Source organism: Lithobates pipiens, unplaced genomic scaffold (genome assembly GCF_037356315.1).
Source record: "Lithobates pipiens isolate NorthernLeopardFrog02 unplaced genomic scaffold, aLitPip1_a1.2 Scaffold_13, whole genome shotgun sequence".
NCBI lineage: Eukaryota > Metazoa > Chordata > Amphibia > Anura > Ranidae > Lithobates > Lithobates pipiens.
The window spans coordinates 317636732-317708820 of NW_027507718.1; positions in this window are offsets into that span (position 1 = coordinate 317636732).

The window sequence follows — 72089 nt, forward strand, 5'->3', positions numbered from 1 at the left end:
TCTAAAGTGCTAATTTTAAAGGGTAATATGCAAGTTACTGTCCTAAAAAGTGTTGGGGACCTGGGTCCTGCCCCAGGGGACATGGATCAATGCAAAAAAAAGTTTTAAAAACGGACGTTTTTTCAGGAGCAGTGATTTTAATAATGATTGAAATGAAACAATAAAAGTGTAATATTCCTTTAAATTTCGTAGCTGGGGGGTATCTATAGTATGCCTGTGAAGGGGCGCATGTTTCTGGTGTTTAGAACTGTCCCTGCACAAAGTGTCATTTGTGCAGGAAAAAAAGTATTTTATTTAAATGGTTTTTATTATGATTTTGCAAGAAAAAGAAAACAGAACAATAGCAAGTACACGCCCACACCAGGCAGTAATGTATATAAAAAAAAAACACATCAGTCATATTGACAATATATAATCAAGTATCCAAGGTATAACATACATATGTAAGGCACTTTACAAAAGTCTCCACTTCAAATCTATCACATGCGTGAATAGTATGCCTCATACAATATACTACTCTCCAGCCCAGACATGTACAATACTACTAATAACCATCTTATACGAAGGTTAATCTGAAAGGAAATAAAAAAGGAAAAAGAGTGATAGAGAAAAGAATAGAATAAAAAGAACAAAAGAAGAAGAGAATCGAGGGTATCGAGGGACGACCTAGCTTATATTTGACCATTACATAGCCCTATTCCTAATGGAGGCATTCCATGCAGACCAATTATTTAATCGCAGCTCCTGAAGTTGAACTGTTTCTGGTATCCCACGGATTCTAATATTATTGCGCCTTGAGCGGTCCTCGAGGTCCGCTAATTTCGCTTTAATGGCCGCCATGTCCTCTTCTCTATCATTGTGTGCATCCACAAGCTCATTAAAGGTTTGGGCAAATTCCCCCATTTCCGTTTCAACATGGGACACTCTGCTAGTTAGTGTATGCATCTCAGATTTAAACTGCTGAGTGATAGCCAGTATATCTGCATGCAAGGTTGACCTTAGTGAAACTAACATGTCCTTTAAAGTAGTGTCCAGAACAGGTTGATTTAATGTGGGAAATTCAGTAATAGAGTCCTGTATCATCCATGGAAGAATTAAGAGCACTCACCTCCCCTGTGTCACTCAAATGCTCCTCTGTTCTTTGCTTACTTGTCGCTGGGCTGGTAGATGCAGAGGAGGAGGCAGAGTGTGATGCCTGTAGCGCTGCTTGTGGAGCGCCATGATCTGTGTCGAGCCTTCCATTCCCGCTGTGTCTGCTGGCCTCGTGCGCCGCCGCCATCTTGGATAGGCCTCTGTCGTGGCTGGACAAAGAAATCCAGCATTTTGCCCGGTTTTGTAAGACCTTTTCTTTTCCGTGATGGCATCAGGGAGGTTGCCTGCAGGTACTGGCAAAAATTTTGGCCGAAAACGAGGGCTGGAGACGCTATTATTCATTATTCTTATATTATTATATTATTATATTATTATTATATGGATATACACTTTGTGCAGGGACAGTTCTAAGCGCGGGAAACATGCGCCCCTTCACAGGCATACTATAGACACCCCCCAGCTACGAAATTTAAAGGAATATTACACTTTTATTGTTTCACTTTAATCATTATTAAAATCACTGCTCCTGAAAAAACGGCAGTTTTTAAAACTTTTTTTTGTATTGATCCATGTCCCCTGGGGCAGGACCCGGGTCCCCAAACACTTTTTAGGACAGTAACCTGCATATTATCCTTTAAAATTAGCACTTTAGATTTCTCCTATAGACTTGTATAGGGTGTTCCGGCTTTTCGAATTTGCCACGGACAGCCCAAATTGTTCACTGTTCGCTGAACAGGCGAACAGGCAATGTTCGAGTCGAACATGAGTTCGACTCGAACTCGAAGCTCATCCTTACCAGTGAAGGTACTTTACCAAAAGAAAGACAAAGGTGGTCACCATGGGAAGGGTGGTCAAAATCCGCAGATTTTCTGAAATAATCTTAAACCATATCTTAATATACTTTAACTGTGTTTTCAATTTGCTGTTGTAGTATTTATGGATGTATTGTAGCTAAAGGTAATTGAAGATACTCAACTTTTGCGACATCACCCTCCCCCGAGACACAGTTGAGCACCCATTGGGGTGTCTAGGGGAGGCAAACATTTATACAATATCATATATACCAACTAATTTTGCCTTTCTTTTCATGAACCATATTAATGCTCTCTTATTTAGTATATGAATTGTGCGTTTATAGGAAAGTTATTATTTTTTATGGGATATATTATGTTTACTTATATTTCGATATATATTGTACAATGTGTATCTTATATGCATTATCTTAAATCCAATAACAATTGATTGATCAAAAAAAAAATAATTATAAATGATATTTTCAAATTTTATAGGTAAATTTACTTTTAGATGATGTGGTGAGTTAACATTCCATCATATTAAATTTAAAAACAGAAAAAAGAAAGAAAGCATCAAAAAAGGAAACTGTGCTTGCTGAGTTCCTGCTTGGGTATCACACCAATCACAAGGAAAATTAGAACCGTGTGGCTATGCCTATTCCAGAGAGCCAATTCTCAGCCCCTACTAAACCCCACACAGGGTTACTACTCAAAAACACTTTTACTGCTAATTAATTAAGTGTGTCTAAAAAGCCCACTCTTCTTTCTATTTTTGCCAGCTCCTATCTCTCCATAATGACTCACCTGTAGATGATATCCTGCTCATCAGTCCTGCCTACTTAAGCTGTCAGATGATCTCTGCCTTCACCTTGGTCATATCTCTAGAGACGCTCTCCTATGTTCCTCCTATGTTGCTTGGCTGACATTCCTTCTGGCTCAAGATCCTGCTTGCTGTTCTACTATGCTCATCTCTGGCTCCCTGATTTTTGGCTTGTATGACTATCCGTTACGGTTCATGAACTCTGGCTATGTTTGACTACGTTTACTCGGTTTACCTTTTTTGATTATTATTAAACAAGTGAAATTCAACTGTACTTCTGTCTCAGTCTGATTCATAGTTTCTGGCAGTTACCTGTTTTAATATCCAAGCTGGTATAATTAGGCCAGGTGATACTAATTGGAGAGTGTGGAGAGGTATTTGGAGGATTTTGGTGGCGAGTTGAGACAATTTAGTGAAATGTAGTCATTTCCATTGACTGAGGCTTGGATAGAGTAGTGAATATAGTTAGAGCGAGGTATGGTAAATTGGTGTTGGTGCTATATAACCAATGTTTAAGGTTGTTACCTGGTGTCATGCTGTTTTCAATGTTTCCCCTGGATTTATAATTTTGACAATTTACAAAATGGAAGCCATATGTAAGATTAACTGCTTACCTAGTGGCAATTAAAATTATTTGTTACAAGATTACAATGATGTGAGATGTGTTACGATTTTTGAACAACATACTAATCTGTAATAATTTAAACTTCAGACCAATATCCAAGTTTGCTAATTATCTGGTCTCATCTTGCTGTGGCACATCTTTGTTGCATTGCTGCAACCCTTGAACTTCTTTGTACACATTTCTTATTATTCTTGAGTAAGTCCTTTTCTTGGTCAAACCTTATTGTGTGCATGGATTGCTGTAACTCAGTTCTGTTCACTACTTTTATATACTATTACATCCAAAATAACCTTCATACAGTGAAATGTTAATGAATACCTTAAGGTCGAATAGCGTTGTGCTATTTGTAAAATAATTTTTACTTTTATTAACTATAAAATATATTGATTTATTTTACTATAAATTACAGCTTTTCATGTTTATGCTTCATAAAACTAAAAAAAAATGTAGAAATATCATGTGTCTTTCTCTGACCTTATAATATTTCTTAAAATCCCACTGTATGGTAGTCAATATGTATATGAGTATAATAATTTTCCAGATCATAATATTGTAGATATGTTCTGGTAAAATCTCCATTTGAATTGTTTTCTATTTAGATCCATGCAGCACAGTTTGAGTCAAATATGTACCTTTATGACATCTTACTTTATAATTTTTACTTTTTATTTGATCAGATGTTATACATTTTCACATGTATAGTAGCAGTCCTTAGTACCTTCATTGTGCAAGAGCAGCAGTTGAGATTTGTTGCCCAAACATTACCCTTTACCCAAGGCTTTGCATCAGCACATTCTTGGCTCAGAAATGATTTCTTTGTGCTGTACTATGGCACCCAGGAATGGCCACAGTGGAGCATTGATGTAGTACTAGCCTGAATAAAGTATCATGTAAAACATAAAGAGGATCTTCAGTCTAAAGAAACAAATAAATGAAATAAAATAAAAGTCAGCAGCTATAAATACTGTAGCTGCTGACTTGTAATAAAAGGACATTTACATTCAATCTGGACACTGGAAACTTAACTTTCTTTTGGTAGTTGCCCATATACTGCTAGCATCCAGATCTGTTATAACCAGATATTGGAAAAAAATATAAGGCCACCAACTTATCCAAGGTGGTTGCATCCATTAGCCTTACTTTTGAGTATCAAAAAAGTATTTCACTGCGTGGCAATATCATAGGCAAGTTTGAGAGATCTTGGCAACCGTGGTTATCTTGGATTGAGGCCTACATTTCTATATTTTGTTAATGGTATTGCTATTGCTTTTATCAAGCTTAATATATTTGTTTGACCACAAGCTATAAGATTCTTCTAGTCTGTTGTTGTGTAGTTGTTTCTGATGTACTGTATGCACTACTCTACATAATGCGTTTCTTAAAGTTGGTACCTGGTACACTGTATATCACTTTGTATCTATGCACAAACCCAAATAAAAATGAATTGTTAAAAATAAATAAATTAATTGAATAATTAAAGGGCACTTATTTGTTTAGGGATCTAGCCTCCTTACCTAGGCTGGTTCTTTCCCAGTCTTTGAATCACTGGCGCTGGCATGTTCATTGTGAGTCAGCTGTGATTCCTTGTGACTTCACAGCCTGCTTCCAACTGAACATGCATGAGTTGCACTGTGCCTTGTGAGTGATCCCACTACCTCCTAGAACCTGTGATGTGTCCCAAGAAGTTGCGGGGGAGAGGAGAGAGAACTTCTTGTGGAATCACCTAGGTAATTTCAGAGGAACCCCTGCTCCCCCCAAAAATAACACAGTGCCATTAATGTGTGTGCGGGGGGGGGGGGATTCTTAAAAGCAGAACATCCTGTTCAGGGTGAGGTTCTGCTTTAAGGTATTTCTCTGTATCTTCAGAAGCCTGCGAATTGAACAGCAGGCTTGAAAGACCTGGTAATTTCATACTTGAAGTTGATTTTGTCTAATGAGGCAAGAGTGACTGACATTCTGCTGAAACTGCCACTTAAGCAAGTATAACCTTTTTGACTCCATTGATTATACAATATTAACTTTTCACTTTAAACTAATCTTAGCTTGCAGGCTCAAAGAAAATTTAAATTAATATTTGTATTTGAATTAATAGGTAATACATATATTATTTCTGAACAAACATCAAAACAACATAGAACAGGTAGATACAAAATATCTTATTTGCATCCATGTATTAACTAATGATATACTTTAATTCATTTTGAGAAATGAAAACTTTGAAAACTATAAACGATCATATTCCCCCAGTCTTATGATGTATTCACAACCAGTAGAAGCCCTTATTAAGAAAACATTTTGGAATACTGAGGGCTTTTCTTCTCTTATTAGTGAATATAGTTATCAAAAGAAAGTAACCTTAAAAGAACTAGAAGGGATTTGAGCTGTCAAAAATAAAGTAGACAAGAATTGAAAAGTCTAGAAAGTAGGGCAGGTGCCTTCCTAATATGGTTAGAAAATACAATGCATTAAAAGAAAGTTTAAAAATGGATTAACTCATATTCTAGAGAATCCATTGAGGGCAGTACCCCTATAACAAAATAAAACGGGATTGGCTGTCTACTCAAACAGTATAATAGGCTTGGCAGAAAAGGGAAATATTATTCATGCTATTGGTAAACAGGATTGAAAGCTCCCATGGTGGAGAGTGGCATAAAGGATAAATCAAAAGGCAGACAAGAGTTGTTAGGTGAGCTAAGAGATAGAGGTGTAAAAAAAAAAAAAGACAAGCATATACACAAAATACACTGATCATGTGGGCATTAGAACTAGAACAAGTTCAATACACAAAACTACTAAGGCCAGCCGTGGGTGTTTCAAATCTTGGCCAGTGAAGCAGAAATCGGCCGAGATTCGAATCTTTAATGGGCAGGTTGAGTGTACCAAGTTGATCAATCAACTTGGGTACAACGAGCCTGTCGGATTCTATTGCAAATATCATAAGCGGCAGATATAGTCCCTAGCAGTGGCAGTGCGTCCATAAGGGTGCACAGGCACCGCCCCCTCTCTTCTGCCACCCCCTCTAGCAATAGATTCATGCATCTATGGCCGCCACTGCCACTCCCTATTCAGGCGTACAGCCCCTTTTCGGGTGTCGGGCGACTGAATTACAGCAGTGGGGGGTTGTTATTGAAGCACCTGATTAGAGCCATAGGTTCTAATAGGCGTCATAAAAAGGGTAACCTGCGAGCACCATGCTGGGTGCTCACAGGTCACTCAGCTGTGTTAGAAAGGCAAATGAATATTCATTTTCCTAACACTAAACCGCCTCTCCACCAATCAGGTGCTTGGATCTGTTACTCATCACTTGATTGGCTGAAGAGACAGGCACTGTGATTGGACGCATATCAGGCACCCAATCACAGCAGAGGACAGGAACAGAGGAAGGCAGAAGACATTGAGGAGCATCAAGGAGCTGACCCACTGAGACAGTGGGCAGGGGGCACACTGGCAGCATTTTATATGGCACAGTGGGAGCATTTGATATGGCACAGTGCGAGCATTTAATAGGGCACAGTGGGAGCATTTGATGGGGCACACTGGCAGAATTTGATGGCACAGTGGGAGCATTTGATGGGAACAGTGGTGGCAATTGATGGGCACAGTGGCTGCGTTTGATGGTACAGTGGCAACAATTAATTAGCAAAGTGGCTGTGTTTGATGGCACAGTGGCTGTGTTTGAAGGTACAGTGGCAGCAATTGATGGGTACAGTGGCTGCATTTCATGGCACAGTGGCTGTGTTTGATGGTACATTGACGGCAATTGATGGGCACAGTGGCTGTGGTTGATGGCACAGTGGCTGCGATTGATGGTACAGTGAGGCTGAAAATGATGGGTTTTTTTTCAGTTTGTTTGCGCCCCCCCAAAAAAGAATTTGAGCACCAGCTGCCACTGGCCCCTAGCAATAATCCCTGTCTCCTGCCAGACAATGGCACAGCAGGAGCGATTCCCGCATCAACACTATCTGTGTTGATGGGGGAATCGAGTGAAATTCTCTCCATGGAAGACCAACCTAATGCCTCGTATACACGATTGGATTTTCCACCAACAGAACTATGGAATTTTGTCCGAAGAGCGTTGGCTCAAACTTGTCTTGCATACACATGGCCAAACAAATGTTGTCAACTGCGAGCCAATAAAAAGGAAGTTCACTAGTCATGCGCTACCCTTTGGGCTCCTTCTGCTAATCTCATGTTAGTATAAGTTTGGTGAGTGTCAATTTGCGCTTTTCAGCCTCATGCTTGTTAGTTAGTTTCTGTTTTTCAAGTTGTGCTTGTCTGTTCATTTCTGTTTTTCAGTGCATGCTTGTCAGTTTGTTTCTGTTTTTCGGTGCGTTCTTTTTGGTTTGCTTCTGATTTTCAGTGTGTGCTTGTCAGTTTGTTTCTGATTTTTAGGTCACGCTTGTCAGGTTCTTTCTGATTTTCAGTGCGTTCTTGTCAGTTCGTTTCTGAATGGCCATTTGTCTATTGTGGTGTTCTCGTCAGAGAGATCGTGTTATTATTGGTATTGGAGTTATTGCTTTGACCCAAGTCCAGTCCAGGAACAGGGGGAGGAGGAGTTCTTGGACCAAGAATTGGTTGCTTAATCGTGACCAATTCTGTCATATAAAACAAAAAGCGTGGTAATACAGCGCTGTCTAGTGATCTCTCAAAAATTAAATGTGTAGTGAAAAATATTTAAATTAACAATTAAATTAACAAACAGTTCCTGCTGCAGCTTAATGTGACCCAAACTGCCAGAGAAGTCCATCAAAAATATCTTGAGTACTTTGTGGGTAGAGTGGCAGATGCTTTACAGCAAAATTTGGTTGATGTTGAATAAAATTTTGTTTTTCATTTGAATTATGTTTGTTTGTTATCCGTCTCCTAGATTTTCAAATGGCCTTTCAAATTTGACCATTTTTTTCAATAGTGCAAACGTAACTTATTTGCTCCAGTCTCTTCTTCAGCTAACTATTATGTTGTGCTGTGGGTCTGCTACACACACACACAATGTTATTGCTGTTAATATATGTAATGCATTAATGATAAAAAATATTTGGTCTTTTCAACTCCTTGAATTAATTGCTTGGAGTCCCTAAAATTGCCTGAGTTTGACACATTTTACAGCACATTGTCACTGTAACTACATCAACTTAACAAATACACGGGTATTGAGCATTGAAATAAGAAGCCACACATTGTTGAGTATAAAACATTTTACTCCAAGCACATTCACATGTGTGTTATAAACGTTTTTTTAAACAAACCAACATCTTGGTGTATAACATGAATATTTGACAGTATTTAGCCTTTTTTATGGCTAAACAGGCATGTTTAAAAACATAACATACACATCCACAACTCAGGAACTTACAAAGTTCGACTTTACTAAAGTGAAGGCCATATGAGACAATAGTATTTCATAACAAAGTATTTTAACACCTAAATCAGTGGACACAATTCCAACATCTGGACACTTGAATGGTGATGATAATAGCCACTTAAAATGCCAGATATGGAGGTGTGCAATGGATCAGTTTTAGGGTTTTAATATACTTTGTAAATAGCACCCTATACATTTATAGTCAGTGGTAGTTGTATCCTCTGCATTATGCCCTGATAAAACAACATTTAATTACAGTGCAGGTCAGTGTGATAATCACTATGATTGCATCAGCTAGCACTTATGTACAAGTTTCATATAAAAATACAATTTTTAACATATGTAAAACAAGTGACCTAATGGACAATTCTGAGTGAGATTCTTTTTGAACCAAAGATGTGGGCTTTATTTTTTGATTGTGCATTGTACTACAGCAGAATTAAAAAGCATACTATATAAAAATATACTATGCATATACAATATACTAAATCTAGTATTGACAAGATATCTTCTCTATTAAAGAAGAGGATATGTAGAGGTGGTTGTCCATATAAAAATGGCAGGGGTGTAGGAATTATATTATTATATATTAAATTACTATATATATATATATATATATATATATATATATATATATATATATACACACACACACACACTGTATATAGTTTAGCTAGATCTCACTGCAGACTGTTCCTGGTGTACTGTTGCTAATATACTTCAGGCAGGCAGGCAGGCGAAACATTTATGGTAGATAGCTGCAGTGTATTGTGTGTGTATATATACATCCCGGCTTTTTATATATATATATATATATATATATATATATATATATATATATATATATATATATATACTGTACCAGGCCACATGCCCTCAACATTGGGAGGATGCTTTGGGGGTCTGTGACCCCTCAAAGCACCTTGTCCCCATGTTGATGTGGAGAAGGGCCTCATCCCCACAACCCTGAGCGGTGGTTGTGGGGGTCTGCGGGCGGGGGGCTTATCAGAATCTGGAAGCCCCTTTAACAAGGGGACCCCCAGATCCCGGCCCCCCCCTGTTTGAAATGGTAAGGGGGTACAAAAGTACCCCTACCATTTCACAAAGAAAGTGTAAAAATGGTTAAATAAGACAAACACACTTTTGAAAAATACCTTTATTAAAAATAAAAAAAAGATTCCAGCGGTGCTAATCCACTCTTGCTATCCAGCGACGGATCTCCGGGGTCCAGCGATGGATGATCATATCCAGTGACGGGGGATATATAATAAACATTATGGTCAGGCAGCCGTGTACCTGATCTGCGGTGTCCCGGCGGGCAGCGGTCATTCCAGTATTCAAAAGCCACGCCTCCTCCTCGTCTGTGATAGGCGGCACTCAATTTCCCAGCATTCAGTGTTCCGCCTATCACGGACATCCGCTCATCCTCATAACACAGACGAGGATGAGAGGATACAATAAAAACAACACAGAATGCTGGCGCTTGGTAATCAAATGTCTAATAGCATAATTCAATATAATTGATAATTAGATGGATCAATGACCAAAAACTAATACTAAAGTCCATATCTAAAATTATATTTAAAAAAATACTTGGATTATATGGCTGGTCCGATTACAGTTTCTTGCTGGATGAATGAATGGATGGATGAATGGTGGATATGCAAGATCACAGAAGGCAGCTCCTCTCCAGAGTGAAGTCAGCTCCTGAGCGTAGAAAGAGAAAATATAAAACATAGAGGAGCGCCACTTCAGTAAAAAAGCTTTTATTTAATTCCAGAAACGTATAAAATCACTTACATGTTAGGGTCATGGAGTTACACATGAATGAGCGGCTGTTCCCACAAGCAAGTGTCCCAGAGTCCAAGCAGCTCTAACAGGATCCACAGAACACTGGGGGGGGGAGCTCATCTATGTAATGCGCTCGGCAGAAATGCGGACCAGCTCATGAGAGCAGCGTGTGACGTCGGCAGGGGACACAATGCGTTTCTGAACATGCGCAAAGTTCATAACAGACATGCGTGCTCCTTTCTCAAGTGATAGAAGGGAAGCACTAAACATGGCATTTAAATAGAGCTCTTCAGTAAATGACATAATTAACCTAATGATGTCTGCTAAAAAGCATAAACTAAGGATAACAACATCATTAAGGAATACTTTCCACTACATTAAAAATATATATATAAATAAAAATAATAATGAAAAAATATAAAATATATAAACAGAAGAAATAATAAATAAATAACCAATAACCTGCCAGGATATAAATGTCAATTGCTAATAGACAAAAAAAAAACAAAAAAAAAAAAAACAACTAACCACCTGTGAAATATAGAACAATACTGGTTTGTAATTGATGGAGGATAACTATTAAAAAATAAAATAAAAAAATTAAATTAAATAATTAAACAATAAATAAATAATATATATATATATGTATACCATTAAGTGTGCCAGAAAACATTTAAAATATCTATTGGGCTTATATCTATGCACAAAAGAATGTGCTCAAATATGAATGCATGTGAGTCCAAACTGAACACACCTATGAATACACATGAGTCTTACTAAACTCACATAAACATTAACAAGGTAATAAAAATAAAATAAAACAACCTATGTAAAGAATAAAAAGAATGATATCCTTAGTATCAAGAAATTCCACGGACTTAAAGGATGGTATGCATCTCAATTTCCTCATTGAGGCCATTAGTTTCACGCTCACACAATTTTGAAAAGCGTTCTGCTTTGGACACCCCACCAGGTATAGATTCAATAACCCAGACCTGGGGGCCCATCGTGGACTGGTCGTGAAACTCCAAAAAGGGCCAAGGCACACTGTGTCTGTCGGAGCCCAATTCAATAAGTCGACGGTGCTTACCAAAGCATTGTCTAAGTGGACATATTGTACAGCCTACATATAACATTTTACTTGGACAAGTCAGGCCATAAACAGCATAGTTACTGGAACAATTATGGAATTGATTGGCTTCATACGTTACTCCTTTATGAGTGAAGTTTTTTTGGTCATGATTACCAAAATCACAGGTCTTACAGAGAGATTTATTACACTTGTACATCCCTACGAGTGGAATCAGGCAGAGGGGGTTAGGATCACATTTACACTCCAGCTTGCTGGGTGCTATCTTATTTTTAAGAGTAGGCACCCTCCTATATGTGACCTTAGGTCTGTTGCTGAAGGTGGAACTCAAATGGGGGTCCTGTTTTAAAATGCTCCAATGTTTTCCAAGGATATGTTCCATTTTTTTATACTATCTATGGAACCCTGTAATAAAAGCGTACAACAGGTTCTTCCAGAGGTTTAGCAACCTTAGGTTTTTTTTCCAGGAAGAAAAGTGTTGTATGCCTGTTCCACCAAATATGGGGGATAACCCTTCTCGATGAACTTCTCTTTAAGGAGAGAACTCTGGGATATATAATCACAATCTCTAGTACAATTCCGTCTAAGCCTGCAGAAATTTAATTTGGGGATGTTATTCACCCACAAGAGGTGATGGCAGCTATCATAATGTAAATATGAATTGCCTGCAGTCGGTTTAGTGTAGTTACAAGCAAAGATATTATTACCTTCATGGTTGAGCTCAAGATCTCCTTATTCCACACTGCAGAAAAAGAGAGACCCAGATCATTTGTATTGCAGTACGTGACAAACTCGTCCACCTGGGATGAGCTACCATCCCAGATGATGATGATATCATCAATATATTGACCATAAAACATTTTATATTGAGGATGAGAGGATGTCCGTGATAGGCTGAACACCGACTGCTGTGAAATTGAGTGTTCCGCCTATCACAAACATGGAGGCACGGCTTTTGAACACTGCAATGTCCGCCATCTGTCTGCATGACACGCTGATCAGGTAGGCAGACGGCGGCTTGCGGTTAGTGTGTTAGTGGTGGTTATGGTTAGGGGTAGTGTTAGTTAGTGGTGGTAGTGTTATGGTGCCAACTTACCAAGTCATTGCAAGTCATATAGCCCAAGTCAAAGTCAAGTCGCAAGTCAGTAGTGACAAGTCAAAGTCAAGTTGAGTCATTTATTGAATTCAGTCAAGCAATTCACAAGTCCTCAAACAGGTGACTCAAGTCTGACTTAAGTCAAGTCATGTGACTCAAGTCCACCACCTCCCCTTTCCTGAGGAAAGTCTCAGCCAAGAGCTCAGCAGCCAGACTGAATCCCACGTTCCTCTCCACCACCCTCCAACTAAAAGTGCCAGGAAGTCTAGAAACTTGGATGATGCCATGTGTGCTATTAGCTCAGGCATGCTACATGTGGTATTAGCATGGCCCCTGATGCCCAGGAGGCTTTTGGTTGCATGACGGGAAACAAGCTAAATTATATGGAGGAGGACCAATGCAGCATGTGCGAAGAGATGATTCTTCAGCTCCTCAAAAAGGGGTGGAGGAGCAAAATCACCACGAAAATGCACATATGTGAAATCGACCATAATCCTCCACCACCTCCACCAACACCACAGCCACCCCTCCCACCACAGCAGCATGGCAGACTATGGCCAATGCAGCCACAACACCCCCAACAAGGCCACTGGGCTGGGAATTATCAGAAGTATCATTTATAACTTTCTTTTTGTTTAATTTGAGTTAATCATATTTTTATTTGGTGCAGAGAATGCATATTTTTGTTAATTTGGTTTATTTGTGTGGAAGGAAGCATTGAGAGTGATGGCCTGGGTTTGGTCTGGTCTGGCAAAAAACGCAGGCCTTTGTAAGACCACAGCCCCGGGACATATATGTCATCTGCTGCTGCTCCCGATCTCTCGGAGTCTAAGACCATATTGTGCTCCCTATTAAATGGACTCTTCAGGTTACCAATTTTGAACTTCACGTAATTTATGTCTGCCCTGGGGTACAAACGCTTCACCAATTTCAACTGTTTCTCCATCGTTGCCTTCCTCTTGATTTTATATGACCTTGTGCTCCCTATTGACTAAAAATGTATTTGATTGACAAATACTTGGCTATGTGTTTTACTTAAAAAAGGACAGTTTGTGAGTAGGCATTTACATTTAAAAAATTCAAATTAACAGGGGACACCAACATGGTTGTATCTTTGAGCTTCAAAAATACAAGATAATAATGGTCTTGTGGTTGACCCAAAAAAAAAAATTATTCTGGAGATCACTAGAAAAAAAAAGAAGGAAATATGTTTGTCAGAGCTCTGTGAATATCACCAACAAAGCAGCTTCATTATTATACCATTATAAAGAAGAGAATGCGCTGCATTGAGAGATTTCATAATATTCCGCATCACAAATGTGATATCTCCATTACAAACGCTAGTTTACAAGCATGCGTGTTTGTACTTTGGACTTTTGTTCGTTGAACTTGTGTACACACAATCAGAAAATCCAACAACATACATTTGTTGAAAACCTGCTAGCCAACATTTGTTGGTGGAAAGTCCTACAACAATTGTCCAATGGGGCCTACACACAGTCGGATTTACCGTCAACAGCCTGACATCGAACATTTCCTATTGGAAAATCTGATCATGTGTACGAGGCTTATGAGTTGCATGGAGGACAAAACCTTTGGGTAACAATTCAGAAGTATGACGGAATAAAAAAATAACCTTTTGTATAGGGGTTCCCATTGAAGACCAGATATGAAATAAACTACCCCCAAAGGAACCCACACTACATGCAAGGAAAACAGAGGATTAAATGAATAAATCAATTATTTCATACATTTTGAAGAAAAAAGTAAAACCATAGTATGTGTGTGTGTATGTATGTATGTGAGTTAGGGACCTTAAATTGCTCTGTGAGGGCAGGGACTGATGTGAATGTACAATATATCTATATGTAAAGGGCTGCATAAATTGTTGGTGCTATATAAATGCCTGTAATAAATAAATAAACGTATGTTGCAGTGGTTTGTATCATGGTATGCAAACCACAAGAAAGTGAGTGGTGAGGTGAAAGATTTACTCTGCTAACAAGGGATGATACCTAAATATGTTACCTTAGACATTTAAAATGGTAATCTTATGGTGGATCATGCGTGGCACAAAACTGGATGGAAGCTAGACACCAGAGCTTCGAGGGAAGCGGAGACTTAAACCTATTCCCCAGGGCCAAAGAGCACCTAATCACAGCAGTTTACACAGCAGTACCGCTGAGGGAGAAGCCAATGCATGCTGAACCCCAGGAGCAGAAACTAAAATACAGTGCAGCGGTCCCTGACAAATTATCTGCTCCGTGTATGGGAACAAACAGCAATGACCAAAGATGGCACCCAGCAGACACAGGTCCATGAGGTTTCCCCAGCTCCAGCAGCTTCACAGCCTACGATTCCGGACCACAGTGATTACACTCCCCACCTCACTAAAGCCGACCTGGAGGATAGTCTCTCCACAATGTATGATAGACTGGCCCATAAGCTCCAAGTGGAGCTACATAGATTTACCAGCACCCTGACACAGGAGATAGCCATACTAGGAGGCTGCACTGACATGCTAGAAATGAAGCATGATGAGCTTCATCTAGCATACAGTATGTGGCTCTGTGTAAAGATCACGAGGCACTCTCAGATACTGACCTCCAGCTGCAAACCCACCTCGAGGACTTAAACAACCGTAACAGAAGAAATAATATCAGAGTGCAGGGGGTCCCAGTGATGGTGGTAGATCTGCCTGCTGTGGTGAAGGCCATATTCCACTCACTGCTACCAGAACACACAGACAAGGCCTTTACCTGCGATAGAATCCACAGGGCCCTTTGGCCTCAACACCCCGAGACTTCCCTCTACCCCCCCTGATTGACTCCGATCTGGGCCACCCCATCACCCCAGAGAGAAAGGAGAAATCAGCGTAGATCCAGGGATATGGAGCCTTGATCCACGACCGCAGAGGAAGTCCATCTACCAGTGGACATTTGTTCCCCGCAGATTAAAAGCAGCTACATGCACCCCATACAACTTTTGGAAGTCAGGCATCCTAGCTCAGTCTCTGCTCGCCCGCCTGTTTGACCCCCTTACTGACAGCAGCTTCTGGTACCACCGCTTCCCCCTTCTTATTTTAGAAATAACTTGACTACTTTGACTACCTTGACTACTGCAACTCTCTCCTTAATGGCCTACCGTTAAGCAGGCTATCCCCCTTCAGTCTATTATGAATGCTGCTGCTAGACTAATACACCTCACTAATCGATCCGTGACTGCCGCCCCTCTCTGCCAATCCCTCCACTGGCTTCCCCTATCCCACCGTGTAAAATTCAAAATGCTAACCATAACATACAAAGCCATCCACAACATTGCCCCCATCTACATCACCAACCTCATCTGCAGATATCGCCAAAATTGTCCCCTCCGTTCCTCCCAGGACCTCCTGCTTTCTAGCTCCCTTGTTACCTCCTCTCATGCTCGCCTTCATGACTTCTCCAGAGTCTCTCCCATCCTCTGGAACTCCCTGCTCCAGTCTGTCCAATCAGCCCCTACCCTGTCCACCTTTAGGAGATCCCTGAAAACTCATTTATTCAGGGAAGCCTATCCCACACCCACCTGACCCACCCCCATCAAATCATTCTCTGCAGCTATTACCTTTTGTACCACCACCCCCTCCCTTTAGAATGTAATCTCTATGGGCAGGGCCCTCCTGTACCTTTTTGTATTGTACTGTAATTGTGTTGTCCCCCCCCCCCCCCCCCATACATTGTAAAGCACTGCGTAAACTGTTGGCGCTATATAAATCATGTATAATAATAATAATAATAATAGGGAGATCCCAAAGAACTACTCTTCCTGACACACAGACTGTCAGAGAGGCCCATTGGGAGATGAAGCACTGACTGAGTATTGGACTGCAAGGTCCTCAGAAGGCAGTCATTGTGGCAGGATGGACCTCACCCCCCTGGCCCCACACAGTTTTTTTGTTATATGTTTACATGTTATGTTTTCTTTCACACCATTTAGTGACTACAGAGATTACACACACTACTCCCACCCTCATGATAGCTATTCCAGACTAGACTAGACTACATATTTAGCACTCCCATACTGATAGCTAATTCCATCTCAGCCAAGATATGTGTGTGTCCCTGGTCGGGCCATCACATTGTATCCTTTCAGATTGCATACATAGCTTCGTCCCCCCCAGACAACAACATGAAGGCTGAATGACTCATTGCTCACAGACCCAAAAGTAATATCACAAAGAGGAAACATCCCCACCCATGTTATGGGCAGCTCACAAGGCGGTTCTGAGGGGACATATAATAGAGCTGGCTACTGCAAGGAAAAGACAGAGAGAGGCAGCAGTTTCCACCCTCACCAGAGAGTTACATAAGCTGTATCACCTTCATCACCAATTACACTCTACAGAAATATAGGCAAATTGACACAAAAAGAGTAGAACTTGACACCGGATTATCAGACCAAATGGAGAAATCCCTTTGCTGGTCTAAGGCACATTTTCTCCTTCACAGTAACTCAGCCTCAACAATGTTCACTCGCAAACTTCACCAGTCCCTCCAGCCAACACATGTCCACAAATTGAGAAATAGAGAGGTACAGATGGTCTCTCACCCAAAGGAAATACTACAGATCTTTACCTCTTATTATGAGGCTCTCCTTTCAGCCCCTAACCCAGGCCCAGAAAGTCAAGAGGCACCCTGGCAATATTAAATCCCTTAAGACATCGAAAGCACCAGGCCCAGATGGGTTTACCTCTACATATTACAAGAAATTTACCCTAGCCCCAAGACTCTGAAATGTATTCATTTAAATCCTTCAGGGACATAAGCTCCCGGAAGAGATGCTCCATGCCAATATTTGATCCTGAAACCAAATAAGGACCATTCAGTCCCCCAAAATTACAGACCAATATCTGTCCTCAATAATGATATAAAGATCCTGGGCAGATTACTAGCGGATCGCCTTGCCCCTATAATCTCCTCGCTGATAGGACCAGAAAAAACTTGATTCATCCCTACCAGGCAGATCACAGACAACATCAGACTGGCCTCCAATATCATTCAGGACGCAGATCTCTCTGCTCGCAAAGTATTGATCATGGGTCTGGATATATATAAGGCCTTCTATAGTGTGCTATGGCAATATATGGACAGTGTCCTAGCTAAATTTGAATTCAGCTGGGAATTTGTACTTGGATTTAAGGCCTTATACCACAACTCCCATACCAGAATCAAGCTCCTCGGCTGCTCCTCCAATGACTTCCCTTTGGGAAGGGTCACAAGGCAAGGATGCCCCTTGTCGCCTTTGATTTTTGCCCTGGCCATAGAGCCACTGGTGAGGGCGTTAAAGGCAAACCCGAATATCAGAGGGTGCCAGAAGGGAGATGAGGAATTTAAATTAAGCATGTACACAGATGATGTACTCATGTTCCTTCCAGACCCGGTAATATCCCTCCCTAACCTGGTGGAGATGTTAGGAGAGTTTCTAGGAGAGGCCTAGGAGTGAATCTGTCTAAGTGTGCGGCACTCCGGATAAATGTTCCTGATGACTTAAGAGCTAACATAAGGGACTCCTTTGGCTTTTTCAATCAGTGACAGTACCTTGCAATATTTAGGGGTTTGACTGGCCCCCTCGCTCAGGGAGATTTATAATGCAAACTATCCTCAAGCATTTTCAAAAGTCAAACAATGGTTGAGATTGGGGTCCAACTTCCCCATTTACCTATTGGGCAGTTACAGCTATTAAGATGTTCATCTTACTGAAGTTGCTGTATTTTAGAGCCTTACCCAGGGGCAGGCTGGGCCGGGGGCAGGGTGGCAATTTCCACCCAGGTTGTTCCAACTTATAAGTAAAATGGCTGGCAGCCGCCCACTGCCCGCTGATATATTTTTTCCTCTCAGAAAGTCGGTAGCTGTACCTGCCAATGCCCAGTCTGTAGATCCAGCTGCTGAGGTGGTTTCTGAGCAGTGCTGGATTCTGGGAGTCGGGACATATCTGACAAGGGGAAATCCCGCCCACTGCCCCACCATGCAGTGTGACATGCCGCCCAGACTCCGGAGAGAGGCGGCCAGGAGCAGAGGATACAATTGTAAGGGCAGAGTGGGGAGGAGTGTATGGGGGGTGAAAGTCTGTGCAGTCTCCTCATGCTGTGTTTGGAGGACTGGTGGCAGCCCGCTCTGCTGGGACTTTTAGTGCCCTCTGTGGGGGGCTGAGATATGGCAGCCTCCTATGTTGGGACTTGTAGTGCCCTAGGCTGTGGGGGGACTGAGGAATCCTCAGTCTCCCACAGAGGGCACTAAAAGTCCCAGCAGAGTGGTCTGCCATTCTTCAGTCCCCTGTAGTCTAGGGCACTACAAGTCCCAGTATATCAGGCTGCTCTTACAAAACAGGAGAAGGAGCTGGGAGGGGGATTTGAACTGGAAGGGGAGAGAAGGAGTCACAGGTTTGAGATGGGGAGGATTTGCGATGAGAGGGGGGATTTTTCTGGGAGGGGGAGATGGGGAAGGATTTGCAATGAGAGGGAGAATTTATGCTGAGAGGGGAGACGGGAGAGGATTTATGCTGGGATGGGGAATGGGGAAGGATTTGTGCTGGGAGGGAGAGATGGGGAGGATTTGTGCTGGGAAAGAAGGTGGATCCAAATATTTGTGCTGAGAAAGGGGATTGGTACTGGAAGGGGTTATATGGGTCTGTGTTGAGAGTGGGGATTGGGAGTATGATCTTGTCCCGGCATTGGCACACTCTACAAATTGCAAGGGCAGAGCTGTGAAGAGAGAGAGCCAGGTGCCGACATGAAGACTGGATTGGAAGTTGCGCCAGCCTGTACTGACATGGTGGCGACTATGCCGGCCAAGAGCAGCAGACTCGTGAGTACCTGGTGGTCCTGAATGGAGTGACACACACACACACACATGTGTTTCTTTGGTAAGATAGCCCCCACCGCTAGTTGTGTATAGAGTGGCAGTGGGAGTAGCTAGGTCCTGGTCCTGTTGATTGGAGTCACTCAGCAGAGTTAGGACCCAGATACTCCCTATTTAACATTACCACCTTCTGAATTATGTAAGTCATCTCAGACTCTATTTAACCACACCCCTTTAAGCCATGTCCAATATTTAGCGCAGCTTAAACCATGTCCATGGCGCAGCTTTTCCTTTCACACTGCATAAGGGGGCCCACTTTGGATCTCGCACACAGGCCCACTAATTTCATGATACACCCCTGGTTGTAGTCCACACATGCTCATACCCAGTGGGTGGAGAACTGAGAGGAGTGCAACAAAGCCAGGAAGAAACTCCCAGAACTTGAAGGCAGACAGAGGCAGCAGGGCGTGCAAGGGAGCCGGGACCCACGTGACTTGCTCAGGCTGCAAGTTTAATTGACCCCAGGACAGGAGCATCACACCTCCAGGACTGGAGGAGGCCATGCAAGGACCTGCTGAGCTGGCACTGGCATAGGCAGCCGCCATCGCTGAGGTGAGAGACCTTGACACCCACAGCTGAACTCCACATCCTATCTACCCCCATACACCCCATACTACCCCCATACACCCTATTTACCCTGCCCCAGGCCACCCAGTAACCTCAAAAAAGCCATTAAAAGTGTAGGTCCTGCTGGGAACTGGCCATGGCCATGGCCTGTGGATCCTGCTGGGAGCTGGCCATGGCCAGCCAGATCCACAGGCCATGGTCAGCTCCCAGCAGGACCCACAGACCAGCAGCCAGTAGGACCCACAGGTCATTGGCCAGTAGAACCTACAGGCCAGCACTGCTGAGGCTGCATTGATGGGCACTGGTCATGGTGAGATGATTCAGTAGTTCAATGGGCGACTTGACTGGACTTGCCCCCCAGGCCTAAGGGTGCCAGCCCTCCCCTGGCCTTACCAGTATATGTTTCCTACCAGACCATCAAACAGATGCAAAGGGACTTTAATCAATTTATATGGAGAGGTAAGAGACCTAGATATGGCAAGTTAATAACACATAGGCCTCTTTCACAAGGAGACGTAGGTCTCCCTGATCTCTGGCGGTATTACTTGTCAGCCAGACTGGCAGACAGCACAATGGCACACCCCGACAACTTCAATCCCCTGGCTCCAGTTTGAAACTACCTCAGTCCGTCTGTAGTACCTACCAGATCTGCTTTGACGGTATACAATTAGGACCAGAGAGTTGAGCCCTCTTAACCACATAGTCTGACAATCCCTTCACTTATGGTCTTTATGCCATCTGAAATTCAAACTCTCATCCCCAAGACCACCTCTACTATCATTCCTGGGAGATAACAGATTCCTTCCTGTAAATACTCATCAAATGATTATCTTTGGTGGAAGCTGAACGCTCTGTTTTGCCTTTAACTCCTTGATGCAAGATTCACATTTCTGTTCATTCTCCCACCTCCAGCAACAATATAACATTCCAAGAATGGAATTTTTTAAATACATCCAGATTAGGCATTTTTATGACTCCCTAAACCCTCTCAACATCAGGCCCAGATCTATGTCTTATGAATACATCTGCACTAACTCTTCCAGAGACAAATGGATCATATCACAGATATATAATTACCTAAATGGGTTATATTTACCAGAAAAGTCCTCTGTGATGGTCAGGTGGGAAACAGAAATAGGTTAGGAATCTACCCCAGATGAATGGTCTGATATGCTGATAAACATGCACACGCTCTATGTCTATAAAAGAAACAGTAATGAAACTACACACTAGATGGTAGCTGACCCCCAAGAAGGTACATCCGTTTTACCCATCAGTTCCAGATAGTTACTTTAGGGGCTGTCAAACAACAGGATCATTTCTCCACACCTTTTGGAGTTGCCTGGTCCTTCAACTGATATGGCAGAAGGTAGCCTCTAAGGTAGGCCAAATAAAGGGTTCCCTGGTCACATTAAATACACCAATGTGCCTTCTTTTCGCACAGATTCCTGAGGTCATGGCACCAGCCCAGAAAATAGCCCATACATTATTGTGTGTGGTCCTATGGGCCATAGGACTGAATTGGAGGACTCCAACTGGGCCATGGCTGCAGGTAATGCAGAGAATGGAAATCAGACTAATGGAAAGGGTACAACATACTATTATGGATACCATGCATGTGTTTGACTGTAAATGGAATCAATGGATACCCTATGGGAACGGAGTAGATAATGGGTGGGAATAGAGGTGGGGGAAAAGGTGCCTTTAGCAACCTATCTAATTGTGCGGGTTCTTAGGCCGCTATGACAAATGGCATATCTCAGGCTTTATTTCTTCTTTTTTCATTCTTTCCTCAGTTTTAGTTTTTTTTTTTCTAGTCTCTACCTCTTATTTTCTCATCTTTGTTGTAGAAGAGAATGCGTTTACCAAGATGCATAGATGATAACGCTTTATTAAGTTGTTATGGTTCCAACACCAAATGCAATAATTGTATAAATGAGTTCTTAATACAGATATTCATTCAGGTCTTAAGAAGGGTAAGAATCCCAGTACACTATAATATCCTTACTGTATAAGAATATAGTATTATGTTCATTTTGTATTCATTCTCTCATTGCCATATCCTGATAATCTTTGTATTCGACATTATTTTGTTATGCTTTCGAAATCTCAATAAAAGCATTTGTATTAAAATATAGTAATCCTATATGGACACTCATTTTTTTCACTGTCTCATTGGAATAGGTAAAGGTCCTCGACAGCATGTATCTTTTTTTTTTTTTTTTTCAGATTCTATTTTTCTGCAACTGGGTCTAATTGCCTTTGACATTTACAATCTTTGTTACTTGAAACTTCTAAGAAATGTTGCATTTCCCTTTGCATGTGACCAAAAATGCCAATAAATAAATCCATTAGACCTAGGTAGCTTTGGGAGCCAAACTGCTAGATGAAACACATTTTTGCAGCTGATTGCTCTTTTAGCAAACAATAGAACTACAGGGACAGCTACAGTGAAAAAAAAGTATGAATGAAGACAAATCAAAGTCTGTTTATAATGTAAATGATGTAATGGTAATGTCTTGGAAATATTACATATACATTTACTGTCTGTATAGTCCTCAGTGAATTATGGGGCACATACAGTATTTCAATATCCATCAATGGGTCACTGGTTAGGCAAAATGTTTTTTTTAAAATAGTGATTTTGAAGAAAAATAGGTGTAGGGCTTGAATTGTAATGGGATAGCAAAATAGTTCAAAACAACTTCTTACACCAAAGTTTCTACGTTTATTATTTATGATTATTGATTTGTACCATTTTATTACAAAAGACACAGTTACTAAGAGGTTGTTTCTTAAAGAGGAAGTAAACTCTCCCACTCCATTGCCACTTTTCATCTAGACCATTATATGAAGTTATAAACAAACATTATCCATTGTAAATAAGCCTCAATCGCATATTACTTACTTTTTATAATAACTTTTATAAATGATTTCTCCAGGGATTAGGCTGCGCCATTTTAGGTATTGTTTCCCGAGTCTGCACTGCATATTACTTCCTTTCATTATGGCTTGCTGTTATCTCACATATGCATTATTGTGTCTCAACCAAGCCTCAGTTTCGATCCAATGTTCCTATGGCGACTGCTCTCCGCTGCTCATAGCCGACCTGAGAGTGCAGAATTGTATAGCAGTTTTGCCGTTTTGCCGTGTGCCTGCCTGTCAGGCTGCTGTATGCGGCGGATAATCCCGACTATGGTATGCAGTACAAGACTACAGATTTTCTCTGCACTTTCTACTACACCCCATGTGACCGCATGACATGGGTTTTGATCGCAGTTCCGCTGGTAGAAGAAATAACACTGCACTGCATCCTATCAAATGGATAGATGGTGTAACGGCACTCAGAGCGTGCCGTGAAAAACGGGAGAGATGCGCATGCGCCGGTGACGTCACTACACAGAACGGGACGTATTACAAGAAAAGTGAGCAAGTAAGGAGACATCTACAAGCAGCAATCATTAGCATAATTTAAGTAGATTGAAATAAGATAACGTTGTGAGGGAGGGTTTACAACCACTTTAAGTAAGCCAGTGAGATTTTGGGAGAATCTGGGAGTATTAGTATTGCTGTGGGGGCTATTCCTGTCTGATTCTTCACATTTTCAGACATCAAATAAAGTGATCAAGCCCCAACACTACAAATAGCTGCTGCCACTCTTTCCTTTTATCTATATTCTTAGCTGTAGAGAATGTTTATTTATGTCAGTATTATCTCTCACATCCTTCCTATTACTGATTCTGCTGTTCACTAAAATAGTTTTGACTTTTTTTTTAAAAAAAATGCCTTTGCGTCCATTCCCTACCAACCCAAATAGGGCAAACATTCTTCATTATCCTCTTCCCTGTTGATATCTAAAGCTGTACATTAAGTGCCCAATGTCACCAGAACACCACCAAAAAGAAAAAATATTATTAAAATAAAGAAAAATACCCCAAAACAATATTAGTTTTATCCATACACTTCTAGGCCCTCTCTGGTAGGGATGAGCCAACAGTTTGGTCCAAACATAGGTTCCAACTGAACTTTGGCTGTTCAGGCATTTGGACAAATGCCTGAAATGTTGCCATTTGGCAGGAACCCAAAACCATATACAATATAGAAGCTGTATTTCTGCGTTGTCTTATCCTTCCCAGCCACCAATATTTTAATCCGATTTGTATTGCTGTCCCTATCTGTGTTAGCTTGACCTTGTTGGAATGGCCTTACAAAGAAAAACAATTACACGTTTTAAATAAAAACTATAAAATGTGTAAACAAGCAAATAATCATAAAATGCAGCTGAGAATTTTATTGGGACAGAAAATATGTTACTAGGGGGCCACACAAGCCAGGGGGTTAACTGTAAATATGTGAGCAGTTTCAGGGAATGTTTTCTTGAATGATCACATCAAAACCTTTGTTGTAGACATTCTACAGTAGTTCTTAGCCAAGTTTTATTCAGGAACTCTTTAGACCTTTCTGCCACTGTTCCTTGAGAACCGCTGCCATTTTCTTCATTTACCCAGCATACTATGCAAATTATGCCTAACAACTCATCCGATACAAACAACTACAAGTAGTTAGTTTCATCTGCAACCTGCCACAAACAGAACAGAATACCCCTAAAGATTTCAGCCTTCCCCCTGTGTTGTGAAAAGGCAGGCAATCTATAACCTTAGGTTTTCTACCTGCTGCTATACCTCTAAAGCCCCTGGCTATAATATAAATAGGTATAAAAAATATAAATAGATGCTAAGTGCCTGGGAAAAGAAAGTTTATGCTGGCAAACCCCAGAATAGCAAACCCACCTAACCCCTGCCCAAATACTGCCTTCATACCAAAAAAAATAGGAAAAAATAAATATATATAAAAATAAACAAAAATAAAACATAACTAAAACATTTTTCACTAGATTATATGGGAGAGTTGGAGTGCAAAGATCTTTGATCACTGCACTCCTTAATGTTTATAGTGTTTTTTGCAGCTCCATATGGCAGCTGATGCCCAAACTGAGCTGCACTGTCCAGCCACTGTCTGATATTTGTGACTATTGTCTCTTAAATATTACACTCAAATTCCTATTGGAACATAAACCTGTCTCATTTCTCCCTCTAATGTTGCAGTCCAAGCAAGTAATACTTTCCAGCCACTGAACAATATTTTTGCCTCTTGTCTCTCAGATCAGAGAGTGAAAAGTCTGGTGCAGTTCTGTACATAAACAAATCCGCTTCCAGGTTTTATTGTCACAGCGCAACTGAAGTTAGAATGTAATTGGCTACCATGCACAGCTGAGACAGATTCTGAGTGCTCCACCTTTAGTAAATCTTGCACTATGAAACTGTCCATATGAGCAGATTGAGAAATCCACATTGACCAGCATGACAAACCTGATGGCTTGACCTTGGATCTACAACAGGGTTGTCCATACACATTTATCTAATTTGTATTCAGTTTAGCACCAAAAAAATTTAAAAAGTCAAACACCATTTTTCTAAGTATATGTGAATCCAGGGTGAGGGTGAGAGTGCCGTGGTCACACTACCTAGTTGGCACACAGAAAGAAAAATAGACAGGGGTCCTAATCATTTCCTACTATAACCAAGTTTTGGATATGCATACAGTACACTTAAAATGTTTAGAAAATCCACTTTTGTCAAATGCTATAACATATACATTTAAAAAGTTGCTCAAAATGTAAAACATATACACAATGCATACTATACACTATACAGTAATAAGTGGGAAAGTGTTTCTTATGCCCTGTAATGTTTTAATGTTTTACAAAGGCTTCTTTCAGAATGCGGTGTCCGGAAATTCTATTTGTAACACTATCTGCCAGATTTCATTAATTCGGCTCCAGAGTGCAATTGTAAAGAGGTGATGTTGAGATTTCTGCCTGCTTTGTTAGTTGGTAGTTCCCTGGTGATCTTTTCATTGGGGTTTTGACCATGCTTTACAAAAACATATGAACATATTTCTAGAAGGATCATTAATGTTCCTCCTTACTATGAAAAAGGTTCTAGAACTGTAGAATGTGTATCTTGATAGAGGCACCTGGGCTGGAGCTAAGATCTGTGAGCGCCTGACCCCCTTATAAGTTGTGTGCCTGTGGAATCAAGCTTTGTCAAGATTTGTGGAGAGTTGCTTCAGTTAAAACTGTGTGCTCTCGAAACTGAACCCCATCTAGACACTGTCAGCACTGAGAAGCCTATATGGTCAAATTTAAGGTATTTCCATCTACTTGTACCTTCATCTCAAGTTCTAATAATGTTTTTGAAAAGTTACTTAAGGACTGGACCTGCATTACTGCAACACTGAAATAGGTGACCTGCCTTGGAACAAGGTGTTCTTACAAGAGGGTCCCTCTTACAAAGCTCAAGGTCCATATGAGTGGAGGCACCAAACTTGACATAATTCAGGAAAGTCCACTATTCTCTACCTATGCAGAGGCTCAGATATTGCAGTTTATCTAGGTACTTACTGAGAGAAAATGTAGACAACCAAAAGAGGTAGATATTGCCATACCCCCTCCCTTTTTTCAATAAAAAAAACAGGATAACATATAGTATTTTTATAGGATATATAACCTCTAGTATTTGCAATATGAGTTAAGTGAAAAGGAGTTCTGTCTGTGTATCTCTCCATTGTTATAAAGCTATTATCTCTGTGGAATGCTCATCACAAGAATAATTCAATTTAACACTAAAACATCACTTTCATGGGGGAAAAAGTATCAAGCATTAAAAGTCAAAGATAGAATGTCTGTGGCAGTATTAGTTTGAGTTTTATCGCTAGCATAATAAGAAATATGTTTGCCTTTTACTAATCCTTAGAGTGTTGGAAAAGCAGTTTTATAAAAGCAATCTTTCTCCATTACCATTTTAGTGTCTAGAATCTTTCCAAGTTCAGATTTCTGTATGGATGGAAGAAAATCACACATGAAAATAATGAAACAGAGTTTCTCTGCAATTATATCTTTGCTGTTTTATGTTTCTCAAGAAATATGATTTTCCTTTTATAATTACAGTATAAACAAAATACAATATATGTATACTCTTAAATATGTGGTTTCTTTTAAAATTGACCATGTCAATTTTGTAAATATTTGTAAAATATAGGTGATTAGTAAACTGGACCAAAAGGGGACTGCCAAAAAATGAGAACAAACACTGGCCTGTTTATAAATGAGTAACGTCAGAGTTTTTACCTTGTATGGCCTGATTTATATGCCGTAGACATCAGTTAACAAAATTATAAATCATATCAAAATAATATCATGACCTTTTTGTATCAATTAAAACATTGTTTTCATTACAAATTAATAAACAGAGAGCACGAAATAGAGCCAAAGATACAGGCCAGACAGATAGTCTGGCAGTCCTATGAATGAATAGCCATTATGTGTAGGCCTTCAGATATGCAGTGACCCTTCTATACGTTCTTTAGCATTAGGCAGAGATTTCAATATTTAAACCCTATTTACAGGCACAAGTTCCTTTTCTTACAGCCCCCTCAGCCTCTGGACACTCTCAGGGAAGAAACTTTTCTCAACTTCCCTCCCTCAGGAGCTCAGAAGGGCCATAATTGATAAGCAACAGGTAGCTGGACAGATGATCTCCGGCCAGATAAGGGGTCTTCCACACCAGTTTGTGGACAGCCAGGCAGAAGCCTAATAGCATACAGCTTCTGCAAAAGACCCAACTACTGAGGGGAGCCCCACCATGATTGCTACTAGAGTACTGCAGTTCCAGTGGGGTGATATTGCTATGCAGCCACATGCTACCCTGAATAAGTCATAGAGACATTGCTGTAAAGAGCCCATGTTTGTGTAGCCTTCATAATCTGTTTTGCAGTATTCTGCAATATATGTGTGTTCTTTACCAATCTGACCCTACTTTGCATTTTAAATTTTAACTTAAGTACCTGTTTGACAAAATGCAAGTGGAAGCTACTTCCTGGCCAATCAATTGACCTATTATGCATTATGTTACAGTTATGTTACAATGTTTTCAGCACCCTAGAGCTGGAGACTTTTATGCAACATAATTTAAAAATGTACTCTATCTGAAGGAACTAGTTGTAGGAATCTCTCATGATCCCTCAGTTCAGGTAATACTGTACACCAAGACCCTTATTAGAATCAGTCGAACAGCCACTGGAAGTCAGACTGTAAAGACATGGGGAGCAATTGTGTATTTTTTTTTTTTTTTAACGTCACAGGGTTTTTTTTTCAAATAGCAGACTTGTAATAAGTAGTCATAGCAACTGTTTTCTGTTTTAGAAGCTCATATTCTGTTTTTTTTTTTTTTTTTCTTAAAAATAAGCCAAATACAAAGAAATTTACAAGATTCAAAAGTTAAGATCAATACATTTCAGTGGACAGATCTATTTTTACACAGTCATTCGCCATGCTTGCCAGTCATATTGGCTACTGTTTGTATAATGAATTTAGAGTATGCTATACATTAATATGGATATAGATTAATATTTTGATACCAGCCTACTGTGAATGCCCATCAGGGCTTCAGCAGCTGTTACATGCTTCAAGAGAGGACCAAAATAATTGGTCACTTCTTCAAAACATCAGACTTATGGTGCTGGGCATTTACTTTTACTGCGCTTTTTAGGTCTAAGGAAGCTGCAACAAAAAGAAAAACTTTTTCGACTTACTTCCCCCAGTGGCATGTGTATTTCAGATAAGATGGGCCATTTAATTCCTTATTCAATTAGTGCATTTAAATGAGTTAAACATGATCCACAATCAGCTTGTCATGTGCTTGGTCTCATTTTATAACATATAATTCTATTTAAATGTGCACGTCTTTCTATATTTTTTTCTCTGGTTTTAAGCTGTAGAATGGCAGTTTCATAGAGATTCATTTTAGAATTACAGCATAATATGCTTTTATTCATTGAATGGAATATTGTAATAAGACTTGCTACAAGATTAAAATCAAAGTAGATTTGTAATCTCTACAGCACATGATAAAAAGCTTTTGCAAGACATTTTTTGTCTTCACTAGAGTAATGACAGAGAACCTATTTGAAGTACAACAATACCTTTAATAATAAAGAAATTGCAATGCACTGTTTACATCGAAATCTGTAAAACAACATAACCCCAGGTTTCGTACAGTGGTTTGAATTTCATTTACATGGGGACCGGTGTTAAAATAAAAACCAGCAGTGTGCCTCTGCTTCCTATGGAAAACAATTTAGGCAGCAGGTACAGACAAAGCATGTCTCCTACTGATTTCTAGTAACCCAAAACTGTACAGGCACAGATCACAGAGTGTTCTAGGTGCTTGGCTCAACATCAGCTTATTAGCAGCCCTCATATCTTCAGAAACTAAGACAAAGGTATTCGCGGTATGTGTGTGCCATTGGGAAAATTGCCTTTACTTCCTGTTCCAGTAACAAAAAAGAAGTGAAAGGAACTTTTCCCAAAAACAGATACAAAACAAAAAATCTGAAAGATTTTATCCAAAATTAGAAAATAAAGGTTCAGTCAGTGGTTCAAGTATCAGATATTTTTCTGTTTTAAGTGCAGCATAGTAAGTATTTTATCAGTGTAAAATGTTCAGACATTTGTTACTTCTAATACCACGTACACGCAACCGGTTTTCTTGTCGGAGTAAACTCTGAAGGTTTTTCCGACAAAGTTCCGCTGAAACTGTAGTACGTACACACAATCACACCACAGTCCGATCGGTAAGAACGCGGTGACGCACAGCACGTACGACGGGACTAGAAAAAGGAAGTTCTATAGCCAGTAGCCAATAGCTTCTGTCTCATACTTGCTTCAGAGCATGCGTCGTTTTTGGTGCGTTGGAACAGCATACAGACTAGCGGTTTTCCAGATAGGTATTGGTTCTGTTGGAAAGATTTAAAACAAAGTCTGATGGGGCATACACACGATCAGAATATACAATGAAAATATTCCGTCTGACTTTTTCTGTCGGACGTTCCACTTGTGTGTACATGGCATCACAGAGATCATAGCACTTCTTTGCTCTCCAGAAGGACAGTGCCAACTTTGTTCAGGCATTATCAATATCAGCATGATATGGCTCAGGTATGACACACTCATATAAATCTGGTATTTGTGTACCTTTTGCTTGCAAATGTCTTACACAGATCAGCCCTGCTGTAGCCTCTCACCTCTACTGCTACAAAGTTACAGTGATATGCTTCTTTTTTTTGCCTGCAGCAGACTTGCAATATCATCTCAGCCTAGGCATGTTTTTTTTTAATGATAAAAGGTGAAGCTTTTCTAAAAAAAATATAATGTTGCTGTCAATTATAACATGTCAGGAATTTATTCATGCAGACCTGTAAAGTTAACATGAGGTCCCATGTACCGTATATACTCGAGTATAGGCCGACCCGAATATAAGCCGAGGCCCCCAATTTACCCCCAAAAAACTGGAAAACTTATTGACTCGTGTATAAGCCGAGGGTGAGACATGGCTGTCCATCCCTGTGTGTCCGTCCATCCCTGTGTGTGTGTCCGTCCATCCATCCCTGTGTGTGTGTCCATCCATCCATCCATCCCTGTGTGTGTGTCCGTCCATCCATCCCTGTGTGTGTGTCCGTCCATCCATCCACCCATCCCTGTGTGTGTGTGTGTGTGTGTGTGTGTGTGTGTATTCATCCATCCATCCATCCCTGTGTGTGTGTGTGTGTGTGTGTGTGTGTGTGTATCCATCCATCCATCCATCCCTGTGTGTGTGTGTGTGTGTGTGTGTATCCATCCATCCATCCATCCCTGTGTGTGTGTGTGTGTGTGTGTGTGTGTGTGTGTGTGTGTGTGTGTGTCCGTGCAGCCTTGTGTGTGTGTCCAGCCTACCTGTGTCCCAAGCCTCCGTCCCGAGCCGCCGTCGTCCCGAGCCTCCTCCGTCCCGTGCCGTGCCTCCTCTGTCCCGTGCCTCCTCCGTCCCGTGCCGTGCCTCCTCCGTCCCGTGCCGTGCCTCCTCTGTCCCGTGCCTCCTCCGTCCCGTGCCGTGCCTCCTCCGTCCCGTGCCTCCTCCGTCCCGTGCCGTGCCGATGGATCGCCGCTCTTCTCGGCGGCCATTCTACAATTCAAAGTTCCGCCTCCGCCTGTGATAGGCGGAACACTCAATTTCCCAGCAGCCTGTGTTCCGCCTATCACGGACATCCTCTCATACTCGTCCGTAGTATGAGAATGAGCGGATGTCCGTGATAGGCGGAACACTGACTGCTGGGAAATTCAGTGTTCCGCCTATCACAGGCGGAGGCGGAGAAGGAGGCGCGGCTTTTGAATTTTAATGTCCGCCGTCTGTCTGCTCGATACGCTGATCGAGCAGTCAGACAGCGGTGACTCGAGTATAAGCCGAGGGGGCACTTTCAGCCTCAAAAAAGAGGCTGAAAATCTCGGCTTATACTCGAGTATATACGGTAAGTGAAAAACTAAATATCAGAAACATGCAATAAACTTGAGTCTAATGGAAACACAGAATTTTGTTTAAAATTGGTAGCTGGGGAACTCTCAAACTATAACCATTGCCCTACTTCCTATGCTTTGGAAATTACAGAAAATCCACAGGATCCCTATCCTATCGATAACATAAAATATATTCCTAATCCCTGGATTGCTTGCTGAAAAATAATTGGTGTCCCTTAACTTATCAGAGTCTGCCAACCCTGCTACCAGATACAGAAGCACACCAACAAATTTCAGGCTCGGTCTAGGGATGTCTTTTCAAGTTTTATTAAAAATCTTGAACATAGAGAGGAAGGAGAAATGAGGATAGAGGATTCTCAAAAACACATGCAGATCTTGGAGGACTGATTCTCCAGCAAAGTCCTGTTGCAGCAGTATTGGACCTTCCGTAGCTGCCTGACAGTAATGCTGGAACCAAAGAAGAGATCCAGTTAACCGGAGACTCTATAAGTATGGATGGGCAAACGATATGGGCCAAGCATAAGCGCATAGTCAATATGTTGTTAAGGAATGTAGCCGGGGAGCCAGGAAGCTGGTCACCGCATCCTTAACAACAGATGAGTCATCAGCTGTCGGCAGGTTTCCCTGCCGACAGCTGAATGAAAAAAAAACATTGGCAAGTAGAAACAAAAATAAAAAAATGAGTCCCCCCCCAAACCATACCATGCCTATGGGCCTGGTATGCATTTTGAGGGGAACACCATGCCAAAATCCATACCCTACCCAGGCCACATGCCCTGAACATGGGGGGGTGCTTTGGGGCATGGGGGACATCAACATGGGGACGAGGGCCTCTGCTCGACAACCCTTGATGGGGGTTTTGGGGGTCTGTGGGCAAGGGGCTTATTGGAATCTGTAAGCCCCCTTAACAATCCAGTCCCTTTGGGTCTGCTATGAATTTTAATGGGAACCACATCTACATGGGGAGGGGACATGTTGAGGGCAGGTGGCCTGGTATGATTCAGGAGGGGGGCCGCTTGCTTGTCCCCCCTTTATTGGCCTGCCAGGCTGTGTGCTTGGATAACGGTGGACCCAATGCCGCTCATGGATCATGGTAAACGGCCGCTCCTTGCAGCCGTTTACCACATGATCGCTCCATCAAATGACGGAGCGATCACTTGTAAACAAACTGGCGTCCTGTTATGATGCTGGTTCTTCCCTCCCCTCTCTGTACCGTTCGGTACAGCGGAGGGGGAAGAGATCGGTGTCAGCAGCGCTGTGGACTGGATCTGCAGTGCCCACAGTGCTGCTCACCGAAAATTAACCCCTAAATTCTCTGCCAATAATCTGCAATACCCTGCCAATACTCTGCAATACTCTGCCAATACTCTGCAATACCCTGCCATACTCTGCAATACCCAATACCCTGCAATACTCTGCAATACCCAATACCCTGCTAATACTCTGCAATACCCTGCAATACTCTGCCAATACCCTGCCAATACTCTGCCAATACTCTGCCAATACTCTGCAATACCCTACCAATACTCTGCAATACCCTGCCATACTCTGCAATACCCAATACCCTGCAATACTCTGCAATACCCAATACCTTGTCAATACTCTGCAATACCTTGCCAATACTCTGCCATTTTTTTATTTATTTCAGACTTCCCAACCTAGAGGTGAGATGCGGGGTCATGCCATATTCCTATTACAAGGGATGTTTACATTCCTTGTAATAGGAATAAACGTGATCAAAACATTTATTTTTGGGGAAAAAATGTCAAACTAAAATAAATAAAGTAAAATTAACAATAAAAAAAAATTTTTTTAAAGCTCCCCTGTCCCCATGTGCTCGCATGCAGAAGTGAACACATATGTAAGTCCCGCCCACATATGAAAACGGTGTTCAAACCACACATGTGATGTATCGCTGCGAACGTTAGAGCGAGAGCAATAATGTTGGCCCTAGACCTCCTCTGCAACTCAAAACATGTAATCAGTTAAAAAATGTAAAGAGTCGCCTATGGGGATTTTTAAGTAGCGACGTTTGGTGGCATTCCACGAGCACGTGCAATTTTGAAGAGTGAAATGTTAGGTATCTATTTACTCAGCGTAACTTCATCTTTCACATTATGCAAAAACATTGGGCTAACTTTACTATTTTGTTTTTTTTAGCACAACACTGTTTTTTCCCCCAAAAAAAGCGTTTGAAAAATTGCTGCGCAAATACCGTGCGTGATAAAAAGTTGCAATGACCACCATTGTATTCTCTAGGGTAATTGCTAAAAAAAATATATAATTTTTTGGGGTTCTATGTAATTTTCTAGCAAATAAATGATGATATTTACATGTAGGAGAGAAATGTCAGAATTGGCCTGGGTGCTCCAGAACGCCTGATGGTGCTCCCTGCATGTTGGGCCTCTGTATGTGGCCACGCTGTGTAAAAGTCTCACACATGTGGTATCGTCATACTCAGGAGTTATATCAGAATGTGTTTTGGGGTGTAATTTGTGATATGCATATGCTGTGTGTGAGAAATAACCTGATAATATGACAATTTTTTGAAAAAAAAGGAAAAAAAATCTTGATTTTGAAAAGAATTGTAGGAAAAAATTAAAACTTCGAAAAACTCATCATGCCTCTTACTAAATACTTTGGAATGTCTTCTTTTCAAAAAGGGGTCATTTGGGGGGTATTTGTACTTTTATGGCATGTTAGGGTCTCAAGAAATGAGATAGGCCATCGGTCCTTCAGGTGTGATCAATTTTCAGATATTGGCACCATAGCTTGTGGACTCTAACTTTGACAAAGACCAAATAATATCCACCAATTTGTACTTATTTTTACCAAAGATATGTAGTAGTATAAATTTTGACCAAAATTTATGAAGAAAAATTACTAATCTGCTAAATTTTATAACGGAAACAAAATTTTTTTATTTTTTTACAGAATTTTTGGTCTTTTTTCTTTTATGGCACAAAAAATAAAATAAAAAAACCCAGCGGTGATTAAATACCACCAAAAGAAAGCTCTATTTGTGTGAAAAAAGGCACAAAAATGTCATATGGGTGTTGCATGACTGAGTAATTGTCATTCAAAATGTGAGAGCACCGAAAGCTGAAAATCGGTCTGGTTATTAAGGGTGTTTAAGTGCCCAGTGGTCAAGTGGTTAAATGTCTTTTTTTTTTCTTTAGAAATGTCAGTTTTTGCAGCAGGTTCTATACATGGTACAGATGCACCACTTTACAGGCAGACTGAGGACACCCCCAGGCACTATATTTAAAGGAATTTTTCTTATTTTTAATTTTTTGTTTAACTTTATCATTAATCATTAAAATTGCTGCTCCTTTAAAAAAACATATTTAAAAAAAATTGATATATGTCCCCCAGGGCACTACGCGGGCCCCCGTATGCTTTTTATGTCCAATAACTTGCATATACACCTTCAAAAGGGGGACTTTTGATTTTTCATGTTCGGGTCCCATAGACTTTAACCACTTCAATACCAGGCACTTTTACCCCTTCCCGCCCAGGACAATTTTCATCTTTCAGCGCTGTCGCACTTTGAATGACAATTGCGCGGTCATGCAAGATTTTACCCAAACCAAACTTTTATCATTTCTTCCGAAAAATAGAGCTTTCTTTTGGTGGTATTTGATCACCTCTGGGGTTTTTATTTTTTTCTAAACAAACTAAAAAAGACCAACATTTTTGAAAAAAAAAGTTTCTTAGTTTCTGTCATAAAAGTTTGTTTTCCCTTTCACTGACGAGTACTGATGAGGTGGCACTGATGGTCACTGATGAGGAGGCACTGATGAGGAGGCACTGATATGTAGAATTGGTGGGCACTGATAGGTGGCATTGATATGCAGCACTGAGGGGCACCAATGGGCACTTCTAAGTGGCACTAATGGGCACTGACAGGCAGCTGTGATAGTCACTGACAGGCGACTATGATGCACACTGACAGGCGGCACTGATTGTCACTGTTAGGCGGTACTGATTGGCACTGACAGGTGGCACTGATGGGAAGCCCTGATGATGGGGTACTGATGAGGTACTGACAGGTGTTACTGCTGGGCGGTGATTGGCACTGTAATGGGCACTGATTGGCACTTTGGTGGGCTCTAATTGGCAATGTGGTGGGCACTGGCAGACTTTATTATTGGAGTACTGATGGACACTGATTGGCAGCTGATTGGCACATCTGATGGGGCTGTACTGATAATCAATATGCTGATTATCAGCTCGGACCCCCTTTCTGGGAGGGAGAGCCGCTGATTGGTTCTCCCTGTCAGTAAGAACTAAGGAATGCCATTTACCAGTACTTCCTGGTTCACGCAATGATCAGCTGTGATTGGTCACAGCCGATCACATTGTAAGAAGCCTCTGACAGAGGCTCCATTTCACGATCGGAGATACGGCGTGTCAGACTGACACGCTGCACTCAAGATCACCGTGCTGAGAGCCCCTGTGGGCACGCGCCAGCATATTATCCTGCTGGACATCATATGATGCCCAGTCAGGATAACAGAACCACTTCCTGGCCGTCAATCTGCTTTAGACCAGGCGGGAAGTGGTAGACCCTCCCAAACATTTATCTTAATCCCAACCACACCTTTGGGCCTTCCTCCCAGGGATTGGCTAGGGTCATAATATTTATAATCTAATGACTGACCCTCACACATTATTTCTGGAACATTCTTTTATAGGCAGGCAGAAACAATTAGCCACCAGATTTAGGGATGGACCTGATCAGTTTTAACAAGCAAATTGCTGCTCAACTGTCTGCAGCAGAGATATACACAAAATTTAGCCAGGCCAGGGCAGGGCCATGACTAAGGACTAACGTCATAAACGTGTAGGCTGTTTTACAGCTTTGTACATGTATTTAATAATGAAATACCATTTTGGATGTCATCTTATGTGCCGACCATCCCTTTCCTTATTCTGGTAGGTTGGAAGTGTTTGCGAACAGGCAAAAAATTTGGACGAATACACAAACATCGTTAAACTTTATGAGACATGAACATGAAAAATCAAAAGTGCTAATTTTAAAGGCTCATATGCACGTTATTGCCATAAGGGGACATGTATCAATTTAAAAACTACCGTTTATTCGGGAGAAGTGGTGTTAATAATGCTTAGAGTGAAACAATAAAATTTAAATATTCCTTTTAAATATCATGCCTGGGGGGTGTCTATAGTATGCCTGTAAAGTGGAGACGTTTTCCCGTGTTTAGAACAATACCACAGCAAAATTACATTTCTAAAGGAAAAAAAGTAATTTAAAACTGATTGCGGCTGTAATGAATTGTCAGGTCTTGGCAATATATATAAAACTCATTTAAAAAAGGCATGGGTTCCCCCCAGTCCTTTACTAGGCTCTTTGGGTCTGCTATGAATATTAAGCGGAACCCCGAAACAAAATTTTTAAAAAAATTGCGCGGGGGTCCCCCCAAAATCCATACCAGGCCCTTCAAGTCTGGTATGCATATCAAGGGGAAGCCTGCGTCAAATGTAAAAAAAATTGAGTATTGCTCTCCCAAATTCCATACCAGGCCCTTAAGGTCTGGTATGGATTTTAAGGCAAATCCTGCTCCAAAATTAAAAAAATGGCGTAGGTCCCCCCAAAATCCATACCAGACCCTTATCCCAACACGCAACCTGGCAGGGCGCAGGAACATGGGTGGACGAGAGAGTGCCCCCTCCTGAACTGTACCAGCTCACATGCCCTCAACATAGGGACGATGCTTTGGCGTAGCCCCCCAAAGCACCTTATCCCCATGTTGATGGGGACAATAGCCTCATCCCCACAACCCTAGCTGGGTGGATGTGGGGTTCTGTGGGTGGGGGGACTTATCGAAATCTGGAAGCCCCTTTTAATGAGGGGACCCCCAGATCCCACCCCCTATGTGAATTGGTAACGGGTACATTGTACCCCTACCAATTCACAAAAAAAGTGTAAAAAACAGTAAAAATGACAGGAGACACTTTGGGACATATCCTTTATTAAAAAAAAAAAAAAAAATGTCCTGTGATGTAAATCCATCTCACGCTGACCAAAAAAAGAAAAAAAAATTGAAACAGCTCTGCCTCCATGGGAGGCTCCCGCTGAGTGGCACATCTTCTCAATGACAGCTGTTATATAGCTGAGGGTGGGGCCACATTGTGACATAAATGGGTGACCCAGCCTCCCCCTGATGCCACATGACGTCAAAAGAAGGCGGGAACAGCACTTGTTTTCCTTGGATGTTCCACGTTGTGTGGGATGCTACTTCATGTAGAAATCTTCTCTGTAGGGTTCCCACTCCTTTTCATGGTGCTGATCTCCTGGCATGGCATGGGTTAATAGATTCCAGTCCCCTCCTCCACTTTTATCCATGAAGCAGAAACCTGCCTAGCATGGTACACACTTCATTAGAGGTAGGTGATGTGACTGTAACTTTTTTACCTAAACTTCAGCTTTAATGTAGATATGGATTTATACAAAATAATGAAATGTGTTTTACATTTAGCTTCTCAATATCAGCCTCCTGTAAGCATTGCTTAGCAGCAATCAGTATGGGAGTTCCAGACTCTGTAGTGCACATGAGCTGACATGACACAGGTTGAGAGGATAAAAGCAGAGTAATGATTTCATTACAGAGGCAAAGATGGCAGCTTCCTTGGCTGAAAACGATAGGGGAGTTTACTTCCACTTTAAGTACAGGCATCCTTCGAAACAATGGGATTGGGAATATTAACTTTTCAAAGTTAATGTTTTTCGTTTGCAAGAAAAAAGGGTTTTTTGGTTTACATTACCTTATGCTTTATTGGGTATTCAAAGTGAACAGAACACATCTTTTTTTTAATGTTGTTTACTAAGCTCAGTGAACATTCACTTTGCAAAGTAAATATTCACTTTGCAATGTGAACAGACTCTATTTTGTTAGTAAATAAACACCACTGTCTAAATCCAGGGGTAGCAGAACTGATATTTCTTAAGCATTCCTGAACAAGTAAATGACAGGAGAGCTTTAAATTTAATCTATCAGTTATTTAGTAAGTAACATGTCAAATTTTGGATTAAATTGTCCGTTAATTAAATGCATACTGTAGTATTTCTCTGATGGTTAACTCCCCAACTAGAGCAAAATTATGTCTATGGACTTGGAAAAAATGCATACACAGCACAGACTATGTGTTTTGGGATTACCATTATGTACAAGTGAACTACATTTCCATGAATTTTTACACATAAGCATTTTGCTTAAAGGAATCCAAAATAAATTACTTCATCATCTTGGCTGCCCAAGTGTTCTAACCACAGTATATTTATCTGCAGCAATATTAATCTAGAAAAACACTGCACCTGTGCAGTGAAGTAATGTTGTATTTGTCGGTTTTGAGCCAGAACGGAAAACAATGTGACCTTGTCGATCAAGATGTGCTACATATGTCTGTGTTTTTATGAGGTGATTTTTAAATGTAATTATGGAGGTATGCAGGTATGGTGTAATTTACAGATACTAAATATATATATAAAAAAAAACAGCTACATAATTATTAACATATGTAGGGCAATGAGTCAACTTGATGCTGCCTAAACACCAAATCTGTCAGGTATTCAACTATGATGATATAATACACATGTCTGCAGTTTATGGTAAAATGGGAAATATATACAGTTATTATTTAGCCCATGTCTAGTTTAAACTACTTTAGAATTAGTCTGAAATACACCCATGAGCAGGTTCATGGTGTTTGTAGAGATAGCAAGATAACCAAGGGGTCATATACATCCTTGGTAGGGATGAGCTGAACACCCCCCGGTTCGGTTCGCACCAGAACTTGCGAACAAACCGATAGTTCGCACAAACTTTTGAACCCCGTTAAAGTCTATGGGACTCAAACCTCAGAAATGAAAAGTGCGAATTTTAAACGCTAATATGCAAGTTATTGTCCTAAAAAGGGTTTGGGGACCTCGGTCCTGCCCCAGGGTACATGTATTAATGCAAAAAAAGTTTTAAAAACTGACGCTTTTTCAGGAGCAGTAATAATAATGATGCTTAAAGTGAAAAAATAAAAGTGAAATATTCCTTTAAATATTGTGCCTGGGGGGTGTCTACAGTATGCCTGTAAAGTGATGCGTGTTTCCCGTGTTTACAACTGTCCCTGCACAAAATTACATTTCTAAAGGAATAAAAGTAATTTAAAACTGCTTGCGGGTTTAATGTAATGTCTGGTCCCGAGAATATGGATGAAAATCATTGAGAAAAAAGACATGGGTACACCCCCCCAGCCAATTACCAGCCTGTATGGATATTAAGGGGAACCCCGCACCCAAATTATAAAAAGGAAAGGCGTGGGGCCTCCAGGTCCTATATACTCTGAACAGCAGTATACAGGTTGTCCAAACAAGACAGGGACTGTAGGTTTGTTCTTAAGAAGAATCTGTTTGTACTTTTGAACAGGTACATTTTTAAAATGTAGCTCCAGCCCAAAAATCTATTTTTAAGCTTTTTGGAAAATATAGGGAAGGGTTAACACCCCTGTAACCTTTGTTTTGCTATCTGTGCACCTGTTCAGAAGATTTTACTTCACTCTCTGTCCCAATGACAATTGGATTTTGAAAATTTTGTGGTTTTAGTGAAACAAGGGACTCTTACAGGAAAGAATTTCCCTTCCTAGGGGTAGATTTTCTCTCACTTCCTGTTGTCTCCTTCTGTTTGAAAGTAGGAGTCATTTCACCTCAATTTCTGTTCCAATAACAATTGGATTTTGAAAATGTTGGGGTTTTAGTGAAACAAGGAACTCTTACAGGAGAGAATTTCCCTTCCTAGGGGTAGATTTCCTCTAATTTCCTGTTGTCTCCTTCTGTTTGAAAGTAGGAGTCGTTTGTAAGTTGGATGTTTGAAAGTAGGGGCCTGTCCTATATACTCTTTTGGGCCTTAGGTGTTGGTGTTGCCACAACACTGTAAGCCCTCACAGTTACTCTTGGTGAGTGCAGGAACGGGCCCTGCTGTGAAATATTAGATCAAGAATTTTAGGTACATGCCCCTGTTGAACAGGGTCGGAAAAATTGGGCCTTTGGTGGTGGATAGTGTGGTGGTATTGCCACAACACTGTAAGGCCTCACAGTTACTCTTGGTAGGTGCATGAACGGGCCCTGCTGTGAAATATTAGATCAAGAATTATAATTACATTCCCCTGTTGAACAGGGGCAGAAAAATTGAGCCTTAGGCACTGGTGCTGGGGCCACAACACTGCAACCCCTCACAGATACTTTAGTTGGAGAGCAGGAATGAGCCCTGCTGAAAAGTATTGAGTCAACCATCAACCACCTCTGAGCCTGCCCCTGCAGAGCTGACAGATTCTCTGCCCCAGTGTGGCCCCTGTCCCCCAAGCACACCAACTCAAGCACTGCATGGCATCTTTTTGCCTGCGTACTTGCATAGCCCCTTAAACACCTACGGAGCACCGCTGGTTCAAATCAGCACAGGAAGAGGCCATGGAGGAAGAAGAAGAGGAGGGGGTGGAGGAGAGAGGTGTGTCAGAATCACCACTGGTAGCATTTTAGAGGCGTGGTGGCAGAACAACCTCCAACACTACTGCACCCTGTCCTGCATCCTTCCCAGCTGCCAGCAGAGTCACCCAGTGGGCTGTGAAAGACGTCCCTGTCCATGCCTGCTGGACCATGAGTCAGCAGTAATATGCACCTTACCGCTGACTGCCCTGTCCAGCGAGGTCAAGACATTGCCTTCCATATGCCGGTAGAGAGCTTCCATGAAATCGCCTCCTGTGAAAAAAAGTGGCGTTTGGGAATCTGCCACTGAGGAACCCCACATTCCACAAACTCACGGAAGGGGGCCGAGTCTACCAACTGAAAAGGCAGCAGTTGAAGTGTTAGCAATTTAGCCAAGCTAGCATTCAACCGCTGGGCATGTGGATGGCTGGGAGTGAACTTCTTTTGGCGGTGCAGCAGCTGGGGCAGGGAAATTTGCCTGGTACAATCGGACATTGGTGTACCAATAGCAGATTGCTCGCAAGTACTTAGCAGTGACACTTTGGTGTGGGTCTTTTATGTATGCTTGCCAATGGACTGCATGGCAGGTCGACATATGTCTGGTCAAGCATGTGGTGCCCAAGCGGCTGCTGTTTTGGCCACGCGAGATATGCTTCAGACATATGTTGCAAATAGCAATGGTGTGATCTGCTGCACATGTCTCAAAAAAGTCCCACATCAAAGAACTTTTAGAATAACGCACAGAGACAGTAGCACCCTGCACATGCGGAGCTCTGCGGTGTGATGCAGTTGGTTGGCTGCCCTTAAGCTGGGCCCTGGAGGGCATCCTGCCTCATTGGAGATGCCTTCTCCTCCTCTCTCCTATCAGGCACCCATGTAGAGTTAGTGACATCATCCCCTCCCTCCTCGCCACTGGAGCAAACCTGGCAGTATGCTGCAGCTGGGGGAACATGACTGCCGGTTTGCTGTCCTTCTTGGGCACACCCTTTATCTGGGCTCACGTAACTGCCTTCCTCAAGCTGGGTACCATCATCGGAGCCCTCACAAAGCTGCCCATCCTCCTGCAGCATGTACCCAACACTGTGGCCAAAAGAGGGGGGGGGATGAGAGAGCCCCCCCTCCTGAACCGTACCAGGCCACATGCCCTCAACATTGGGAGGATGCTTTGGGGGTCTGTGACCCCTCAAAGCACCTTGTCCCCATGTTGATGTGGAGAAGGGCCTCATCCCCACAACCCTGAGCGGTGGTTGTGGGGGTCTGCGGGGGGCTTATCAGAATCTGGAAGCCCCCTTTAACAAGGGGACCCCCAGATCCCGGCCCCCCCTGTTTGAAATGGTAAGGGGGCACAAAAGTACCCCTACCATTTCACAAAGAAAGTGTAAAAATGGTTAAATAAGACAAACACACTTTTGAAAAATTCCTTTATTAAAAATAAAAAAAAATAAAAAAAAGATGCCAGCGGTGCTAATCCACTCTTGCTATCCAGCGATGGATCTCTGGGGTCCAGCGATGGATGATCATATCCAGCGACGGGGGATCTCTCAGTCCAGCACTGTCCATACATCCGTCTTCTGTCTCCACTGCGGAGACACTGCGGGGATCCCAGCGCTGACGTTTCTTATATTAGGAGGGTGGGCCACCCGTCACCTGACCCCACCCCCTCTGACGCTGGTGAGGAAAGCTATGGGGTTCCCCAGTGACGTATGGGTGACCCCGCCCCCCTCTGATGTAACGCAGGTTTCCGTTACATCAGAGGGGGTGGGGTCACCCATACGTCATTAGGGAATCCCTGGCTCCCCTTACCAGTGTCAGAGGGGCGGGGTCAGGTGACGCGTAGCCCCACCCTCCTAATATAAGAAACGTCAGCACTGGGATCCCCGCAGTGTCTCCGCAGTGGAGACAGAAGACGGATGTATGGACAGCGCTGGACTGAGAGATCCCCCGTCGCTGGATATGATCATCCATCACTGGACCCCGGAGATCCGTCGCTGGATAGCAAGAGTGGATTAGCACCGCTGGAATCTTTTTTTTATTTTTAATAAAGGAATTTTTCAAAAGTGTGTTTGTCTTATTTAACCATTTTTACACTTTCTTTGTGAAATGGTAGGGGTACCCTTACCATTTCAAACGGGGGCGGGATCTGGGAGTCCCCTTATTAAAGGGGGCTTCCAGATTCTGATAAGCCCCCCGCCCGCAGACCCCCACAACCAGCGCTCAGGGTTGTGGGGATGAGGCCCTTCTCCACATCAACATGGGGACAAGGTGCTTTGAGGGGTCACAGACCCCCAAAGCATCCTCCCAATGTTGAGGGCATGTGGCCTGGTATGGTTCAGGAGGGGGGAGAGCGCTCTCTAGTCCCCCCTCTTTTTCTGCGGCCTGCCAGGTTGCGTGCTCGGATAAAGGGTCTGGTATGGATTTATAGGGGGACCCTACGTCAAATTTTTTTTAATTTGATGCTGGGTTCCCCTTAATATCCATACCAGACCTGAAGGGTCTGGTATGGATATTTAGGGGGACCCCACGTCAATTTTTTTTTTTTTAATTTGACATGGGGTTCCCCTTAATATCCATACCAGACCTGAAGGGCCTGGGAATTGAATTTAGGGGAACCCCCACGCTTTTTTTAATTTTTTTAATTTTAATCAATGAATGAATGAATTGTTGGCTAATACAGAGAACACTCATTGAGTGTTCTCTGTATTACGGGAGCCGACAATATAGCCGCAAGTGATTTTAAAATACTTTTTTTCCTGCACAAATGACACTTTGTGCAGGGACAGTTCTAAGCACGGGAAACATGCGCCCCTTCACAGGCATACTATAGACACCCCCCAGGTACGACATTTAAATGAATATTACACTTTTATTGTTTCACTTTAATCATTATTAAAATCACTGCTCCTGAAAAAACGGCCGTTTTTAAAACTTTTTTTTGCATTGATCCATGTCCCCTGGGGCAGGACCCAGGTCCCCAAACACTTTTTAGGACAGTAACCTGCATATTAGCCTTTAAAATTAGCACTTTAGATTTCTCCCATAGACTTGTATAGGGTGTTCCGGCTTTTCGAATTTGCCACGAACAGCCCAAATTGTTCACTGTTCGCTGAACAGGCGAACAGGCAATGTTTGAGTCAAACATGAGTTTGACTCGAACTCGAAGCTCATCCCTACTGTACAATTATATTAGCAAAACAATGCCTGAAGTTTACTAAAAACAGTACACCAGGAATGGCCTACAGCAAGGTATAGGCTTGACAGCTCAGTGAGTTTTATATATATATAAAATGCACTGAGCTCAGTGACTCACCTGCCTGGCTGAAGTATATTAGAAACAATACACCAGGAACGGTCTGCAGTGAAATGAAGCTAAACTGTATACAGTGTGTGTATATATATATATATATATATATATATATATATATATATATATATATATATACGGCCTTATATAGTGTGGGGCGTGTACTTAACCCCCTGAGCCATAATTGGCCACAAACACCCTGCCTTTGGCCAATTATGGCTCTCTTCGCTGACGGCACTGTGATTGGCCAAAGCATGCTGGTCATAGTGCATGCTTGGCCAATCATCAGCCAGCAATGCACTGCAATGACGCAGTGCATTATGGGCCATGACGTGCCACTCAAATTTGGCGCAAACGGCCCATAATGTTCGATCTTCGTCAGCTGATATTCAACTTAAACTCGAAGCTCATCCCTAATCCTTGCATAAAAATTAAGTATTTTGATAGATTTCAATAAATGGATGAGTAAAGAAGTACATAATAAAGTAGATGTAAACTCTAAATGATATTTATGTTATAAGTGTCACTCGCACAAAGTGTCAAAAAACAAAATAAAGATAAGAATAAAAAGAAAACCAGGATGTGGGTAAAAAATAAAAAAAAGTTAATAATTACTCAATGCTAGGATTCTGCAACATTAATGGTAAAATGTACCCTAGTGCTAAACTCTTCTGGTGTTTTAGGGATATTGCTTCTCTTCTATGAACCGGACTATATGAGAGATAATTCTTTCCGGAAACATGCATGTAATCCAAGACTCTTGTATATCAAAGCAAATTTCCCCATAAGAAATTATGAAAACTCAGATAATTTATTCCACAACCATTTATTCATAGGTCTTTCAGTTTATAATCCATATAAAAAGGTTATAGCAATGTGATAGGTTGTGTAATCATAAAATGTCCATTCACAAATGGCAGCCTCCACAAGGGGATTCGAGGCAAAATCCAGCAGGAGCTACAAAGTATAAAAGAGAAGAGAGGCGCCTCTAAGTGTAGCAATATAGTTACAGTTAATGAAGGTACAGCATTTAGCAAATCACATTGATTGATGATTAAACCAGATCTTTCAAAAAAGCACATCTAAGTATGCAGGCTAAAGCTGTCCACATAGGCCGTCCTCCACACTGCCAGCTCTCACCGCTGTCAATCTGCAATCATGACCAGGAAGACTACCCTGAAAGCGAGGATTGGACTGCTCATGGAGCGCAGCACAGAAGGGATGACATTGATGGCAGTGCTGAGGATTGTCTATGTGGACAGCTTTACCCCGGATGCCTGCATACTTAGATGTGCCTGTTTTAATCATCAACCATGTGAATTGCTAAATGTTGTACCTCCTTTAAATGTAACCATTATGCTACACTTAGAGGTGCCTCTCTCCTCTTTCATACTCAGTTGTGACATGATGCTGCTTGTATATCAGGACATCACTTTTTTGTCAAGTCAAAATTTATTTAACTTGTTGCCGACCGCCGGCTGTCAAATGACGGTCAAGCGGCGAGGCTCTTGTGGCGGGAGGGCGTCATATGATGGCCTCCCGTTTAAACAGAGAATGTGCACGATCATGCGCACTCATCCCTGTTCCTTCGGTGGCGGCGTGTCATGGAGACACCGCTCGCCACCGAGGGTGGTGACCAGCCATTGGTCATGGCTGTTTACCACATGATGGGCCATGAAGTCACGGCCGATCACAGATGGTTCCACCCCAATTTGCACGGTGCATGCGCGCGCACGTCGGTGGCAACATGTTCCCCGGGAACACTGCTCATCACTGATGCCAGTAAACAGCCATTGGCTGGCTGTTTACCCATGTGATCGGCTGTGATCCTTTCACAGCCGATCACTAAATGTAAACACAGAGCGGTAACTGGCTGTTACCAGCTCTTCTTTCCTCACACACCATTTCCAGTGTAAGGAGAGAAGAGCCTGGAGCAGTGAGTTACAGATCTGTGTTCTGTAGTGTCTGCACCAACACCGTACTTATCAGATCACCCCCCCCATTGTCATCTGTCACCCAACAGTCACCACAGTCACCCAATAAAGTGCACCTGTCACATAGGAGACTGCCATCAGTGACCGTCAGCAGTGCACCCGTCACCCATCCCCGTCACCCATCATTGACCACCAGCCATCACCTGTCAGCCACCGCCAGCCATCACCCATCAGACATCCCCTGTTTCCCACCAGTGACCGCCAATCATCGCCTGTCACCCATCAGTGACCGCCAGCCATCACCCATCACATGTCACCCATCAGTGACTGCCAGCCATCACCCGTCACCCATCAGTGACCACCACTCATCAGTGACCGTCATCCATCAGTGACTGTCAGCCATCACCCATCACCCATCAGTGACTGTCAGCCATCACCCGTCACCCATCAGTGACCGTCAGCCATCACCCATCAGTGACCATCAGCGGTGCACCTGTCGCCCATCACCCATCAGTGACTGTCAGCCGTCATCCATCAGTGACCGCCAGCCGTCACCCATCAATGACCGCCAGCCATCACCCATCACCCATCCGTGGCCACCAGCCGTCACCCATCACCCGTCACCTGTCACCCATCAGTGACCTCCAGCCATCACCCATCACCTGTCACCCATCAGTGACCACCAGCCATCACCCGTCACCCATCAGTGACCGCCAGCCAGGGCTCGAGTCCTGCAGGAACGCGTGGGAACGGCGTCCCTGCACTTTTTTCACAGCAGGAACGCCGTTCCCTTTGTAGGACCAGAGCCGCCCGAGGCTCTAGCACAGCCTGCTAGCTGTGTTGTCTTCACAGAGCTGACATCGGAAGAGCAGCACAGTGATACACGGAGGGCAGGGGCTGGCTCAGTTAACTGATTGGTTAATAGAACTGCTCTGCATTCTATCAACCAATCAGTTAACTGGGGCAGGTCCCGCCCTCTGTCCATCCCTTTGCTGCACTTCCGATGTCATCTGCTGTGCTGTGTCCTGTGTAAGGTAAGACAGGGAAGAGGGCACTGTTAAGAAGGAGGGAGGGGGAAAGTATCAGAAACTGAAAGGGATGAGGAGGGGTGATATAAAAGGGAGGCAGGGCAGGAATGAGAAGGGGGGTTCTACAAACGGGGTGAGGACTGGAATGTAAAGGAGGTGCCATAAAGGGGATGAGGACAGGTTTAAATTTTAAAACTGGCTACTTGGTCATCTTCCGTACTATGTCGCATTCACAGTCTGGTCATCTCCTGTAGTATGTCGCATTCACAGTCTGGTCATCTCCTGTAGTCGCAATCGCAGTCTGGTCATCTCCTGTAGTCGCATTCGCAGTCTGGTCATCTCCTGTAGTCGCATTCGCAGTCTGGTCATCTCCTGTAATCGCATTCGCAGTCTGATCATCTCCTGTAGTCGCATTCGCAGTCTCTGGTCATCTCCTGTAGTCGCATTCGCAGTCTGATCATCTCCTGTAGTCGCATTCGCAGTCTGATCATCTCCTGTAGTCGCATTCGCGGTCTGGTTATCTCCTGTAGTCGTATTTGCGGTCTGGTCATCTCCTGTAGTCGCATTCGCAGCCTGATCATCTACTGTAGTCACATTCGCAGTCTGGTCATCTCCTGTACTATGTCGCATTCGCAGTCTGGTCATCTCCTGTAGTCACATTCGCAGTCTGGTCATCTCCTGTAGTCACATTCGCAGTCTGGTCATCTCCTGTAGTCGCATTTGCAGTCTGGTCATCTCCTGTAGTCGCATTCGCAGTCTAGTCATCTCCTGTACTATGTCACATTCGCAGTCTGGTCATCTCCTGTAGTCGCATTCGCAGTCTGGTCATCTCCTGTAGTATGTCGCATTCACAGTCTGATCATCTTCTGTAGTCACATTCACAGTCTGGTCATCTCCTGTAGTCGCATTCGCAGTCTGGTCATCTCCTGTAGTCACAGTCTGGTCATCTCCTGTAGTCGCATTCGCAGTCTGGTCATCTCCTGTAGTCACAGTCTGGTCATCTCCTGTAGTCGCATTCGCAGTCTAGTCATCTCCTGTAGTCGCATTCGCAGTCTGGTCATCTCTTGTAGCATGTCGCATTTGCAGTCACTGTATTTTATGTGAAATATATATATGCATATGAGTGTATCTTTTTTTTTTTTTTTGGTGGGGAGTGGATCTTGGGTGGGAGTTCCCACACTTTTTTCCCCAGGACTTGACCCCTGCCGCCAGCCATCAGTAACCATCACCTGTCACCCATCAGTGACCACCAGCCGTCACCCATCAGCCATCACAAGTCACCTGTCACCCATCAGTGACCGCCAGCCATCACCTGCCACCCATCAGTGACTGCCAGCCATTCGTGACCATCACCCATCAGTGACCACCAGCCATCAGTAACCATCACCTGTCACTGTCCATGGCCTGTCACCCATCAGTGACCATCGCCTGTCACACGTCATCACCTATCAGTAAAAGTCACCCATCGCCACCCATCGCACAGCCCATCAGTGACTGTCACCTGTCACACAGCTATCAGCGTCATGTCCAAAAGAGTATACACCAGTGAGGAGGCGTTCCAGATCCTCTCCATGACCGATGAGAGCAACGGGAGTTCTCATCAAATTCTAATTCTGATTCCGAATCAAATTCGGCATTTGAACCGAATAGGGAATCGGCAAATGATTCGGAGGAAGAATGGGTCCCTCCTAAAAGGGCACGGCACTCTAACAACCAGGATTATATGCCCATTACCAGCGATCCTGCCAGCAATAGGCCCCAAGAACAAATTACCAGGCCCAGTACCAGCACTGCCGCCAGCGTTAGGCCCCGGGAACAAATGCCTAGTACTAGCTTTGCCGCCGGCGATGGGCCCCACCAACAAATGCCCAGACTCAGTACCAGAGCAGCACAGGAAATTCCAATCCAACTACTGGAGTGTCACATCCCCCAAGACCCCACAATCCCACACAATTCCCGTTGGAAAATCTGATAGTGTGTATGAGGCTTAAGTGTTTTCAATCAGGACGATGACTCTTTCAAATTTAGCATATGGTTTTCTATGGAGAAAAGACGATAAATATGTAGTGCTTTTAGGCAGCTCCAACAATTATTTACTTTAAAAAGTCAAAATCAAATAGAATATAATTTTATTTCACCTTATATTCAAGAGTACACACCTAGCAGGAAATAAAATGGAAAAAAAAATGTATGTATCACCAAAACAACATAATAAAACTGTATGTAAAACTACTAACTTAATAATGAACAAGTGATTGAACAACACATAGAAAAACATACAAATAGAAAATGGCTAATAAACTACAGAAGAAAAAAAAAGCTGCAAGGAGGTTGAATAGAGGCTAACAGAGGAGAAAAAAAAGAATGCTAAGAATGACAGTAAGGTTTAAGGAACGTGAACACAGGAGAGTATGTAGCTTACCACACTTCAATCTACAGTACAGCAAAGTATAGCACAGTATATCTCTGTATAGCAGAGTTTCTCTTCCTTCACAGATTCCTCATCTTTCCCCAACCAGCTACACTAAATTACTGACAATATTGCTGCTGGAAGCCCATCCAATTATAGTGTGAGGTCTGGCTTGTCCAGTAATTTGCAATATTGGCTCCCAGGATCCCATCTGACCAGGGAAAAGTTTTATGCAATGCATTGTATTCAGGAATGCATTCTTGACCATACATTCAGAGTTACAAACTAACAGATTTACTAAATACAAAAGGTATACAGTGTTATACATAGTTCTGTATCTTGCTACATTGTTTTCATGTTATCATTAGTATGTGTATTTTCAATTAAAAAAAACAAGGTTTGCGGTTTAGTGTTTAAGATTTTATGTTTTATGGGGGAAGTATATTTTATTTTACTTAATTTTGCTAGGGTAATTTTTCTTCTTTTTGTTTTCATTATTCAGGGTCAACAAAATAAACTTACAGTATTTCTGACACAGGCAAAGCTTCCCTTTGTTTGCGCATCACCGAATGTGATATATATTTTTTTCACCAAATCATCACATTGTAAAGTACATCAACGCACCAATAGCTCTGTTGCCATAGCTGCTTTAACAGAATAGGTAATTTGGCGAAAGACCAGACAGGGAGTAACTGAAACTTGCAGTTTATGAAACGGGTGCAAAGTAAGAAGCAATAACGCAAAACTAATTTACACCACTTACTGCGCCACAGAATATCAACCAATAATTGTGTGCTGCTAATCTGATTTACACCACTTAGCGCGCCACTGAATATCACCACAGAATAATAGAAATCAGGTTCAAATTTGCAAAGGGTATGTATGCAATCTACAAAGATTCAAAACAGATTATGCAAGCCACAAAACCTTGGCTATTCAAGACTCTATAGAGAAACTAGCTAAGATTTATGATTTCAGTAAAAAAAAAAAAAAAAAAAAAAGATAAGTTCAAACCACAAACAGATAATTGAGATTATCCTTATAAGCTGCTTTCTTCTCAGTGAAGCCCTGGGTAGTTCTGGCAACACAGATGAACAGCTGGAGTAATCCAAGGCCCCAAAGGAAACCCCATTGGAACTGGAGTACTTTGACAATTGGGGAGGTTATTTAAACAGTAGCTGGGTCTTCAGAAAAAGCCATGTGTTATAAGGCTCTGGTCTGGCTACCCACATGTAAACTCTGATGTGGTGGCAGATAACTTGCTCAGTTACCTCTGCCTCATTGGTTTTAAATGTTCTTAGTTCCTGAGGAAGAGAAGCTGAGGAACATATAGTATCTTTCCTGGACATGTCCAGGAACTAAGGAAGTTTTGAAAAGTGGAGATAAAGGGACCTGTGCCTGGTGTGTAAATGGGCACTTCAGCACGTTGATAACTTAATCAGTCAATCCCCTTTATTCATTATGTGTGGGAGGCCTAAATGGAGAGGCAGAGGCTTTTCACACATAGCTAGTGGATGGGCAAGTGGGTTCTGCATACATAGTAAAAATTGATCTTCCTCAGGGAGACAGGGCATGCCTGCCTTATTTTTCTGGCAGTGAGTGTGTTACACAGCCAGACTATGGGGAGGAGGTTGTGGAGTGGCTCGCCAAGCCTTCCTCATCCTCCTCCTCCTCTTAGGCAAATAGCAGGGCATTTTCCCCAATAGCTGCAAGTGCACTCTTCTACAGCTAATCCTTCCATGGCCCCCCCAACTGGCAAGAAGGAGTCATCTGAATTATTTCTGTACAGCATCACTAACTTGCTGCTGAAGGCACGATGCTGAGGAATATAGCATAAACCGCAAAGGAGCAGGGGATCAACATACAGGGAGCAGCAATTGAAATTGATGTTTCTGCCACTTCAGCTTACTGACAAGGGGGCTTGAGTGATAAGGATGGTGGAGATGGAGGAGGGGGCAGACCGTACTTGGGTGTCTGAGATTGTAGAAAATAAAAGTGAGGTAGAGGCACAACAGCAGTGCTGTAAGACTTAAAACAAGGGCGGGGGCAGCTTGCAGGAGAGTGAAGTGAGCAGCTGTCCTATTCTGCCAGATGGCACTGCCCCATGAGCACGAATCAGTGCACTCCACTTAGCTCGGCAGTCTGGGCCTCTTTTCAACATATCTGCTGCCGATGACAGGCTTTCAACCTCTGTCCATAACATATCAAGAGTGTTAGGTACTAGTCATGGTGTGGTACATCAATATATACTGTATAGTATATTTTGTGTATTTTCAAAAATACTGTACATCTAGACATCTGTAGTTTTTCAGCAGTAAATAACCTTGTGGCAGCATTTCAAACCCCCTGTCATTGTTCTAACAATACTAGTTTTGGTGTCCTTTAGTACAAAGGAAATATATACTATTGTTGTTTATTTGAGCAGTGTGCACATTTTTAGCTATTGCCATTGTTTTAGAGGAGCTTTTTTCAAACATTTTCAAACATTGGATTGACAATAGCTTGAACTTTTGACATGTTTGGCTGATGTCATTGTCATGTATAACCATGGTTCAACTGAGGAAGGGCTCTGCCACAGGGGACTCCACAAGACCAAGGAAGGACTCTGCTGGGGGGGGGGGGGGCCTATAAGACTAAGGAAGGACTCTACCAGGGGGGATGTGCCACACTACAAAGAGAGAAACAGTAGTCCTGTTTGCAATGGAATATGTGTATCAGTTATAACAGAAGCGACTTTTTGTGAATACTTTTAGCATACAGACCATTGTCAGCTTTTATTCGCTAAAAAGATTAGGTAGCATATGAATTTGTGTTTGTGTGTATGAATATTTGTATCACACTTGTGTGTATGAATATTTGTAGCAATATTTGTATGTCTTGTATTGCTACAACTGTGAATAGTTTGTATACACAACATTTTTGTTTATTAAAAGCACATTAATATTACTGCTTGCTCAGCTTCCTTAGCTCAACTGCAAGAATTAGAAGAACAAAAACAATTGGACTTTTTTTAAACAGTTGGCGGTCTCATCTGAGACTTGCACCAAACTACTGGGGCTCTTGTCCAAGATTTTCACCCAAAACAAAATAATTGAGAGTACATTGGGTATACATAAATGAATGTTGCTTGTGCTAAACAAAAAGTGGCATAAACTGTTCAAGAAAAGCAAGGCTGCACAGCAATCAGGGATACTCAGCAGATCCCTCTTGCTAAATAATAGGCAAAGTAATAAGTCACCCTTAAACAGGACTTGGTGTGATAAAGTCGTGAATTATATTGCAAATTCTAGTCTTAAACACTTTGATTTAAGGAAAGCAAAATAGAAGGTAGTGTTCTAAATTGTCTGGAACTTCCATCATGCACTTTCTACTGAAAAAGGCAGAGGCAGAAATTAAGGCAAAAGGCCAACTAGCAGTTGCTTTGGAGTGTAGCCATTCAACTGCTAGTTGGGCTGATTATTCCCAAGAGTACAGCCCTGACCAAATCACTTATTGCCCTAAGGAAACAGGGCTGTAAACCTGTTAGTAAAGTTAGGGTATACACCATTGTTACATCTGACAATTGGGATTGTGAAGATGTGCTTTTCAGGATGAAAAGAATTTGATATCACTGTTGATGATGATCAAGAAAAAAATGTGCCAAACCTCTTTTTATTAATTCAGGCTATGGATGAAACATTTTTATTTCCTGCAACCACAAGTTGCAGGAAATTAAATTTGCAACATGAACATGGCAAAAAAGCACAATGCACCACAGAAAAAATACAGCAAAAATGCATTTGCGTACTTATTGCAATATTTTTCCATTTCAAATTCATTCTCAAATTCGAATACAGATAATTTATTATTTTGTTACATTATTTTTTTTCATTATACCCTCTACACACGGGCATTAGAAAAAAAACAAATAAATGTAAAACCTTGTGAGCTGCCACACTAAACCTAAAATATCCTAAATCACCATAAAAGAATATATAAAACTATAATTAGCTGCCCGCACTTCTCACACTTCCCTAAAATGTGATAATACAATTTATATGACACAATGTGCAGTGCTATAAAATAATTATATAAAACGTATACAAAGCATCAACATATAAAATGTGACATTCTATATAAAAAATATATATATAAAATGCTTGTGCTCCGTGAGTCACACTCAGTCCTTAATGAGGTATTGAATTAATCAGCAAAAGTCCAAATAACATTTAACATGAGATAATTGTGTCTTCATGCGGTGTGCACACAACCACGACCAGGTGTACCCTCACCTTAAGGGTGTAAAAAAATAAGCCTGCAATAGCTTGTAGCAATCCTCTTTTGTTTCCTTTATCCTATGCAGATTTATGGAATCTTGGTCCTTAACCATATGTATCCATCTCTCTGCTTCCATTATTTTTTCCACCTCTCTCTTCCAATCCATTATAGTGGGACATCCAGACTGTTTCCAAAATCTAGGTATCAATATTTTAGCTGCATTAGCAAGTGCGGAGTAAAGGCTATCTGTCTCCATCACCGCATTCTAAACTTTATCCTCATGCTGTACTCTACTCCCACAGCGAGAGTTTGCGTAAATGGCTACCTATGGAATGCCTTCCCAATGTCGTACAGAACACACCAGGGATGCCCTCTGTCTCCCCTTATCTCTGTCCTTACCCTGGAGCCACTACTCTGACACCCCAGAGCAAACCCTGATATTAAATGTATATCAATAGCTCACCGACCTACAAATTGGCTGCTTTTGCAGATGATATCCTCCTCTTTCTAACTGACCCACTTATAACTATCCCAAATGTATGCATAGATTTTGCCACCTTCAAATATTTAACCAATCTACAAATTAACTTCTCGAAGTCAAATGCATTAAAAGTCACACCGCCGCAGGAAACATGTCAACAATGTCACTTCAACTTTCCATTTAAATGGAACAGGGACAAAATTACTTACCTTGGCATCCAATTACCTTCCTCACTACTCTTTTCATGGTTTGGCAGGACTGCAACTATAAAAATTAACATACTCCCTAGAATCTTATATCTATTACAGACCATCCCAATAAAGATTCTACCTACATTCTTTTCAGCATACAGTAGATTTTGCATACATTTTATTTGGGGCACCTCACGTCCAAGACTAAGCTACTCTAGACTGACGATTCCTAAACTTAAAGGAGGTATTGGCCTCCCAGATCTGCAGAAGTATTATCGAGCCTGACACTTAGCTAGGATAATCGACTGGAACATTCATTACAATGTCAAAGCTTGGGTTCATCTTGAACATGTCATGTCCCTTTCCCCACTTCATCAAATCCCTTAGATTGATCCTAAACATATCCCACTGATTTGCAAAAATCACTCGCTAATATATCGGACATTATTCTCCTTCCAGGAAATATGCTGTAAGCACAACATATCATCAAATCTGGGTCCCATGACACCAATTCACAAAAACCCGGATTTATCACCAGGCATGTCTGCAACTTTTCTATCAGACATATGGCCGCACCCTAACATCCAAGCAGAACAATTCTATGAGAGAGGTTAATTGCTCACATTATCCAAGTGGTCCCAAAGGATGACCAATGACTCATTCCCACTTTGGACCTATTTACAAATTCAGCACTTCCTTGAAAGACCAAACCCACGACCTGATAGGTCCTGACAGACCACTCTGTTTGAATCGATGTGCCTAAAAACAGAACCCCAAAAACACCTAATTTCTGACACATACACTCTCCTGTTTGCAGACTGTAATCCCAAATCCAATTTAGCCAGCCGTAAATGGGAGTAAGAATTTTCTATTGATTTATCAGGCCTAGATTGGGAGAATATCTACACGTATAGTCACAAGGGGGAGGTCAATGTATACGCCCAAGAGAACGCATTTAAAATCTATTCAGGATGGTACAAGTACCCCCTTTAGGTTACATAAAATCTACCCATCGCTCCCCCCCACAGTATTGACCATGTAACAAGGAGATGGGGTAATTTCTTCACATCTGGTGGACTTGTCCTAAGACACAACCATACTGGCCAGAGGTTCACCGACTCACAAATGGCTTGAACATATTCAAAAAAATGCATAAATGGACCTTATACACCAAGCGAAGGATACCCCTTTCAAATTTAGAAAAATATGGTCATGTTGGTTACATTTTGTCACGACTGACGAATAAAGTCAGTTCATGACTTGAACTACTCTCAACAAATGTGAGTAGGAGAGAAAGGTAGAATTCTGGCCCCTTCCCTCTCCCCCACCGTTCGCGACTCTCAACACTAAGAATTATTTAAGCCTCCCCTTACCCCACACCCTCCCTAAAAACGAAAAACAAACCATCCCCTTCAACCCCCATACCAACATTTTCATCCTCATGTTTCTGATTTCCATACCACAACTTTACTAACTTTATGTTTATACTATAGGTTTTTTGACATTAATATTGTATAGTCTCTGAAAAGAAAAAAGAAAACAAAGACTCTTTTGGTAATAGGTGCTTCTTCCTCTTTGAAAATAGAAACGCAGCTTTCATTGACTTTTAATCCTACAAGGTTTATAACATAAGTAACATTTTGGTTATGGTTAAACTATGAGGGTTATTTACTAAAGGAAAATCCATGTTTCACTGAAAGTGCACTTGGAAGTAAAGTCACTGTAGATCTGAGGGGGACATGCAAAGAAAATAAAAAACAGAATTTTAGCGTGCACATGATTGGATGATTAAATCAGCAGAGATTCCCCTTGTTTCAAATCTTCCCCTCAGACCTACAGTGACTGCACTTCCAGGTGCACTTTCAGTGCACTTTCAAGTTCATTTGCAGTGCAAAGTGGATTTGCCTTTCGTAAATAACCACCCAATGTACAATATGATATCTGCGAACTCTGTCAACCAGATACATTTCTCAGAATTTTCTGATACTGAAGCGGCTGCAGCCGCAATTATGTGTTCCATGTTAAAAAGCATTCAGGGTTATGTTTCTTTTCTATTTTTCTTTTTTTTTTCTTTTCTTTTCTTTTTTAAGATTATTCTCCACAAATCTCCTTCCCTCTTTCCTTAACTGCAGCCAGTTCTGAACACATATTGGTTACTGATACCACTGTTTTTTTACTTATCGTATGCCCTATAGACGCTGTATAAAAAATATACTGAATGCAAATATTTTGCTATGCTGCTTACAAGTAATATTGCAAATACCATGAAGTAAGAAAGAAATAGTTTTCTATGATAATATTCAAAAGTATGATTATGCTAATATATGAAATCATAGATTATTTCAGGCAAATGTCAAACAGAATTGTTGCTTGTTAATGCAGTTGTTTCATTACATTGATACATCCTGTATTAATACTGCATTTCTCTGCAGTCTAAATGTACTCTTTTCAAAAGTGTATTTTAAAATTGGCATTTTAATTTTCTTCTAGGAAAATTTAATCATATGCTTTTGAGTGATGTTTTCAAATGCTCACAAAAAAGGTCCAGAATGATGGTTATTTTTATGGATGTGCAAATTATTATACAGGCTGTTGGCAATGCAGGCAGTGCCTTCACATACATTAATGACTTTCTATGAATCTGCAAAGAAGATAGGTTAGTATTTGCATTTTATTTGATAGAGAATTGAAAGGGAAGTGTGCAGTCATACACAAGCATCAGATCAAAGCGAACATATAACTTCTTAATTTCTGCTCAGTGTGTTGTAGATGATAAGAGAATAGTTTAACTTTCTTTTCATGCAGGAAGGCTTTACTGACAGAATCCACATATTCCACCATCATTTTATTTCATGTTTTTTTTCCCTTGAAGTTTGTTGGTGTTAACCACATGAATAAATTTAATTTCTTATCATATCATATAATACTGGATGGAGTTAAAGGTCAGTCATCTACAATCATAGTGGCCATATACATATGTTGTAGTAAAACAGGATAAAAAAAACTTGTTCAGCCATGTCAACAATGTATGTATGTATGCATGTATATATATATATATATATATATATATATATATATACACATACATACAGTGCCTTGTGAAATTATTCAGCCCCCTTGAACTTTTCAACCTTTTCACATTTCAGGCTTCAAACATAAAGATATAAAATTTTTATTTTTTGTGAAGAATCACCAACAAGTGGGACACAATTGTGAAGTGGAACGAAATCTATTGGATTTTTGAAACTTTTTTAACTAATAAAAAAATGAAAAGTGGGGCGTACAAAATTATTCGGCCCCCTTGCGTTAATACTTTGTAGAGCCACCTTTTGCTGCGATTACAGCTGCAAGTCGCTTGGGGTATGTCTCTATCAGTTTTGCACATTAAGAGACTGAAATTCTTGCCCATTCTTCCTTGCAAAACAGCTCGAGCTCAGTGAGGTTGGATGGAGAGCGTTTGTGAACAGCAGTTTTCAGCTCTTTCCACAGATTCTCAATTGGATTCAGGTCTGGACTTTGACTTGGCCATTCTAACACCTGGATACATTTATTTGTGAACCCATCCCTCTGTAGATTTTGCTGTATGTTTGGAATCATTGTCTTGTTGAAAGATAAATCTCCGTCCCAGTTTCAGGTCTTTTGCAGACTCCAACAGGTTTTCATCCAGAATGGTCCTGTATTTGGCTGCATCCATCTTCCCCTCAATTTTAACCATCTTCCCTTTCCCTGCTGAAGAAAAGCAGGCCCAAACCATGATGCGGTCACCACCATGTTTGACAGTGGGGATGGTGTGTTGAGGGTGATGAGCTGTGTTGCTTTTACGCCAAACATATCGTTTTGCATTGTGGGCAAAAAGTTTGATTTTGGTTTCATCTGACCAGAGCACCTTCTTCCACATGTTTGGTGTGTCTCCCAGGTGGCTTGTGGCAAACTTTAGATGAGACTTTTTATGGATATCTTTGAGAAATGGCTTTCTTCTTGCCACTCTTCCATAAAGGCCAGATTTGTGCAGTGCACGACTGATTGTTTTCCTATGGACAGATTCTCCAACCCCAGCTGTAGTTCTCTGCAGTTCATCCAGAGTGATCATGGGCCTCTTGGCTGCATCTCTGATCAGTCTTCTCCTTGTCTGAGCTGAAATTTTAGAGGGACGGCCAGGTCTTGGTAGATTTGCAGTGGTCTGATACTCCTTCCATTTCAAAATGATCGCTTGCACAGTGCTTCTTGGGATGTTTAAAGCTTGGGAAATCTTTTTGTATCCAAATCCAGCTATAAACTTCTCCACAACAGTATTACGGACCTGCCTGGTATGTTCCTTGGTCTTCATGATGCTCTCTGCGCTTTCAACAGAACCCTGAGACTATCACAGAGCAGGTGCATTTATACAGAGACTTGATTACACACAGGTGGATTCTATTTATCACCATCAGTCATTTAGGACAACATTCGATCATTCAGATATCCTCGCTGAACTTCTGGAGTGAGTTTGCTGCACTGAAAGTAAAGGGGCCGAATAATTTTGCACACACCACTTTTCAGTTTTTTATTTGCTAAAAAAGTTTAAATTATCCAATAGATTTCGTTCCACTACACAATTGTGTCCCACTTGTTGGTGATTCTTCACAAAAAATTTAATTTGTATATCTTTATGTTTGAAGCCTGAAATGTGGCAAAAGGTTGAAAAGTTCAAGGGGGCCGAATACTTTCGCAAGGCACTGTATATATATATATATTCTACTATACCTTGATGTATGAGAATGTCAGAAGTCGGGGCGTGGCTTGCGTCCGCAGGAGGATGGATGCTTGAGCAGTGAGCTTCACTATCCAGACCAGACAAGCAGCGACTATCAGGCAAATTCACCACAGCATCCAGCCCCACAGTGCCACGATCGCCTCTCCTGAGCCCACTGCAATGTCCTGCAAAAGAAACCAGGACAGAGGTCTGAAATGACTGGAGACCTTCTCCTTTCAGCCCCGCTGCAAAAACCAAGATGGCGCCATTGGAGGTACAGCGAGACATTCGCTAGAATACACAGCCCTCCCGGGGGGTCCATCCATGGGACATGCACGATGATTAGTGCCCTCCTTCCCGCCTGATGCCTCTCCCACAACCCCAGCATCACAAAGCCCAGCAAAATCGAGGATGTGGATGGATCTCCCTAACCAGGCCTCAGACACAATAAGTACAGGCCTACACAATGACTCTGCTATCTCCTCATTGCAATCATCCATAGAACAATTTCCAACCTCAGGGCAACCGGTGCTAGACACCACTATGAAGGACATGCTTCTATCACTGCAATCTTCTCTCATGACTAACCTATCGTCACTGATCAATAGATTTTCATTAGAAATGAAACACATGAATAATAGGATGCAGTTCATGGAAAACAAAATGGAGGAATGCACGGATACAGTTAATGAGCTGGTTGATGCATACACTGAACAGAAAGATGAATCTCTCTGGATCAAAGCGAAGCTAGCGGACCACGAGGACCGCTCCAGACGCAATAACACGCGGGATCCCAGAGTCCATCCAGCCTAAAAGAGTTGCACATCTTCACTACCGAAATGTTTTCTAGTATGCTTCCTGAACTCTCCCCAATTGAGCTTACTATTGACCGCATACATAGACTTCCTAAACCCCGCCATCTTGAAGCCATCTTGAAGCGGATGTGCCCCGAGGTGTTCTGCTGAGGGTTCACGTTTTCCAGGCGAAAGAACAGATCCTTATGAAAGCTAGAGAGCTAATGCCACTTCCAGCGCCATATGCTGACCTACTTCAATATACACTCCAAATGCGGAGGCAGCTAAAAACCATCACTAAGGCCATGAATAACCACAAAATTACATACAAATGGCGCCATCCAGCGACCACATTGGCAACCCACAATGATGTACCGCACTCCATCTCCACTTTGGAAGGAGGAATGAAACTTCTACATGCCTGGGAAATCCTCCCAGAACCTTCCCAAACAGAACCAAATGAGATCCCAAATAAATTTACTTTTGGTATTGGCCGGGAGAAACACAAGATTAACCGGCACTGAGTAACAAGCCCACCCTGCTACAATGAGCGACTGTCCTAGTCCGGTCTGGTGCTGCGGTCATACACCCGCTTGCAGAGCTTTCCCCCATACTGAGTCAGCCGCTCACACAAGCTGTTTCCTGCTGAAGCACCTGTGTGTCTTCTGTTTTGTTTTCTTGTTTTACTCTTTGCAGTTCCAGCCTCTCTTCCGTACCTGTACCTCCAACCTCCACGGCCAAACACAATTTACTTGCACAGAATATTGTTGATCACCATACTTAATCTGTTTTTGTACCTCTATAGACAGCTGCATTAAATCTCTGTTTGATCTGCCAAAGTTCAGAACCGAGCCTTCTCATCCACTTTAGTCTGACTTTTGAGAGCCGATCCATCCCTTGCATATAAGCCTTTAAAATTAGCACTTTAGATTTCTCCCATAGACTTTTACAGGGTATTCCGCGGCTTTTCGAAATTTGCCATGAACACCCCAAATTGTTCGCTGTTCGGTGAACGGGCGAACAGGCAATGTTCGAGTTGAACATGAGTTTGACTCAAACTCGAAGCTCATCCCTAATTCTTAGATGGATTGAATCTCCCATCTGTAACTTCTCAAAAACTCTCAACGTTAAATGACCCCTTTACGATCACTGAAATCTTATCAGTAATCGACAAACTTCCTACCTCCAAATCCACTGGCCCTGATGGCTTCACTGGGGAATATTAGAAACAATTCAAGCACATGTTACAGCCGACACTATGTTAATCGTTCAACTTAGCTGCCAAATCTGCTTTCTTCCCTATTGAAATGCTCACCACCATGGTAGTGACTCTTCCTAAACCTGGCAAGGAACCCACTTCTCCGAAAAATTTCCGACCCATCTTGTTACTGAACCTCGACTTAAAAATGTATGCAAAACTTACAGCTAACAGACTCGAGGACATACTCTCTTCCCTTATTTCCATGGACCAATCAGGATTCACCAAAGGGCGTCAAGCCTCAGATGCCACTAGGCGAATGATAAATATTATCCACCACGTAGAAACCAACAAAAACTCTTCACTCCTCCTATCCCTAGACGCCGAAAAGGCATTTGATAGAGTCCATTGGGGATACAATGGTCTCATAGGTCCAATACACGATGTGATAATGGCCAACCCCTCAGGCCGAGTTTTCTCAGCAGATACCCTCTCCTCACCCTTCCAAATCTCCAATGGAACAAGACAAGGTTGCCCACTTTCACCCATAATATTTAATCTTGTCATGGAACCCCTAGCAGAAAAAGTAAGAACTCACAACCAAATCTCTGGTATATCATTAGCTGGAAAAAAACAGAAAATCAGCTTTTTTTCACAGATGATGTGATCACTGTGTGTTGATGTGGGAATCAAGCTAATTTTTTTCCTGCAACAAGAAATTTGCTCTGTGTAAGGCCAGTCTAGGTGTCGTTTCAGTGACATAATCAGTGCCGCTCAGTATATTTTTATTATTTTAATCAATGTTAGATGTTAAGGCATTTTAAAGCTTTTAACAAAAATTAAAAGCCATCAGCTACACAAACTGCAGCTGTTGGTCAAAGACAGGTATTCTGTCCCACCTCCCCCCCAAAAGGTGCCAATTGTGACACCAGAGGGGGAGAGGAGACAAATGTTCCACTTTTTGGCGTAACTCTGCTTTAGGAAATATTTCAACAGATTTGGCGATATTACCGGTAGTGGGTGAAAATCTATCCCACCTTTCACAGTTTTCACCAAAACAGCGTGCCTTCCAGGAAGATTTCCCCTTGGTTCTAGTTTTTTTCCATTACTTTGGTATAGATTTACAGAAACCCTGCTCCCCATGTCCCAACAATAGGGTTGATAGTTATAACCCTTCTCTGCCCTATTCATAAGTAGAAATATCTTAACAAGAGTGGCACTTTGATATTCCTACTTGATTGGAGTGCATGGTTCTTCACTGTATCTAGATACTAATGAAACTGGGCATGAATATGTAAATTCTCTACAAAAAGTTGGGTTGTTTCCTAATCCATGAGAAATGTCTGATGCCTAGGACTAGATTTAGAACAGTCTGCTTATTAAGTACGTTAGTAAATTGTGATACATAAGCATTCAGTGTTTCAAAATAGGTTTACAATTGTTAGCATAAACTGTCTCCTAAAATACAATACATGCAACTTGCAGATTCAATTAAAAACATATAATGAATGTGTTGCGAAATACAGTATAATGTTCGTAATCCTAAATGATGTCTAAGCAGCATAAGATTTAACCTCAAACAAACTGAAAATTATGATTACGTTAATCCTAAAGGCATAATGAGTTTGACATTTGCAGTTGGCATTTTATAAGGTTAGTCACTGACACTTGTTATTGAACCAATAAAAAAACTCAAAATTAGCTCTACATTTAAATATCATTAATTATTATTTACCAGTCAGCAGCCCCCTGGATTTGCAGCATTTCTATTGAAACCACTCAAAGCTAATTACAAACTGCATGTTAATTAGATAACTACTTTTTAAGCCCTGTATCTTCCCCAATATATATATATATATATAGTCTTCCCCAGTATACTGTATGTATATATATATATATATATATATATATATATACAGTGCCTTGAAAAAGTACTCATACCCCTAGAAATCATCCACATTTTGTCATGTTAAAACCAAAAACTTAAATAGATTTTATTGGGATTTTATATGATAGACCAACACAAAGTGGCACATAATTGTGAAGTGGAAGAAAAATGATATATGGTTCTCAAAATAAATATGTAAAAAGCATGTCATGGATTTGTATTCAGCCCCCCTGAGTCAATACAAACCACTTTCCGCTGCAATTACTGCTATATGTCTTTTTGGAGATGTCTCTACCAGCTTTGCACATCTAAAGAGTAAAATTTTTGCTCATTCGTCTTTGGAAAATAGCTCAAACATTATCAGATTGGATGGAGAGAGTCTGTGAACAGCAATTTTCAAGTCTTGTCACAGATTCTCAATTGGATTTAGGTCTGGATGTTGACTAGGCCATTCTAACACATGGATATGCTTTGATCTAAACAAATCCATTGTAGTTCTAGCTGTAGGTTCAGGGTCATTGTCCTGCTGGAAGGTGAACCTCCACCCCAGTCTCAAGTCTTTTGCAGACGCTAACAGGTTTCCTTTTAAGATTTCCCTGTATTTGGCTCTATCCATCTTCCCATCAACTGTGACCAGCTTCTCTGTCTATGCTGAAGAAAAGCATCCCCACAACATGATACTGTTTTACGGTGGGGATTCTGTGTTCAGGGTGATGTGCAGTGTTAGTTTTCTGCTACACATAGTGTTTTACTTTTGGGTCAAAAAGTTACATTTTGGTCTCATCTGAAAAGCTTTATCCCTGACCTGTCTGGTATGTTCCTTGGCCTTCATGATGCTGTTGGTTCATTATGGTTCTCTAACAAACCTCAGAGGGCTTCACAGAACAGCTGTATTTATACTGAGATTAAATTATACACAGATAGACTCTATTTACCAATTAGGTGATGTTTGAAGGCAATTGGTTCCATTAGATTTTAGTTAGGGGAATCAGAGTAAAGGGGGCTGAATACAAATCCACGCCACACTTTTCACATATTTATTTGTAAAAAATGTTGAAAACCCTTTATCATTTTCCTACCACTTCACAATTATGTACCATTTTGTATTGATCTATCACATAAAATCCCAATAAAATACATTTACGTTTTTGGTTGCAACATGACAAAATAAGGAAAATTTCAAGCGGTATGAATACTTTTTCAAGGCACTGTATATACAGTAACTGTGCAAAAGTTTTAGGCAGATGTGAAGAATACTGCAAATTAAGACTGCTTTCAGAAATAAATAGTAGTAGCTAATAGTTTCTTTTTTTTTATCAATTAACAAATTAGAAAGTGTGATTAAAAGAAGAGAAATCCAAATCAAATCAATATTTTAAACAAAGAAATGGAGTGGCTCTAAATCAAAAAATATTATTGTTTCCACATAAAACACCAGAAAATTGCTGACATTATCATATAAGAAAAAATCATATAATTAAAATCATAAATGTAACGTACAATAAATGAAAAAAAAACAGTGATCATCAGTTCATAAGATTACCGATGGGCAGTGACTCCAAAATTCAGTGCTGCATGAACCACACCAATAATAAATAAAGTTCTTAGTAAGGTGTTGCGATTAATACTTCAAATCCAGTGATATTTAAACAATCATGCAATCCATTGTTCAATCCAAGCGCTGCATCACTATGTGCAATGGCTGCTCCCCTTAACCTCTTGCTAACTGAGCACTTAAACCCCCCTCCTGCCCAGACCAATTTTCAGCTTTCAGCGCTGTCGCACTTTAAATAACAATTGCGTGGTCATGCTACACTGTACTCTAATGACATTTTTATCATTATCAATGGCTGACAGCTGATCATGTGGTAAGGGGTCGGGATCAACCCCTTACTCTGATCTGTGATCAGCCGAGTCTCATAGACTAGCTGATCCTAGAGTGTGCCGCGCGCACCTTGCATGGGGTACGCAGACCAATCAAGCACAGGAGGACGTTCATGGACGTCCAAATTAAGTCTGCGCTGAAGCCGTCTTTCGGTTATAGCGTGGATGGCAAGTGGTTAAGATTCAATGTAACACACTTCAATTGAATCACAGATCTCCATAGGGTGTATAACACTCAGGGGTTAATTGTACTCAAATGGCCAGCACATGGAATAAGAATACCATAAGAATCCTCATGGTGTAGTCAGGGGCAGATCCAGAGTCTAATCTCAGGAGGGGCACTGCCAAAAATTTTGTGGGCAATTTGTAGGGGAAGTGGCTGATATTGGCGCTTCAATCATCACAGCACCATGGTTAATATGGTGTCAGGATGATTGAACACATTATTTATATTATTACATTGTAATATAAAATGAAATAGTTCAACTCACCATAATGTGAGTGTGTCACTTGCCACTGTCACCTGCCTTCAGATGGGGCTTGTCACTTGCTACGTCGCCTGTTATCAGATGCAGATTGTCACTGCCAGTGGCCAGTGACAATGTCCCTGTTGTCCCAGAGTGAGGCCTGCACAGTAATGGCAGTTTTTTAGATGCAGAAATGTGGCAATGCAGGGGGGCGGTAAGGTCTCCAGTTTTCATATTTAGGGGGGCACATGGGGGGACAGGGACAAAAGTAGGGAGGTCAAGGTGGAGGGGAGGACAGGATGGATGTAGCCAGATGGAGGGGAGGACAAGGTGGGAGCAGCCAGGTGGAGGGGAGGAAAGGGTGAAAGCAGCCAGGTGGAGGGGAGGAAAGGGTGGAAGCAGCCAGGTGGAGAGGAGGACAGGGTGGGAGAAGCCAAGTGAAGGGGAGGAAAGGGAAGATGCAGCCAGGTGGAGGGGAGTACAGGGTGGGAGCAATTAGGTGAAGGGGAGGACAGGGTGGATATAGATAGGTGGAGGGGAGAACAGGGTGGATGTAGACAGGTGGAGGGGAGGACAGGGTGGGAGGCCAGGTGGAGGGGAGGACATAGTGGGTGTAGCCAGGTGGAGGGGAGGATAGGGTGGATATAGACAGGTGGAGAGGAGAACAGGGTGAATGTAGACAGGTGGAGGGGAGGACAGGGTAGATGCAACCAGGTGGAGGGGAGGACAGGGTGGGAGGCCAGGTGGAGGGGAGAACATAGTGGTTGTAGCTAGGTGGAGGGGAGGACAGGCTGGGAGCAGACTGGTGGAGGGGAGGACAGGTTAGATGCAGCTAGGTGGAGAGGAGGACAGGTCTGGTGTAGCCAGGTGGAGGGGAGGACAGGGTGGTAACAGCCAGGTGGAGGAGAGGACAGGGTAGGTGTAGCCAGGTGGAGGGGAGGACAGGGTGGTAGCAGCCAGGTGGAGGGGAGGACAGGTTAGATGCAGCCAGGTGGAGAGGAGTACAGGTCGGGTGTAGCCAGGTGGAAGGGAGGACAGGGTGAGAGCAGCCAGGTAGAGGGGAGGACAGGGCCAGTGTAGCCAGGTGGAGGGGAGGACAGGGTGGTAGCAGCCAGGTAGAGGGGTGGAAAGAGTGTATGCAGCCAGGTGGAGGGGAGGACAGGGTGGTAGCAGTCAGGTAGAGGGGAGGACAGGGTGGATGTAGCCAGGTGGAGGGGAGGACAAGGTGGGAACAGCCAGGTGGAGGGGAGGACAGGGTGGGAGCAGCCAGGTGGAGGGGAGGACAGGGTAGATGCAGCCAGGTGGAGGGGAGAACAGGGTGGGAGAAGCCAGGTGGAGGGGAGGACAGGGTGGATGTAGCCAGGTGGAGGGGAGTACAGGGAATATGCAGCCAGGTGGAGGGGAGGACAGGGTAGATGCAGCCAGACATCTCTTCCTCTTCTCTCTCATGCTCGCCATGCTGGGGGCTGCAGTTCTCTCAGGGAATCATCCTGGGGTCTGCTGGTATCCGGGACTACATGTCTCATAATCCTCTAGCTGGTAGTTTTCCAGCCATTGGCCCTGCATGTAGAAAAATAGGAGGGCATTAGCAGGTGAATGCTCAGCTAAAGGAGGAGGGGTGGAAATCCCCCGCAGCTGCGGCTCTGCCTATGTCATGTCGTTCACAGAGCCTGTCAGTTTTGACGCAGCTGCCCTGTGTCAGCAATGGCTGATGGGGATTGGCATCAGCTAAGCCTGCTCAGTATTTTCTTGGGGGGGTATTTTCCCCTGGATCAGCCCCTGGGTGTAGTAGTAATGACAAATGTACCCCCCCCCCCCTTTCATCTCCTTCCTATATATATATATATATATATATATATATATATATATATATATATATATATATATATATATATATATATATATATATATATATATATAATTTTTTCAAATAGATCAATCATAATGTACTAACTGCCTATTTAATTTCTTGAGGTCCTACAATGCCAGGACAGTACAAATACCCCCCAATGACCCTTTTTGAAAAGTAGACAGTCCAAGGTATTTAGTAGGGGCATAGTGAGTTTTTAAATATGTAATTTTTTTGCAAATGTTTTTAGAAATTAATTAAATAAAACATGTTTTTTTTCACAAAGTTGTAATTTTAACAAGTTATTTCACCAGCACAGCATATGCATACTTACAACCACACCCCAAATAACATTCTGTTACACCTCCCAGGTATGGGAATACTACCTGTGAAACTTTTTCATAGGCTAGATGCAAAGAGGGGCCCAAATACCAAGGAGCACTGTTGAGCTTTCAAGGAGCATACATTACACATCTAATTTGACTACCTATCATATTTTGTATGTCCCTGAAGTTCCAGGGCAGGAGAAACACCCAGAAAATGACCCAATTTTGAAAGCAAACAATCCAAAGTATTTTCTGAAAGGCATAGTGATTCTTTTGAAAAGCGTAATTTTTTGCCTTGTTTTTTGCAAAATGCAGGAAAGAAAATGACTGGTGGTGTGACGGTGATCAGGAAACCTGTTGCTTACTGCACTGGTCTGGTGTGGTGGCAATCAGGAACACTGATTCTAGCTACAGTGGTCTGGTGATGTTGTAGCGTGTGTGGTGGTGATCAAAGAACTGTGACTGGCTGCACTATTAGAGTCCACTCTCATGGAAGGTTGGGTGTGGTAAAGCCACACAGATGAGCCTCTGTTTTACTGCTCCTCAACTGCAAACCCCAGTAGCTGCAGTGGCAGTGGCTGGGGGTGAACACATGCAACTACTGTAAAGCTCTTCGCAACTGTGACAGGAATTATACCCATTCAAGTGAATAGGTTTGCTTGTACCAGATCCCAGGGGTTAAAGCAAGCGATGGGAAGGTGATACAACACCTTCTCACTGCCTGTCAAATGCTCTCTGAAGAGTGATCCGAACATGGGTGGCTCTTCAGAGAGCATTGCATATGTGAACAAGTCCTTATGGTGACGCTATAACTGGTGTGTTGGTGATCAAGGACACTGGTAATGGCATGGCGGTGATTAAGGACATTGGGACTGGTGCCGTGGTGATAAGGGAAACTGTGAGTATGTGGCTGTGATTATAGCCAGAGGCACTAGCATACAGTAATATCAGAGCAGCCAGCCATTTTACATGATCACCACTGCAGTGGTACAACATCTCAATAGTGACACTGCACTCACCATAGTGATATTCTAAGCCAGATGAGAGGTGGTTAAAGAAGAATAAGTTTACAGGGCAGGTTCCACTCAGAACAGGCACTGCTATAGTTGACCAAAGAAGTTAAGTGCATGTGCTCAGCATCATATCCAGAGGTTATCTTTGGGAAATAGATATATGAATGCTGCCAGCATTGCTGCAGAGGTTGAAGGGGTGGAGGTCAGTCTGTCAGTGCTCAGGCCATATGCTGCACACTGCATCAAATTGGTCTGCATGGTTGTTGTCCCAGAAGGAAGCCTCTTCTAAAGATGATGCACAGAGAGCCTACAAACAGTTTGCTGAAGACCAGCAGACTAAGGACACTGATCACTGAAACCATGTCATGTGGTCTGATGAGACTAAGATAATTGTATTTGGTTCAGATGGTGTCAAGCATGTGTGGCGGCAACCAGGTGAGGAGTACAAAGACAAGTGGGTCTTGCCTACAGTCAAGCATGGTGGTGGGAGTGTCATGGTCTGGGGCTGCATGAGTGCTGCTGGCACTGGGGAGCTACAGTTCATTGGGGGAACCATGAATGCCAACATGTACTGTGACACACTGAAGCAGAGCATGATCCTCTCTCTTCAGAGACTGGGCCACAGGGCAGTATTCCAACATGATAATGACCCCAAACAAACCTCTAAGATGACCACTGCCTTGCTAAAGAAGCTGAGGGTAAAGGTGATGGACTGGACAAGAATGTCTTCAGACCTAAACCCTATTAAGCATCTGTGGGGCATCCCCAAACAAAAGGTGGAGGAGTACAAGGTCTCCAACATCCACCAGCTCCATGATGTCGTCATGGGGGAGTGGAAGAGGACTCCATTCTCAACCTGTGAAGCTCTGTTGATCTCCATGCCCAAAAGGGTTAAGGCAGTGCTGGAAAATAATGGTGGCCACACAAAATATTGACATTTTGGGCCCAATTTGGACATTTTCACTTTTGTTGCCAGCGGTTTAGATATTATGGCTGTGTGTTGAGTTATTTTGAGGGGACAGAAAATTGACACTGTTATAAAAGCTGTACACTCACTACTTTACATTGTAGCAAAGTGTCATTTCTTCAGTGTTGTCACATGAAAAGATATAATAAATTTTTTACAAAAATGTGATGGGTGTACTCACTTTTGTGAGAAGATACTGTATATTTTATATTTATATATATATATGTGTGTGTGTGTATATATTTATTATAAAATACAGTCCTGGTGTACAGGACAATGGGATTGTGTCCTGGATGTCACGTATATTTTCCCAGCATTTGAGTTATGGGGGTTTTGAAGACATTGTTGGGTTCTCATCCAGGGTGAGGTGTTCCGGGGTAGTCTAGCTAGAGAGAACTGACTTTCAGTACTCTTTGGATTGATATGTGTTTATTAGGCACCCGTAATGTCAGAGGTCTGAAAAGTTTAGGGAGGGAAGAACCCCTAAACCCTTATTACAAGGACTCTGGGCCTTAAGGGGTCAGGCCACAGGGGGTCTTGAAAAGCAGAGGGATGGATTCAGCATCTGTGTCAGTAAGACAGAGTTGAGTGGTTCGCAAGCTGTAAGGTGCTCTCTGGAAACTGATGCCTCTGTTGTCGAATGTGCGGTTTCATTTTTTTCCGAGTTTGGACAAACCCGAAATAACGAAAAAAAAAAGTCAATTGAAATCCGAATACTTTTCGAATTTGAATAGTTTTCCAATTTCCAAAGAGAATTAAAAATATAATAGAAAATAAAGGAAAAGAATAGGAAAAAAGAATAGATTAGAAAAGAATATAACAAAAAATAAAAGAATAGAATATAATAGAGTAAAAAATATAATAGAAAATAAAAAAACAGAATAGACTAGAATTTAATAGAAAAAAATAGAATAGAATAACATAGAATATAATCATCTTCTGAAATTTGAATTTAGAATAGAATACATTTGAATTTGAAAAGAATAGAACAAATAAAAATAATAATAATAAAAAAAAAAATAGTATATATTAGAATAGAAAGAATATAAGCATTTCCCAAAGTTCAAAAAGAATCAATTCAAATTTGAATAGAATAGAAAAGAATAGATTAGAATAGAAAGATGGTTATATTCATTCTTTTCTATTCTGTTTTATTCAATACTCTTCTATTCAATTCAAATTGATTCTATTTGAATTTTGATTTATTTTTAATTTATTTCTAATCTATTCTACTGTTTTTTTAATTATTTTCTATTCTATTTGAATTTCAGAAGATGGGCATAATCTTTTTATTTTATTCTATTGTTTTTTTATTCTATTCTATTCTAGTCTGTTCTTTTATATTCTATCCTATTTTGTTCTGTTTTGCTCTATTATAGTATACAGGGTATTATTTTATTTTCTGTTATATCATTTTCTATTCTATTCTATTTTTTTTTCTATTCCATTCCTTTATTTTCTATCTTATTCTCTTTGGAAATTAAAAACTATTCAAAATTGATTTGAAACCTTTTCAAATCGATAATAATAAAAAATAAAAAAAAACACATTCTGAAAACAAATGAAACAAATGAAACAAATTTAACTAAATGCATTTATGTAAATAACAGATCTAAATGAAAAAAAATATATATTTTTTTTTTACGTTCTGCACATGTCTATTCTTTTATCCCTGCATCCTTTTGTGGTACCCTGAGCCAGAAGGAACCCTAAACCCAGTGTTGGACTAAGAATCTGGCGGTGAGCCTGTTGTATGGTTTTCTTGATACCAGGACTGTAAACTGTTTGCTCTACTTATGTTGAAGAAAGCTATTTTTGCTTGCCTGATTTGAGAGACCAATAAAGACTATTTAGTTTTGCAAGTGGCTTTCTGGTGACCGTGTGCCCTTCGTATGACGATATGCACATATATAAAGACTGGTGACAGAAGTATATGTTCCATTATTGTTATCTCACGTGCAATAATATACAAAATCTGTAATACTGTGTGTAGTGGTCACTTTGCTGTATGTTAGTAGGTGAACTTGTGTATGGCAATATAGTTTATATGCTACTCCTTAGTTGCCCTGTCCTTTCTGGTCTCAGATTCTATAACTAATTTCAGCTCAGGGCTCAATAACCAGTGTAGGCTAGAGCTAGGTTAGCCAACAGACAGCCACTTGGTAGAGGATTGATTGTCACAACAGAGTTTCTGCTGGTGAAAAGTTACATTCCAGACTGATTGGACAATGGCTGGAGGGTCTTCCCATCACCACAGATCTTGCCATTAGGTCTACAAGACCTGAACACACCAGGATGAATGCTGCATCATGCTTATCCTGAGGGCCCCCTGCAAT